The following is a 61,635-nucleotide window of genomic DNA, read 5'->3' on the forward strand; positions in this document are numbered from 1 at the left end:
TCACTCCATAGAGATTCAGCCTGAAATTGGCTTCCTGAATCATGTCGCTGTGATGGGCAGTCACAGGGACAGTATTGCATGTTTGTTACTTGCAAATGAGCAAAAACAGCAAAGCCTAGATTGGCAAAGGTGAGTTTATCTTGGCCCAACCATTTCCTTGTAAAATGCTTTAGATCAGGGTCGCCAATCGGTGGGCCGCAGCCCACTGGTGGGCCTCGAGAAAATTTTGGTGGGCCACAAAGAAATCTCACCCCCAGAGCACTCCCCCAAAACAATTAATCCAGGCTGCGCAAAAAACACAAGGCTGCGCCACCCATATGGCCCGTGGGGACCTCCCCCCACCCACTCCTTCCCCAGCAAACTTCCCTGCTAATTTACTATTTTTCCAACCATCAGCTGTTCTGCTGTGCTGGGAGATTTAGATTAGCTAGGAAGTAGGAAATGGTTTCTTGCTTTCTAGCTGGTCTTTAGATCTTTGGCTCTGCTTTGAAGCACAGCCGAACCTCCCTTAGGACTGAAGGTTCTATTATTCCGTGTTAGACTCACAGCAAGCAAATTTTATGTGACAGACTGAGCTAGCCAATGGCAGATAGATAGATCTCTGAATGAATCTGTGATTCTGTGAGCAACTCAATCTGACTGACTGCTTTGCCCGATTTTGGGTAAAAGTTGCTCTTTTTTTATAAAAAAATCAATATTTATATAAATATTTATAATATTTACATACAAGTCATACCCAGCCAGTCACATGACCACCAAGCCACACCCAGAAATTAGGCCATGCCCACAGAACCGGTTAGTGATTCCTGGGATCTAAAATTATGAGTTTGGTGGTCCCTGAGGTCCAAAAGGTTGGCGACCCCTGCTTTAGATGGCCTGGAACAGACCCTCTCTATAAGGGTAAAGAAGAACCCATTGGTGGGGTCTGCTTTGGAAGACTGGTGGATTTCTGAATGCTTGGATGGATTTACCAGCTGGTGTGCTTTCTGTCCTGTTCAGGCCTTTGACATAAATTGGATGAGAAGATGGAAAGGGTGTTTGTCCCTCAACGGACTCCTCAGTGCCTTGGAATCAGAATGGTCCTTGGTTCTTCTGGTGATGAAATGGGCAGTGGTTTCCAATAGTCTTCAACTTATGACCACAATGGAGCCCAAAATTGATGTTGCAAAGTGAGAAATGTATGCGGCTAAGTGAGTTTTGCCTCTTTTTGCCATTTTCCTTGGCACTTTTGTTAAGTGAATCCAGGGGTTCGCTGCTGGGGGTTCTCAGGGGTTTGGGAGAGACCCTAGCTAAGATTCTGTGCAATTCAGAGAATCCCCAAATCCCACAACTGGCTGGCCCTGCCCTGACCACCCAGCCCTGCCCCTCCCAGGAGTCCCCATGCCCGTTTTGGATGCAGGTAAGTGCAGGGTGCACACAGAGGCTGTGGGAGGGGGGAAAACGAGCCTCCCGGAAGGCCAGAAATGGGCCCGTTTCCAGCTTCCAGAGCCTCCGGAGCCCAGGGAGGCCATTTTTGCCCTCCCGGAGGCTCGATGAAAGCCTCTGGAGCCCAGGGAGGGCAAAAACGCCCCCTCACCATGGTGCAGGAGGCCAAGTAGGCCATGCCCACCATGGCCACACCCACCCAGCAACTGGGCAGAGAACCGGTTGCTAAAATTTTTGAAGCCCACCCCTGAGTGAATCACTGCAGCTGTTAAATTAGTAACACGGATGTTAAATGGACCTGGCTTCCCCATTGACTTTGCTTGCCAGAAGGTCGCAAAAGATCATCACAGGGACACTGCAACAGTCATAAATGTGAACCAGTTGTCAAGCATCCGAATATAAATCACATGACCATGGGCATGCTGCAACAGTCATGTGTGAAAAATGGTCGTGTTGGAAGAATTATCCTTCTGGGTTCAGTACCAAGTGGGGGAAAAGACACTGGAAACATGGAGGCTGTTTGGAAAGATGGTTTAATGGTGGACAGGACCATGGTGGCTTGGAGCTCCAAAGTGAAAGGGACGATCACATGCTTCAAGGTGAAGGAAAAGAGAAGGAAGGGCTGTGATGCTGAGAGTGCCCTCTGTTGGGATTTGAATTTGAGCTTGTATTCTGATTGGTTGTCAGACTCCCATGGGGCCATGCAGGGGCAACTCTGTAGGCTGTCCTGAGTTCCAGGCTTGGTTGAGCCTTGCTGGATGATGATGCACTGAAAAGGGCTTTGGGCAATTGCTATAGCTTTACCTGGAGATCTTTGCTATGTAAATTATTCTGGCCCAGGCCTTAATGGCCCACCCATTAACAAAGGTGGGGGTGAGCTTCTGCTTCTGAGGTGAGTTTCTGCTCTTGAGTTTCTAATCTTTTGAGGGGAAATATTCTGCCTTTTTAATATTTCCTAAGATATTTCAATTTTCTAGGAGAGGAGTGGGTGCTAACTTCCTACAATCGTAAGTCACTTTTTTAGTGCCGTTGTAAGTTCAAACAATCACTAAGTGAACTGTGGTAAGTCGAAGACTACCTGTATTCTTGTGAGCAGTTATAATAATATTACATATTTAACCTCTATGAAGTTACGTAGTACTCTTCTTTCTATATTCCATCCTATCTAATCATCAAAGTCATAAATTAGAACTTCATTTTTTTTCAATTTTACGCAAAAAGTCCCTAAGAGATTTCCTCTCCCCAATAAATGCAGATAGCATTTTTTCTCTAATTAAAAAAAAAGTTAGTTTACCCATTTCAGCGAGATCTGTCCATTTCACCAACCATTCCTCCAATGTTGGGTAGTGTTGAAACCTTCTATCTCTGTGCCTATAATCACCTCACCGCAGTAATCATATATTGAAATTATCTTCCGTGGCTGTTTTTCTAACTGCTTATCAATTAGTCCTAAAAAGAAAAGTTCTGGCTTCAACTGAATATTAATCTTTAAAATCCTCTGAATCCAAGTATGCATTTGAATCCAGTTTTTTTTTTTTTTAATAGCCTTTTTACATGTCTAAAGCTGAATATCACTGAGGGGGGATAATGAAGATTTATTTTCACCTCTTTTACTGCAGCTTTCTGGTATCATCCAGTAAAAATGGTTTGGGCCAATAAAAAGGCTTCTGGTCAGTCGTCTAATATCTGGAGGATATCATCAGACAAACGGTTCAAAATGTACTGATTTGTACATAAATTGTGTCGTTTATGTGATCATGCCCTGATGTCCTGGTACTGCTGGTCCCTTTGCCAGAGACATCTGGAAAACTTGGTTGCCTTTATCTGAACAACAAAAGCAGCACACTGGCATCAGACGGCAAGCTCTTCTGCTTTCGGCCATATGTGCAACACTGCATGCCCCATAGATTAGGGTTGGCACTCGTGTCATGATTATGTTTTCATCAGCCTGACCCTTTTGCGCCACTCCCCTCCCAAGGGAAACTCATGAGTGCAGCGTGAGGTTGGCGTAACTCCTGAACAGAAAAGCCCCTGGGATAGCTGGACAGTCAGTTAAAACCAGCGAATATTAACTTATCTCTATTTATTTTAATAAGTGAAGGAGAAAAGGATACTATATACAGGGGAACAGAAAGAGGCATATATTTATATTTATAAACGTGCGTTTGTACATATACAAATACATAGATATTCACACAGAGGCATTTCATTTTCAAAAACAGGAATAAAATAAAGGCTCTTGCTTATTCAAAGCAGTATTCTTTGGGGTTCTAGAACTCGCTTTAGATTTGATCTCAAGATCTTTTTCTTGTCCTAGCCTTTTCTTTATTTCAAAAACTGCTTAAGGGCTCCAAGCCTCACTTCTCCAAAAGAGATTTTTATTTCCAAAATTGCATGGCTCTGGGAAGCCCAGACACAAATCCAAGCAAAAAACACAACAACAACAAAAAACGTTTAGGTCCTCATTCAGTGTTGCATATCAGGAGAGAGAGAAAAAAAACCTGTAATTGAAAGTCTTGTACTTTGCTATCCTCCAGTGAGTTTTGTGACATAAGGAAGCATACGGATACCATCCAATGTAAGACAAAAATGGGAATTTAAAAGTTTAAAGTGCTCCCAAATACTGATGACCTCTGGACCAAATCACAGAACTCAGTGATAGATCTAACAGTGTATGAAGAACTTTTTTTTTCAGAGAGATGTTTTTAATTGCAGTACAATTTGCTATGAATAACAGTTTTGGCAAACTGGTAGTCCCATCTGTTCTGTACGGTCATTACCATTCTTGTAGAACCGCGCAGTGATTGGCCAAGACGCACGGCGAGCTGATTGGTCGAGCGAGCCGCACTGATTGGCCCGCCGCGAATCTCCCGCGATTGGTGGAAACTAATCACGGGAGATTCAAAGCGGTGCCATTGGCCGCGACCGCCGCGGCCAAAGAATAAAAGCCGCCGCTTTTCTTTCAGACCCGAGCCGATCTTGGGAATCAATAAATGAGCTGAACTAAAGTCACTGGCTCCGAGTCTCCTTTCTTGCGACGGACACAACACTGGCAACGAGGATGGGATCCCAAGACTGATCCCCATCGAGCACGTATCCTGAGGAAACGAGACCGACGAGATGGCCAGCATCGTACCGCCCGCACCCTTTAACCCGGCTACTGAGGATTGGGAATCGTACACCGACCGATTCCTGATGTTCCTCGAAAGTAGCAATCTAAAGGATGCAAACGGGCAAAAGAAAAGAGCTGTCTTCCTCACACACTGTGGGCCCGCAGTATTTAAGATGGCAAAAGCCCTCGCAAAACCCGAGGACGTAAAAACGATGGACTGGGCCGATCTCGAGCCGTTGTTCCGAAACCACTATGCCCCCGACGTGGCCACCCTCATCAGGCGGCACGACTTCTATCGGCAAGACCAGCGAGCGGGCGAGAGCATCGGCGACTTCGTGGCTGACCTGCGAAATCTCGGGGGCATGTGTGGGTTTACGGATATGGACGAGGCACTCCGAGACCGCATCGTCCTGGGGCTCAGAGATCCAGTCCTCCAGAGCCGGCTGATGGCAAAAGGCGACATCGCCCTCGCCGACGTCCTTGCAGACGCCACCGCAGCTGAGGTGACCCGGAAATCGGCGGCTCGAATGCGGAGGCCCGACGCTGGGGACCGCAACGCGACCACCGAGGCAGGCACGGTAACCGAGACGCGCTCTGAAGCAAGCCGCCGAGAGACCACCACACACCATGGCGACCTCGACTCCACCTCCGACACCACGGACGAGGAAGAGGATGTGCATCGGCTCCAGGCGGATCGAGACCGGCGCGATCGACGGAGTCGTAAGTCGGGGCAACCGTGCACTGGGTGTGGAGGCGACCACCCTCGATCAGAGTGCCGATTTTTCGATGCAATATGCCGGCACTGCAATAAAAGAGGCCACATCGCCCGAGTCTGCTGACTCAAGAAGAACTACAGCCCCCGGCGGCGAGACGGCAGCGACCGGAGACGAGACGGCACCCCCCCAGGCCCTGAGACCGCCAAGCCGAAAACCGATGGAGCCGAGACGGACGGGGCCGACGAGATGGCGGGAACCGGCGGAGAGAGGAAACCCACCAGACGGTCGTCATCGGCCACTCCTCCAGCTCAGACGCCCGGAAAATATATGTGGAAGTGGGCATCGCGGGCGAGCCATGTAAGATGGAGGTGGACTCCAGGTCCTACCTCTCCATGGTTGCATGGTGGGAAATCAAGCGCCTGGTGCCCACAATCCACAGGAGAGGACTGGAAAGCCAGAGCCTAATCCTCAAGGACTACCAGGGGAATCGCATACCGGTAGTCGGAACAGGCCAGTTCGAGGTAACTTTCAAAGGGCGCACAGCAAGGCTTCCCCTGACGATCGTGGACCAAGACCGCCCCAGCCTTTTGGGACTGCAGTGGTTCGCGCTGCTCGGAATCGAAGTAATGGGCATCGACCACATCGGGGAGGCCGACTGGGAGGACCAACTCGCAAGGGACTTCCAGGAAGTGTTCGACAGCACCCTAGGCAAGTACCGAGGGCCCCCTATTTCGTTCAGCCTAGACCCCAGCATTCCCCCTATACGCCTGAAACCACGGCGGGTACCATTCACACTCCGGCAAAAAATCGATGAGCAAATAGACAAGCTCATCAGACAAGGGGTCCTCGAGCCAATCGACCATGCCCGATGGGAGACACCCATAGTCACCCCAGGCAAGCCCGATGGGTCGGTGAGAATCTGCGGGGACTATAAGGCCACCCTCAATTGCGCATTGCAACAGAGCGCCTACCCCGTCCCAGTAGTGCAACACCTCCTACACTCACTGGGGGGAGGCAAGGTCTTTGCGAAGCTCGACCTGGCGCAAGCCTATCAGCAGCTGCCGGTCGACGCAGAAACCGCCAAGGCGCAAACCATAGTAACCCACCGGGGGGCTTTCCGCTGTAAGAGACTCCAGTTTGGAGTCAGCGTGGCCCCAGGAATATTCCAGACCCTCATGGAGAGACTCCTGCAAGGAATCAAGGGGGTGGTACTCTACTTCGACGACGTACTGGTGTTGGCAGCCAACCAAAAAGAACTGGAGGGTCGCCTGAGGGAGGTCCTAACAAAATTCAAAAATGCGGGGCTGAAGGTTAAAAAAGAAAAATGCCAATTACACACCGAGAGGGTCGAGTTCCTGGGGTACCTTTTAGATCGGCATGGAATTCACCCAACCGAGAAAGAAATCAGAGCAATCAAGGAAGCCCCCAGGCCGAAGAATAAAATGGAACTACAGGCATTTTAGGACTGCTTAATTTTTACAATGTCTTCCTGCCCCAGAAGGCGACCGTGGCGGAGCCTCTGCATAGGCTCCTGGACAAGGCGGCCCCGTGGACTTGGGGGAAATGCGAGGAAGCCGCCTTCAACAAAACCAAGGACCTGCTCACCTCGGATGCCGTCCTCATCCAATACAACGAGACCCTACCGCTAGCTGTCACATGCGACGCATCACCCTTTGGCGTCAGCGCTGTCCTCAGCCACACTCTCCCCGATGGAAAAGAAGCACCCATCGCCTTTTTCTCAAGGACCCCCACCAAACCGGAAAGAAACTACAGTCAGCTGGACAAAGAGGCCCTGGCTATCGTTGCCTCCGTCAAAAGGTTCCACGAGTACATCTACGGCCGGACCTTCACCATCGTCACCGACCACAAGCCGCTGCTGGGAATCCTGGCAGGGAACAGGGCCACCCCAAACATTCTATCCCCAAGAATGACAAGGTGGTCCGAATTCCTTGCCGCCTACAGCTACCGGCTCACACACCGACCCGGTAAGACAATCACCCACGCAGACGCCCTGAGCCGCACGCCGCTACCGGACTTGGACACCGACCCAGCACCCACGACGGTCACCCTTAGCATAGAGACTCTGCCCGATCTACCCATAACCGCGTCAGACATTGCCCGTGAAACCAATAAAGACAAACGTCTGGCACGGGTATTACATTGGGTAGAGAAGGGGTGGCCCGAAAAGGACGACGATGAAACCTTCAGGACATTCCGGAACCGGCAAACAGAACTGTCATTACAAAAAGGTTGTTTACTTTGGGGGGACCGGGTTGTTATTCCGGAAAAATTACAGGGAAAGGTATTGGAATTGTTGCATGAGGGGCACCCAGGCATTGTTAGGACAAAGGCCTTGGCCAGAAGTTACGCCTGGTGGCCAGGAATGGACAAACGAATCGAGGCCTGGGTGGCAGCATGCAACAGATGCCAGGAAACCAGGCCCAGCCCTCCTGCCGCCCCAATCCTGGAATGGAAACCCCTAGGGGACCATGGTCCAGGATTCACATAGATTTTGCCGGGCCCACGAAAGGCCACACTTTCCTCATCACGGTAGACGCTTACTCCAACTGGTTGGAGGTAAGCAACATGAGAACTACCACCACGGAGGCCGTCACCAAGGAACTCAGCAAACTATTCGCAACCCACGGCCTCCCAGACGTCATCGTATCCGACAACGGGCCCCAATTTACCTCGCTGGAATTCGAAAAATTCCTAGCGGAGCGGGGGATGTGACATGCGTTGACAGCGCCGGCACATCCGGCGGCGAACGGGAGGGCGGAACGGATGGTTCAATTTACAAAAAAAACTATCCAAAAGATAGAAAACGGGGAAATCCAAGAGAAAATAAACAAAATGCTTTTCATACAACACATAATCCCGAATACAACAACCAATAAAAGCCCGGCAGAACTACTGATGGGGAGAAAATTAAGGTCCCCACTCGACAGACTGCACCCCACATACAACCCAGAAAAAAACCCCAAACTCCTCAAGCAAAGACCGAATATTTAAAACAGGCGACGCAGTATACGCGAAAAACCTCACCGGAGACCCACTCTGGGTACCAGCAACCATAACCCAAGTGACAGGTCCACGCTCGTACCGCTTACAGACAACCGACGGACGAGCATGGAAACGACACATCGACCAATTAAGGTCAAGAACAGCCATGGGAAACACAACCGACACGCAAACAGAAGCAAACACAGAAGGGAACCCCCCCCAACACAAACCAAGAGGGGAGGGAAGGCCCCAAGGACCAAACTCCACGAGAAAGAAACCAGGAATACTCACCGGCAAGCAGCCAGCTCGACACCTCACCAGGGAGAAGCAGCCAGGCCAGCTCAACCAGCCCGGAAAGACCAGGCGGGAGCGGAAACCGCAGCTCAACCAGACTGGGTAGACCGGGAGGGAGCTGCGACGAAAGGCCCAGCTCAGCCTTCCAGACGGTTCCATCAACAGGGCAGAGAACAACACAGAACCCGACCGAACCGGCCGGGAACCAAGCACCAACTAACCTGCGCAGGTCAAGTAGACAAGTACGTAGCCCCGCCTACTTACGGGACTACATTACATAGGACCCTACCAAGAGGGGAGGGGTGTTCTGTACGGTCATTACCATTCTTGTAGAACCGTGCAGTGATTGGCCAAGACGCACGGCGAGCTGATTGGTCGAGCGAGCCGCACTGATTGGCTCGCTGCTGAATCTCCCGCGATTGGTGGAAACTAATCGCGGGAGATTCAAAAAGTGGTGCCATTGGCCGCGCCGCGCCAAAGAATAAAAGCCGCCGCTTTTCTTTCGGACCCGAGCCGATCTCGGGAATCAATAAATGAGCTGAACTAAAGTCACTGGCTCCGAGTCTCCTTCCTTGCGACGGACACAACACCATCTTTCCAGGCAGCAAAATAACTAAGAAAACTGTATATGGACAAAGAATCCAGTCACTTTACCCATTGCATACCAGAATAGAAAATGCAGCATCAGCCCAATGATCTCTTGTACATTATTTGGCCATGTGTGTTAATTTGCAGTTGGCACCCTCATTCATAATTAGGATATATTTCTTGATTTGGACTTAGGGGAAGATTACATCAATAGTCCATAAAAGTGTAGCTTTAACAATGTGGCTTTGTAGAAATTAGCCCTTTGGAGACCCGTGTGTGGTGCGGAGGAGAGGGGATTTATCAAAAGATTTACGTTGCAAAATGTACAGCACCTTATCAAAATTATACCCTTTTTCATGGTCCTGGGAAATCTGCTCTTGGGAATAGTGCCCACTGCAAAATAATTGACGCCTATCATGGCAGCTTCACAAGCCACATGAATTTTCTAAAGCAATAGTAAATTGGCCCCGTGATGAATGGAAAGCCCTTGGCAGCTTGCAATGGAATTGATTATGGAGTTATTTTATGTATCTATTTTGAAATCTATCTTGGATTGATCAGCTGGAAGGACAGAGAATGATACTGAGTCATGTTCTCTGCATGCAGGCGCTAAACCTGTAAACATAGACCAGCATGAGAGCTGAGGCAGTGAAGGTATCTGCTTTTATGAATGGAGGTGGAAATTCTAGTAGTGTGGAAGTGCCCGGAGAGGCCATCTGTTTTGACTGGAGTCTTAATCCCAGGTGTACAATTGTCATTGTTATCATTGTGAACAAGTCTCCTTGTCTAGTATGGGAGAAACATTAAGGGCTTTAATTTCAAAACTTTGCTGCAGAATAAGATGAAATTGGAAGGATCATTGGATAATTGTAAATAATATCAACTTGCTTAATAAAAATAAGTGCAAATGTTTTAGAAACAAGTTCCTTTAAATTTCTGTTTTGCTTTAGTTTTAGAGTACTGCCTTTATTGATTTTGGACAGAATTAGATGGCATCATTGCTGCCTTACCCTGAGGGTCTAAGTTTTACCTACTGTGTATTTTTACATTGAAGAGTTTTAGTAAAGCTGGGGCAGAAAAAACAAAAACAAAGACTCATTAATCTCCCCACTGTTTAGGGAGCAATGTGGTTGAACTTCAGCAAGGAAACAATATTTTCCCCTGTATGTTTTCTTGATTTAAATCATCCACTGTAGAGTACACATAGCTTCTATTTGTCGGACAGCTAAACAGTGATATAATACCTTAAGCAGTGCCCTGCTGGATCAGATCCCTGGTCCACCTGGTCCAGCAAACCGTCCTCATAGCAGCCAACCAACTGCATAACGAAGCCTAAATGAAGTCTCCCAGCAGATGGCCTTCAGAGGCAATCATACTGCCATCAAGACTAATGGCCATTAATCCCTGTGACTTCTGTGAATTGATTCAATCTTTTTTTGAAGCAGTTAAGCGGGTAGCCTGTACCACAAGTTCCATCGTTTAATCCAAAGTGGTGTAATTTTTCCCCCTCTATTGTCCTGATTCTTTCCAGATTCTATTTCAATAGGGTGATCCCTAGTTCTACTATTTTGAGAAGGGGGGAAATGGTTCATCTTTGTCCTCTTTATCAACCCCGTGCATGTGGTTCCTTCTTGCTGATCTCAGAAGCTCCCAGTGGTGAACTTTCATTCCTAGAACTCTTAGTCAAGACCTTGCTGGCTGGAGAATGCTGGGGATGACCTAGAGAAAGAAGTGATACCCATCGACTATTTGTCCTGTTTGTAAACTTTATACCGGTGCATAAGTATTTCATAGGTGAAAGTGACCACAACAAATTGAATACCCAGTAACCATACCTCTAAAGTCATATTCTAAGGACACAATAGCCACACTGGTTGACTGTGAAGTCACTTTAAAATAGAATGGCACTAATCTGGAAGAGCCATCCTGGCTAAAAATTCTTGAAAAATTACGAATAGTCAATAATGTTGACTCAATAGGCATAGGATTATCAGTGGGGAAAAAAGAAAATCTTCCATGTTTAAGCAGATATATAGATATCTTTCATACTGTTCTGCTTATTACTCTCTGGATGGGTATAAAGCAGACAGAGCAACTCCACAAAGCATCCATACAAAGTCTTTTTTATTGGTTCATCAGGCATCCTTATCAACTCACATTTATGATGAGGCTCTTCTTAATGTCCAATCCTTTGCATATCTGCATTATGGTGTAGAAAGATAATAAACTCTCATCCCCATGATGATTGAAGCGGCTGCATGGTAAAGGATTCAGGCAAGAGTGAGGAGTCAATTGACCCAACAAGGGTCAATTTAGTGACCAATCAGGATTACAGATGTGACCACACGACATGGACTACATTTCCCAGGATACCTTAACTACATTTACTATGATGCATTCCCTTAAGGGGACATCTCTCAATTCCTAACTAACTATCCCAAATCCCATTAACTCTAAACTGTCTGGACAGCACACATACCACTGGGTATCTCCCAATAACTCATCTGATTGATTCTTAATAGATGTACAATCAGCAGTACATATTATGAGAAATGTACCTGGAACATTAAACACAAAACTGAAAGCAGAACTAGACTGAATGGAAATAAGGACCATTTATTGTACCAGAGAACCAAATGAATGAGTTCCTTCCATGAATGGACTATAATTCCAAAAAAGTGGAACTCTGAGAATTTGCCTTGATGCTCCAGAACTAAACAAGACAGCTTTATCACATCCCAACCAAAGTGGAACCCTTAGCAGAAGTGGCAAATGCAAAGGGACCTTCAAAACTCATTACTTCGACTATGTTTTGACTTACATCACTGGATGTAGTCAACATAGGCCTGTATATTTTTAGTGTGTCATATAGGACAGTACAACTTGAAACACATGACTTTCAGGTTATGTTCTCTTTCTAAAATATTTCATTGCATCATGCAACAACTTTTGGGAGGCCTTCCAGGAACTGTGTGGTGCTCAAGAATGACATACTTGCGTGGGGTACCACAGAAGAAGAACATGATTAAATGTGTCACTAGAAAAAGCCAGGTCCTCAAATATTAAATGGAACAAAAGAAAATGTTTTAAAATTCAAGAAAAACAGCCTCTGGGACAAATACTAATGAAAGATGGCATTGAACAGGCCATGCTAAAGGAAAAGCAAATGTAAACATGCCAGAACCAAGGTTCTGAGTATCATGGGACTGGTAAATTATGTCTTGAAATGCATTCACAGTCTCACTGCTCACACCACAAATTTGAGGGCATTATTTCGCAAAGATGCCTCCTGGCATTAGGCTTCAGCACATGACCAGAACCTAAGTTGTCTCAACAATACTCTAAGCCCAGCGTCCCTTATGCAATTTTGTGATCCTTCTACAAGAAGTAAAAGGTTCACTGAGGCTACTAGACAGCTTACAGAGAGTGAACATGTGCTCAAACAGCCAAACACAATAATCGAACAGTACTTAATGGAGCATGGGTGCATTGGTTTAATTAGAAAGAAGGGGATGTAAAGAAGTCCGTATTTAGCAAAAAGATGAACCTTTTCATATTATAGGGAGAAAAAGAATGTTCTTTGCAATGTATTAAATTCCTGTTAGTTCCAGGTCAGAGATAATTCTGAGCTGATCTTAGTAAATACAGCCAGTTTAACTCCTGTGTTATTATCTCCTCATAACAAGCACCCATTGTCATTTAAACACAAGAATGTGGTCAATAGTGAGGAAATTGGTTTTGTATTCATGCCATCTAAAATTTATCCTTCCCCCCCTCCAAAAAAAACCATTTCATTCTTGCTGCTGTGGTAAACTAATTTCCTACCACCATGCATGTTCCTGAGGGGTTTCGCAGCTCTCATCATGGTTAACGTAAGTGGTGCAACTCATATGTGGTTTGTCTAATTTCCAACTAATGGAAATGGGAGATGTAATCCCACTCAATTTCCCAACAACCTGGAGAAAACTGAGCTAGAAGGATGCTCTGGAAACAAAAGCTACTTGGTACTGTAACTTTTCTTCTTTGCAATCAATGAGAGTGGGGCACAAACTTTAAAGAATAAGCCTATAACCCCCTACTATCTCTCATGGTAAGATTGGCCCCAACCCTATCGGTCTTCCTGAGGGCCCTCAAAATTTGGTTTTGCTATCAGGCAAGGCAGGGGATCTTATAGATTTGTGGAACCTATTCAATTGTTGCATAATACCTATATTTAGAAGGTGCTCTGCTTTGTCTTTTTGTTATTGTAATACTTTTGAACTGTTTTTATTATATATTTCAATAGCTTTGTTCTATTTGTGTTGATTGTTTAGTTTTATGTTTTAATTTTGTGTGCTGCTCGGAGTCACAAGCAAGAGAAGTGGGCTATATAAATTCAATAAATAAATAAATAGCCTCTGGTGTTATAAATGCACGTTGTTCCATAGTGATAATTGAGTTTCCAGAAGTTGAGAGGAAGGGACTAATATTAAAGTTCCTTTATATCTGTGTTCAGTAAACAGCCTGTTCAGCTTAAATGCTGGTGGTACACATGCAATTTTTTAAAAACTACATTTTGAACCAGAGAAAAGCTTCTGGAGAAATGGTCCACTACTATTATGGAGGTTGATTCTTCCATTATGGGAGAGATGAAGTCCATATTAGGAAATGCCTGTGGTTTGTAAGACCTCTTCCTCCTCTCCTTTTCCAAGTCTAGATCAGAGTAGCGATGATTGTGAATTTTTAGAAGCAGCTTCATGAGACAACCCAGGAGTGTTTACATCCTGAAACCCAACTAATCCATCAGACTGCCCAGGGAAGAGACCTCATCGCGTGACAGGAGCAGATGGTAAATAAGGCATTCCTACACTTTCCACATGGCACTAAGGCTGCCCTGCTGGACAAGCAGCCAGTGAGATTCGCAGAGCTTGGTGTTTTCAAGTGGTTCCTCTCTTATTGTTCCACTTTCCTCCCAAAGCTCCCTTTTGCTGTAATTTTAACCAAGTACTGAAACGTGACATCATAGCATTGCAGTGACCCACTTTTCAGCCAGTCAGCGAGAGCTGAGGTTGCAATGGGTAGTCCCTGGATCCAGGAGAACTTTTCACACATGCCCTAAACATCAGCTCTCCGTTCCCCTTGCACGCTATACATACAGCTTTGCTGGCACACAGTAGAGTAATAAAGATCAACAAACTTACATACGTTGCCTAGCAAAGACCTACCGAACAGAATGCGGTTGGTAAAGCAGGAGACAATTGCTGAGTCTTAGCAATTTCTCACATTACCAGAGAAATGTGCTGTTGCTCCTCGGTGTGCGCAAATAACCCATCTGAACCGGTCTATGTCCATCGTGGGGCTAACTGCTTTCCCTTCTAGCTGTTTATTTAATTGATTGATGGGCATTACAGTTTGCTCCATAGTGACACAACATCCAAGCAAACGTTACAGCCAAAACAATTTGACTTCAGCATTTTCTACTAAGCTGTCTCCCTCTTTGTCTGTTTTGGAAAATATCAAGTGATGACATATTTTTTCTGACTTTAAATTAATATTAAACATATTGTTGCTCTCAGAGTTTGGTTGTTTGTTTAGGTACATTTTATCTTATTCTTTCCCCTCAATTAAACTCACATACATGCAAAAAGATCTTTGTGCCTACAGCCAGTCTCTTTCTCCCCCTCCCCCTCCCAAAGAAGGAGGCAAGGGCAAGCCACTCCCAAAAATATTATCAAGAAAACTGCAGGCACTTATTCAGCAAGTTTCCAAGAGTCAAGACTGACTTGAAGGTCCCCCCAAAGGTGGGGAGAAAAGTAAAAGGGAGAAAATATATGAAAATTAAAACTATTATAGCACGTTAATTCTGTAGAATTAGATCAAGCATCGCCAAATTCTCTTCTTGCAGAAAGAAGCTTTGCACTGCTATAAAAGAGGATTGGAATTTTACTTCCAACACTTCCCTGGACAGAAAAAAGGAATAGATAATAAGTTTAACAGATATAAAATGGCAAAATTCCATAATATCATGGTTTTGCTGTGTGCTATTATCCTTTTGGACATATTGCTTGTACTTAATACATTCCACACTCAGTAAAAAAATTGTTCAGACTTTATAAGGCATTTGAGAAATCTAATAAATAACAACAATAATAAAAAGGTCAAGGAGGCAAGTTTCTCACTTGCATTTGAAATAAGGCACAATTTGTGCAATCCAAGTGAAACAGGATGAACTCTAGCTAGAGTTTTAATAAGCCTGATTGTTTCATTGTTGGCCTGGAGCTGATAAATCTAGGCTTGTTAAGAAACTGGGAAATCATAGTACACATTTGCTAGTTTCAGCACTATGAGTTGTTGGTCTCAGGCGTGTAGAAACAGGGTCTTCTATTTTGGGTTATAAAAGTGGGCTAGCTGTTTTCTCCAGTTCCACCATCCCACTAGCTCCATAATCATTACAGTACAGACCTTGTGACATAGAAACATGGACATTCACAGTGAATGCTGAAGAGCCCTGTTGGGGCTTCAAATACACTAGCGTTTCTCAATTACAGCAACCCTTAAGATATGTAGACTTTAGCCAGCATTCTGGGAGTTGGATATATCTCACACCTCAAAGTTGCTGAGATTGAGAGATACTGAACCATACAAAATGAAGCAGCAAATTGCATGAGCAAAGAGAATGGGACCCCACTAGGTCTCCCACCTTCTTGCCCCTGTCACAAAATGGGAAGTGATGCAATGGGATGTCGAATGCACTCTTTTAAATTCCCCATCCAATTTAGAAGCCTGGAAGATAAAGACGGACAGGTTCTCCTTCCTACCCTTGATTAAAGGTTCTCCATTCCTTCCAACTCTTAAAGCAAGACTTGCCCAGTAGACAACTCACTTGGTAGCCATCTCTTGAGGGAAATACAAACTGGGGGAACGGGCCTAAGTATTTCTAACAGGATTCCCAGAAACCTTACAAAAACGTTATTTCCTAGGATTTGGGAATTATAAAGCGAGTACAGTAAAATATACCTAGGGCCTCCTCTAGGTTTGTGTACGTAACTTTTTCCCCCCTGTCTGCACAAGTTCAAATGCGGAGCCATGGAAGCCAAAGGAATGCTCCCCCACTTTCTCTCTCTCTCTGTCTCTGGGAAGCTGGATGAGGTTAGCTAGTGTAACTCTAGCTGAGCATCAAGAGAGCCCTCTTTTGTGAGACTTCACTTTGATGCTTTCATTAGGTCTTGGCAGGGCCCTGTCAGGTTGGAAGTTTCTGACTGCTGTTGCCGGACTTTGACTGACAGTCTCCATTCTTTGCTGTTCATTGATGAAATGTGATAGCAGCTCAGTGTTCAGCACACAGACAATACGAGCCTGTGGAACTGGTAGAGGTAAAGGGGAGGGTGGAGGATAGGAAGGGCCAATAATCTCCATGAATTTTTAATCTCTCTCTTTCTCACACAAACACACCCCACCTTGAATCTGCTGAAACCAGGATGATGCCCTTTTTACATTCTGGGGTTCTCCACCACCATCTATCTTCATTCTCATTTTCTCAGGCAACCCCATCAGAAGTCATGCTTGAATGATAAGGAAGAAGATAGAAGGGAGCTTTCCACAGTACCATTTCTGTCTCAGGGACTCGTTTTTCAAAAATGCAAGGGGGAGGGGCTTAATTTTATTTTCAGCTACTCTCTATCCCCATCCTACTCTCCCACCTACAACCAATATTTTGTACTTGTGCAGAAGTAACTCCATTGTTCCCTCCCCACTTCATAGTACCAAAGCTATGTTTCTTTTGCCAAGCATTTAAAGAGTGGGAAGTTTAAGACTCATCATTGATTGTGATGAGATCACTCCAGGTTAATTAACCCAAATCAAAACCTTCATCTTAACCCAGGATTACACCTCAGAGTATTCCCATAAACCTAAGCTGAAAAATAGACAAAAGGGCTTTTGTTCACCTGGGTAGTTCAAAACATGCTAGGACATTATAAACTTATTCACACAACTCGGGATTATAAGAATACTCTTCAGCAGAGGAAACTTTTAACTCTTGTAGATGTTCTTCCATTTTCTAGTCTCTTTTTTCCCCTTGGTAGATTTGTGACCTCCTAATTCAGCTATATTTTTTCCTGACCCCAGAGGTATTTTCTCTTGCATCATCCTGCATAGACTTCATCCGGCAGCCTGCCTGACGTCTTCTCAGTGTCCTCACCCATGTAGCTGTCTCTCATCTCAGGCCTGGTGCCAGAGATGTCTGCCCAGAGAAGGCATGTAAGAATTAGAATGATGTTGGGTAGAATAAGGTAAGACGAAGGCAGGATCCTGGTGGATCTTAAGGTCATTTGCAAAAGCTTGCCAAGGATGATTGTACTTCAGCAAAAACACCTTAAATGAGTCTGCTGAAACAGTCTATGAACTGTTTTCACTCCTGAGATTCCATTGCTGGGCCTCAAATTCTTTAACCACAAGTATTTTATACCCAATTCCAGTTGAGGAATGTTTCTCCATTCTAGTACACACATGGCACATCCTCAGTGTCCAACTATTGACTTCAAAGGGAGGTTGCATCTAACTCAACATTGTCTTCATAAAAAGGAAATATCGGGAAACAAAGTTTGCCCTTGCCGTTTGGTTCGTTGTCCTACATCTTTTCAGCAGCTTGTCTGTTATTTTGCTTAATTCAATCTTTCCTTGTTCCGTTTTTCACAGTCAAATCAAATCAAATCAATCTTGATTGCATTCATAGTAAGTTTTTCGCAGTGCCCTTCAGCCCTTGGTGAGTGGCAAGAAGAGAAAGGAGACAGGGGACACTTGGAGGGGGCAGCCAACAATTGGTTTACAGTTCCTAGCAGGAGGACCAGGGAAGGTAGCAATGAACTTTTTTTTCTCCTGGCAAAAGAAAAACCCATTAATTAAAGTTAAGAGTAGAAGGTGCCTCCCCCCCCCACCCTTGGGGTTGTGGAGTGATGGAAACTGGGGAAATAATTGGCTGAAGTGTTGTTGTGAGGGGTTAGCAGCCGTAGCCCCTCCAAAGCAGCCAAGTTGAAAGGCAAAAAGAACAAGAACTGCTACACAAATCACAACATTCTGACATCCCTATCGACCTATCTGGACTCACCCGTTTGGCTCCAAGGGTAAAATGTCAGTAGCAGATCAGAATAAAACATGGTATCACTTTGATTTTATGGGCAACAAAACTGAACTAAATAAAGCGTCTTTCCATTTAATCCGGTCCCAAGGGAGACTTTGGAGGTGTTTGGGGCCTGTTGCTCCTACATTTGAAGCCACTATCTAGGAAAGAAAACCTAGCTCCTTGGGATAGGGTTGGGAGGCGCTTGAGGAGAGCTGGATAATTTTGCACCAATCATTTATTTATGGATACTGAGACAGAGACCATTTATTTTGGGCACCAGTTGCAGGCTGTAATTTGAACAACAACACATCCTGTTTGTACAAAAAACTTTATGCAACTATCAGTCCTGTGAGGTAAGCCAGATCAGGAAAATGACTACATAGGGAAGAGTAGAACTATATAGGTAGACTTACAACAGTTCGTTTAGTGACCTTTCTAAGTTGCAACGGCACTGAAAAAAGTGACCGATGGCCATTTTTCACACTTATGAGCATCACAGCATCCCCGTGGTTCACGTGATTTATATCTGGATGCCTTGACAACTGATTCACATTTATGACGGTTGCAGTGTCCTGGTGTCATGTGATCACCTTTTGCAAACTTCTGACCAGCAAAGTCAAAGGGGGAATCCAGATTCACTTAACAACCGTGTCACTGGCTTAACAACTGCAATGATTCCCTTAACAATGGTGGCAAGAAAGGTTGCAAAATGGGGAAAAAACTCACTTAATAAATGTCTCACTTACAAACAAATTTTGGGCTCAGTTTCGGTCGTAAACTGAGGACTACCCATATTGACATAGGCTATAATAACCAGGTCTTGTAAATCAGCCACTGTCTGCCATTTCCATGCTTCTTATATCCCAGGGGATATATCATGGGGGAGCCAGTCTCTTTCTAATACTTTTCTGCCCACTGGGCTTTTTTGCATGCTTTTGTTTTTTTTTGGCTTCTTGTTGTGCTAAACCTTCTGGATGCCTTCTCCAAGGCTCTCCCTATAGTCACTGCTCCAAAGGAACAGCCCTGTTACCAGAGGTGGTATTCAGCGGGTTCTGATCAGTTCTGGAGAACCAGTAGCAGAATTTTTGAGTAGTTCAGAGAACCGGCAAATACCACCTCTGACTGTCCCCGCTCCCATCTATTCTCTGCCTCCCGAGTCCCAGCTGATCGGCTGGGTCTTCTTTTGTTGCCCTGCACAGGAGAACGGAGCTGGAAAGCAGGTTAATGGGGTGGGGAGTGAATGGGGATTTTGCAGTATCCTTCCCCTGCCACGCCCACCAAGCCACATGCACGAAGCCATGCCCACCAAGCCACCAAGCCATACCCACAGAACCGATAGTAAAAAAAAAAATGAATCCCAACACTGCCTCCCTTTGCCCAGATTTAGGATTATCCTCAATGGAGTTTGCAAGCTTTCAGAAAAGTGCTGTCTGTCCCCCATATCATAAACATTAAGAACCTATCTGAATTTTCTGGAGCTGAAATTTCTTGGCTTGGCTTGTGCCAGCTCAGGACTCATGTTAGATATTGCCTTACACAGATAGGAAAAATCTCTCTGTGTCTTACACATTCCCTCTCTCCCTTTTCCCCCTGATCTGTATTCTGTCTTAATTAACACATTTCCCCTTTCTATTTGTGATCCCCTGAACATGAAACACATTCCCTGAAATTTGCAGTCATGAGTAAGTGGCAACCAGCTCCTTCCCTCCCACACCCAAATGCTCCAATCCGGAGGCTTAACCCTTCCCTGCCATTCAGTTTAGCACTCATTACAAGATTTGTACCTCCACTTCTAGGAAAGGGGCCTGGGCAATACCAGTTCCCTTGTTCCCACTGACCTTGGACAAGGACAAGGCCTTCTGAAGCCCACTTTAAAAACAGCCCTTGGGTGCAGGGCAGCTGTGAGAATAGACACAATAAAGTTGTATCGTTTTATACAAGGGACCAAGAGATTGTAAGTGCAGAGTGTGCTCTCATTTGCTTTGCTACTGTATTACAATCTCTTGTTAACCATGATAATTCTTTGCTTTAATAAGCAAGGTGACATCTGCACCAATACCCTAATCATAAATTATCTGTTATCACCCTTACACGCTATTACTCCTAGACAAATGTGCTACAATGGGAATGTTTCGCGTTAAAACGTTCAGTAGAGATAATAAAGCTGCTTTTCTTATTAACATTATTAGCTTTATGCATGCATGCGTACCAAACGCTTTTCAAGGAACGAACAGAAAGCCATAGCAAGAAACCCCATGATTTTCTCAAATGTAGCAGCAATACAAGTGACAAACGTAACTATTTGCAATTCTATTACCTGGAGTTTTACAGCTAAGGAAAGAGAGGTGCCAAGGGGACCAGTGACTTTCTTTGGTGTCATTCAGTAAAATAAAGTCAGGACACCCAGATTTCCAAAATGATCATTTTTGTATTCTGTCACTAGGCAACATCTTCTCTCAGATATGATTTGCTTCCTCCTAGGACACTATTGAGAATGTAACTGATATTTTGTCACTGTGTTTGAAGCTAAAGCGCTTGCCTGTTCATCACCAATTTACGCTTCTATTTCTTTTCTGTTTTTCCCCTGAAACTGTTCCTGTTTTGAAATTTTAATGGCTGAAACTCTTCCTTGCCTTTTGTTTTCAGACAGGTTGTTTGGAGTAAAATTTTCATATTGCACAATGACATATTTCCAGTAGGTGCAATGAATTCAAGTTTGTGTGTGTGGTGTTTTTTTTTACCTCAGAATGGAAGGGTTTTTTTTCCTTTGGATCTGGAAGCGAGGGCACTGGCGAAGGCGGGGCATCATTTTTAATTCCCACATTTCAATCTGTCCAGGCTGATATGATCTGTTTAAAATGGGTCCAGAAGTTTCCAGGAAGGCAATTATTGTCCCAGAGCAATAATAAAAAAAAAAAAAGCCTGTCCTCACTTTTGCAAAAAGAAGCAGAGATTGACTTCTTCTCTGCTGCCTTCAGGATGGGGAAAGCTGTCATTTACAGGTCAGTTTATTATTTATTTATTACTTTGATTTATATAGCCATCCATTTCAAATACAGGACTTTGGATAATTTAGGATTAAAAAAAGACAACTCCTCCCCCCATGAATAATACTGTATATAAAAACCATAATCAGTTACCGAGATATAAAAACACCCAGCAATGGCCAACCTAACCACTGTACAAGCTGTATTCTATCAGCCCTTAGAGGTAGTCTAGACCAGTGGTGGGTTTCAGAGAGGTTTACCATTGGTTCGGTGGGCATGGCTTGGTGGGCACGCTTTGAGTGCATGGACACACTTTGCGCATGCACAGAGGCTTTCCTATTCACCTCCTGCAATCCCTGTAGCTTCAACAGCTGATGCACGGCAATCGCAAAGCAGCTGCACTTCAAAAGCAGAGAATAAAGGTCAACAACAGCTCGTCAGGGAGAACTGGTTCGGTCTCAGCTGATCTTCGGCGCTACCAGTACGCCAGAACTGGGCCAAACCAGTAGAATAGCACCACTGGTCCAGACAAGAAGCACTAACCATGAACAGCATCTTTGGTTGTAAGGTTACCGTAACAGAATTTTGCCAGTCTGAAAGTACATCGGTCTTCCTTGTCTTTACAATCCAAAAAACTAGGGAAAGTCCCTTCTGAAATGTTTGTTTATCTGGACTAAGCTGCCTCTTATCTGACCATTGTCTATCTCCTCCTCCTCCTCCTTCTCTCTCTCTCTCTCTCTCCCACACACACACACACAACACACACACACATTCTCAAAGACCATTTCCAGAGTGACAAAACCATATCTTTAAAGCCTTACAAAGTCTACTAGAGTTAGGGCCAACCTGAACTCTGAGAGATAATATTCCAAAGAGTGGGCACCATGATACTTTATGCATATCTGGTCATTGATAAGCATCACTAAGTCAGTGGGTTTCATTTGCAGTAAGAATGTACACAATTAGATCCTTTTTCTAAGTCTGGCAATCTGAGCACCCAGAATCTATCTCCCAAAATAGCCAAAAATAAGCAGAACGGATCCCTACAAGTTTAGAAAAGGAAAAACACATAAAATGTAACTATATGGCTTAAAAGAGTTTCTTTTTTAAAGGAGTAGTTCCTAAATCTAATGAAAACGTTAGGTTTTCTTTTAAACTGCATGTACCCCTTTCATCTCCAGAAGGAATGCTTCAATAGGGGAAGGTGCAAAAATGGGGTCAACGATGTTGGTGACTTGTTAGTAAGTATTGTGTCACTTTGGGAATCAAGATGCAAATACATGCCAGGTCATCAAACTAATAAATGACCTCGAAAGAATTTTTCTGTCAGTATAATAGTTCTCTCCACAATAGAGAGAAAAATATAATACATAAATAAATAGCCTGCAAACACTCCAATCAAAAGATTCTCCTTCATGCATCTGAATGGTAGGTGGCTTCCCATAGTGCCACAATTCACGAGAATACAAGAACCCTGCTGGTCAAACCCATAATGCTCCTTGAACTGCGAGAGAACATTCAAACCCACCAGAATAATCACAACTGCCGGTAACAAATTCCATAGTTTAACTGCATGTTATGCAAAAAAAAAAAAGGGGGGGGGATTTTCTTCTGTCAGTTCAGAATTTCGTTGCATTTAACTTCAGTGGGTGACTTAAAATTCTACCAGAGAGGGCAGGAAACTCTCCATAGTATCTATGCCATGCAAGATTTTACATATTTCAATTATATCTCCCCTCTTGCCTTGTTTCAAGCTAAAACAAACCCAGTTGCCGCAGCCTATCTCATTAGCGGGCTGATCTTGTCTCCTAATCATTTTGAGAAACTTTCTTTGTAAAAAAAATTGCACTTTTTCGCTGCTTATAGCAACTTATCTTGCAATGGCTAGAATATGTACAATATTCTAAGCATGGCCTCACCTTAGATTTGTACAAGGACAATATTATATCAGCAGTTCTATTTTCATGTTCCTTCCTGATGTTTCTAAGTGTGCAGCTTTACCACTGACAGCAGCTGCTTCTTGGGTCCGACTCCAACCATTCCTTTGAGCTCTCCATTGGCTGACTCTGCTCTTTCATTAGTATATAGGTCAAGTTTGGGATTGTTGCACCCATATAGACCTCTTGGCCCTTGAGCTGCTTTGGTCATTTTAAAGCCTCGTCAGTTGACAAACTGATGTAAATATACTTCAGCGCTCTTGGCAATTCTTTGTTGAGGTTATCACATGGAACAGTTTGGAACCATCAGCAAGCACCTACACAATGGCTCTCCGTTTTTGTAAAAGAGTTGAAAAGCAACAGCCCCAACATTCACCCCTGAGGGTCCTCACAATGCACCTCTTGCCAGTGTGAACAATGCCACTCCAGCCCTATTCTTTTCTCCTGCTCTTGAACCAATTGCCAATCTAGGAGAGCTCCTGTCCTCTTATGCCATCAGCTGGGTTTGCTCTGAACTCCTAGGAGAGGGATTTTACCAAAGGTTTTTTGAAAGTCTAGCTATACAGTGCCGTTGCCTGTGTGTTTGTGGATGCCCTCTAAAAATTCTAGAAGGATAGGGCAGGCAGGTTTTCGTTTGCAGGAGCCTGAATGATTCATTTTAGCAAGGTTCATTCTTCTATATGTTTGCTTATTTTCTCTTTCATAATACTCTCAATCACGCTCTCCAGAGCAGATGTTAATCTAACTGCCATATTGTTTCCTTTATCGCCCCTCGATCTGTTTTTAAAAATTATGATCACATTGGCTTTTTTCCAGTCCACAGAAATAGACGCTGATGTCAGAGAGGCTGCATATTTTTGTGGAAAGATTAATATTTTCCTATGTACGTTCTTTCAGAGCCCTTGAGTAGAGATTGTTTGGGCCCAGGAGGATTTTTTTTAGTTTAAAGTTGGCTTTTTTAGTTTGGCTTGTGCAACTTCATCTCTTGCAACATGCATTTGTCTCCCAATTTTTCTCAGGAAAAATTCAGTTTAGAAACCAGCATTTGTCCTACAGGCTCAGCAGCCAAGAGAGAAGGGAAGAATTCATTCAGATCCTCTGTTTGCCTATTTTCTCTCACACCTTTACTGCCCTTGTCAACCAACAGTACCACGATCATAAATAAATTGGAAGAATCCCATTGCTGTTTATCTTGAAGTTCTTTGTCATCTGCTTCTCAAAAAAAAAAATTTTTTGGCATCTTTTCTCGATTGCTTGCTATCTTTTGCCAGTGTTTTATGTTCCTTTTTATTTTGTTCAACTGGGCAAATACTTCTCCTTTTTGAAAGAAGCCTCCTTGCCTTTAATAGCATCTCAACTCATTCATCGCTCTGGCATCCTCCTGGATTTTGTTATGATGACTTTCCTGAACTCAAGTATATCTTCTTTCTACCTGAGATCCAATTATTATTATGGACTCTCCAAGCACTATGGAGAGAATTGACCTTCCCGACTTTCCCTTTTAACTTCCTTTTCACCACTACCTTTTTATTTTTAAATTGCCTTTCTGAAGCTAAATGCAACTGTGCTAGACTTTCTCAATATGCCATCATTTACATGCACATCGATATGAGGTGACAACCTTATAAACACCATAGTCCATGGGTTCTCTGACTATAAGGTTTGGAACACTACTTTGCATTACATGTGATGCTGAATCTCTTCCTGTTGATTCTTGTCTAACTGTCCCAGGTTGAGGTCTTTTAGGTATGTAGAAATATAGAATTTTTTGTTATCTAGAATGGCACCTATTCATATCACTGTTTGTTTTTTCAGATGGCTCTCTCATTTCTCTTTCTCCTCTAAAGCTCTACCTTCTTAGTCAGGTAGATAATAGACATCCACAGTGATTCAATGGAAGTATCCATTTTCCTTCCTGGGATTCTATGGCCTCTTTACATACAAGGCAACTCCATACCTAGTGCACCCTTTCCTGTATTTTCTGTTGCAATTACATCTAGACAAAACCATATACCACTCATTATTTCCATTCCTCTAGACTTATGTAGTACTTGATTTATCTAACATTAAACACCGTAGCTCTCCCATTTAGCTTACAAGAGCCTGATATTTTTAGATAAGCACCCTGTAAACAGATTTAACCTTGAATTTCTGTGGCATATGACCTTATGGCTTTCTTGATTAACTAGCCTATTTTCCTTGTTCTATCCTGTCACCTGAGCACTTACAAAAATATTCACCCTCCTCTTCCAGAAGTAATTTTTCATGAACCAAATGCTTCTTGTATCCTAGCAGCTTTTCCCTAGAATCAATTTAAAATCCACTCTGCCATCGCCTGCCTTTGATACTATGCACCAGCAGTCTCGTGTCTTCCAGTTTCAATACAGCCATCTTTTTTCTATAGACATGGCTTCTCTCAAAAGATATTGCAGAACCTCACAAATCTGAATCTCTCCTCCCAGCACCAAACCCTCATCCATAGATTGGATGATACTGCCCTACTTGGCCCTTCTGCATGAGGACAAGGTAATTTTTCCAAGAAATCTCCTTTTGCAGACTTGAATTTCTACATCCTATCCCAGAATCTATATTTGACTTATGGGATCACTCAACTACTTTGCAACATTGGTACCAACATGCACCACAAATAGTGGCTTCTTTTGTACCACCTACCAACCTGTCTCGATGATGCCATTTGCACCAGGTAGGAAGTCCTCTACCTAGTCAGCATGGCCAGATATATCTATATCTCTCATTATCATGTCTAGGAGCTCCGCCTGCCTCGGCTTTATTCTTGGTATGTGGGAAAAAAGGGGGTATGATTTTTTTAAAGATTTCACAAGGGAACACTAGAGGGCTCTTGAAACTTGTGATTTTGTTAGCCAGATCAAAAAAAGAGAAACAAACTTAGTGGTACTTGTAGTGCAATCAGCATGAATATCTATGCTAGCCGAACTCATAGTGCAGCCAAGACTAGTCTCATATTCTCCAATTCCCAGTTAATATGGCCAAGCCAGCACCATTTGGAGAATTGAAGCTATTATATCTGGAGGATAACAGAGACTATAAATGTCTGCCTTCTACAAACTCAACAGCATAAAAATAAATAGGAATTATTTGGGAAATCAAGATCTACCAGTTCAAATATGAACCTGCTATTCATCTTTATTTAATTGTTATCACCAATGGACTCATTCTCAAGTTCTTCTAGCTGCAGCATGAACATGTCTCAGTAATTGCATTTTTCTACCATGACTGGTGACATTGCTTTTGTCTCATTCTCAGCCCAGAAGAGGCAATTTGAAGTCACCCATGGAGGATATTATTATGGTTCATCACATGATCGGACAGATGGTTAGACTGCATTTGGCATTTTCATCCACCAATGGAATCCTTCCCAAGTCCTTGGTATAGGCAAATGTTGTTTCATGGTGTTAAGCATATCATTGCAAGATGTAAGCTGTCCGAAGTCAAGTTTGCTTTTTGCAAGTGACTAATGGTGAATTGGTCAATGATGAAGGTGTTCAAGTGGTGCTCTTGATGTTTTGGGATTGCACCCAAAGCACCTACTATGGTTGGTACTATCTTAGCTTTCTTGCACCATAGTCTTTCCATTTCTATTTGTAGGTCTTTGTATTTTGTTATTTTCTCCAGTTCTTTCTCTTCTCTTCTGCTGTCTTCAGGTACTGCAACATCCACTATCCAGACTTTTTCATCCTTTTTTAATCAACAATTGTTACATTTGGGGTGTAATGTGGCAGGTGCATCTTTATTGTTAAGCTATATTTCATCATATTCAACAATTTTGTCTGTCTTTATGGTTATAATTGTGAACTTGTTGATGCCAAATCACATTCCAATATCTTTATTGAAGCCTTTTGCGCTTTTAAATAAAGAATCTATTTCAGCTTCTGTATTTCCAAATAATTTTAATTCAACCATAGAGTAAATGATAAATTTGTACTCCTTTTTTGGTCAATTCATATCCACAGTTGTTCAAAACTGTTGTTAGTTGGGCCATTTATAGTACAAAGAGTAAAGGTGTTAATGAGTCATTTTGGAAAATTCTACAATTAATTTTGACTACTACTAACTTTTCCCCATCGGCCCTCAGCTTCATTCACCAAAACTGAATTGAAGTATTCATACATTGTCAAATGTTTCTTGCTGATTCCAAAACTTTTGAGACAGTTCTCAATCTAGCTATGTGAAACAGAATTGAATGCTTTTTTTTATAACCTACCCCAGTTATAAATAAATTTGTTTCTTTTCTTGTTTTCTTTAAAACCAATTTGTCAATCATTAACTGATCTTTCATTCCTCTCACTTTTTGCAGCATCCTTTTTGTTCTGGAGGGAGTAGATCATTTCTTTTCAAATAGCTATAGATTTTATTTGCAGTTACGCTCATAAGTAGCTTGTATAAAGTTTGTAAAATGTTGGGGGTCTGTAGTTTTCAGTTTGATTTCCCTTCTCCTCATCCTTCTGAATTAAGAATTTCCTTCCAGTTGTTAGCCGTTTTGTTTTGTTTTCTGGTGCTTCTAAAACCTTAGTCATCTGGTTTACCAACTTCAAGTACAGATTTGTCAGTGACATACTCAGAATCCATAGAGCTCATCTGGTTCAGCAGCACTCCAGTTTTTTATTTCTCTGATTCCTTTTGTACCACTTCCCCAATTAACCTACTGTCTTTTATATTAAGTACTCTCACTTCATTTTTAACTTGCTTGGCCTATATTGCATTCCTATTGTGTCTCCTATTGCTTTCCCACAGGGTTTCCCAAAATTTTAGTGTCTCTTCTACAAGAAAATCATTATTTATATTGGTCCTTTTCCATTTTCAAAGGTTTGTAGAATTGGTATTGATTTACTCTAAACTGCAAATTCTGCTGGAATTGAATTATTTGATTGTCATATTGCTTGATCTTCTCTGCAATAACCATGACTTTGTTTTATTTTACAGCCTCTGCAATTCCTTTGGTCTCCAGGTTGTACTTTGGAGAGAGATTAGTTTTGGTTTTCTTATTTTTCAAATTTTCCTGCCTCAAATTCTTCAAATTTCTCAAATCCTTGCAAAGTTTCTTTATCTTCAATGCCAATTACCTTTTCCATTTCTTAATAACTTCATTCCTTCCTATTTCAAGCCCGAAGTCTTCCGTGATTATTATAGGCTATGTCATATAGCTGGTGGTTCATTTGAGCCAATGTTGCACTTGGAATAATTTTAATGGCTGCCCTAATATTATTCATTGTTTTAGCCATTTTCTTGTTAATTTCATTCAGTTTTGGCAAACATTTTAGTTTCTTTCATTCAGTCCGTGATTTTCCCAACTAGTTCTTAATTAACCAATTGTGCTTGCAGAACTTTATCAATTTCAGCTTCTTCTCCTTGTTCTTCATTAATATCAACAAACTCTTCATTGTCTGTTTTTTGCTCACTCTGCAAATTGCAAAATTACACACGTTTGATCAATAGCAATAGACTTATATACCACTTCCCAGTGCTTTACAGTCCTCTCTAAGCCTCCAACAATCTAGGTTCTTATTTTACCGACTTTGGAAGGATGGATGGCTGAGTCAACCTTGAGCCATTCAGAATCAAATTCCTGGAGTGAGCCTGCAATACTGCATTCTAACCATTGCGTCACCATGGCAAGTTTCTACTCATTAATCTCTAAATTAAAATGTCTTTTTTTCCAAAGTGGGTACATTCACCCTTGAAATCGATGTTTTGATGGCTCCATTTGGTAGAAACATTCAATAATTGAGAACTTTTCTTCCTCTCACCAAATTTTTCACTTTTGATTATCTTCCACTAGCCCTCCAGTTCCATGTTCTGGTTGCCTAGCAGAGAGAGCTCAGCCCAGTAGCACGTTTTTGTTGGATGTTCAGGAGCCATAAAATCAAACAGGACTCTAATTTGAATGATGTATTCTCACAATATTGAACGGCTTTTTTGGAACAGATGTGGTCTAACTCTTCAGCTAAGACCTGTCTGAAATGTTGTTCAGCACAGCCCTTAGAGCATGTAGACACCTCCATCACAACAATGTATTGTTTCTTTGGCTGAAGGAATATTATTATTATTCCTTTCAGGTTTAATAGCAATAGCACTTGGACTTATATACCACTTTACAGTTGTTTTACAGCCCTCTCTAAGTGGTTTACAAAAGTCAGCATATTGCCCCCAACAATCTGGGGTCCTCGTTTTACTAACCTCGGAAGGATGGAAGGCTGAGTCAACCTTGAGCCTGGTGGGATTTGAACTGCCAAATTGCAGGCAGCCAGCAGTCAGCAGAAGTAGCCTGCAGTACTGCACTCTAACCGTTGCTGCGCCACCGTGGCTCATATATAACTCAGGCTGATGAACTATGATTCAGCCCACCACCAGTGATTGGCTGCTAATGCAGTTTGGCTTTGAGATCTGCTGAGTTCCTATTGGCTATTGAGGCAATGGCAAGCCAGCCCCCTTCTCTCTGGTCCCTGAAAACTGCCATCTGTTGCCATTTAGGATTGGGAGGTAGGGGAGACAGTAGACCCCTGGCTTCTGCAGAAGCTTCTGTCCACTTTTTAATGTCAACTGCTGCTATCCAAACTTCTTCTCGAATCTTATAGCAGTTTCTTCTAAGCAAGGAACTTACACTCTTTGGAAAGAGAGATAGATCTGTGCTGCACAGAAGGTCAGATTAAACCAGGAAATAGAACAGGTTCTGCCAGGGATGTGCTGCTGGTATTATCCTATCACCCTTCAAAGTATTACAAGTTTTCTACATTTTCTGACAATAAGGAATTTTGCAGTTTCTATGCTTGTTTTTATTACCTTTGTGGTGACTGAGAGGTAGTCATTGGCATACTCCATTCCAGCCTTGGTGTTAGTTATTATCCATGGACTAATCACAATGGCTTTCCTTAACTACCTTGGCTACTTCCATGTACTGCTGGTACATCACTGGCCATCACTGGACTCCTAGTTCACCTGCTGCCAATGTGGCCTTTCCCTTCCCTCACTGAGGATGGAATTTCTTTTATCATCAATCACTCAATCCTATTTCATCTTTCCTCCATAATATCTTTTACCTATCAGTTAAGCTATTTCGGAACCAGGATTAGAAAGCCTTTCAGGAAAAAAATCACATTTGAATGGAGATTGCATAGAACGTATCTCCATGCAGTTTTGTTTAAAAAAAAAAGGAAGTTGTCTGACACTGCCTTTCTCCTGGTGGTGCAAACTTCTTAATCCAGCCTATAGCCCTTGGCTCTCCTCATGGCCTCCCTCCCAAATGCTAAGGAAGGGAGTCAAAGCTTTGGAAGGGCTCTCGCCTCCCCTCCTATCTTTTTCCATGCTTGGGGCCCATCAGCTGAAACTGCTAAAATTGTGGATCCCAAAATCCCAATCCCTGTGGTTATGAAGAGAGAGATTGATGGCTATTCTCCCATCAACAGGTGACACTTAGCGGGAGGGGAAAACAGAATTGGGTGAATCCACCCATCAAACTATTGCACGTTAAAATTACTGGTGGAGGTGCCAGTTACTGGCCTCCATCCTGAGGCTGAATAGGATTGGCAATGAGGACAGCCCTAATTTATGAGGATCAAGGACTGGAGGAGAGCATTTTAATCCAGCTGTTGAGTTTGCCTGGTTAATCTGCCACAACAAGAAAGAAGAGGGGCTTGCTTGTCCAGAACCCACGTCCATTTATCTAGATTCTACAACGATAGATCAAACCCAAGAGACTTTAAAGGTGATGGTTTAATAATGGCGTTCAAAACAAACGTGAAGGTGCCCGGGCGAGGTTTCTGCCACGACGTCCTTGGAATTGGGCTGGATCTGCTATATACACTCAGTACGCAGGATATCCAGCTCACAAAGCGGCGCGGGTCGGCAAGCGGGGGAGGGGGGGGATTTGATGATCCCACAAAAACTTCTAGAAAGCCGAACAGTCTAATCCGCCACTCCGGGGGTTCATTTGCCGCCCCCGCCGCTTCTTCGCCTCGCCAACCCCCTCTATGAATGAAAGAAGGGAGGGGAGGGGGCAGTGGGTGTGCCCTGTGGAAGAGGTTTTTGCCTTGCCGCCGGGAGCTGAGGGGTTTAATCCTGCCTCTGCTGCCGCCGCCCCCTCCCTAATCTCGGCCCCCGCAGGAGATGCAGCCCTTTCTCGCCATCTGTTCTCTGTTAAGCAGCAAAAAACACGTTGTTTTCCCGCTCTCGGCCCCTCCATTTGCTCATCGCTGCCGCCTTCCCCCGCGCCCCATTATTATCTCTTAAAGCATATTTGGAACGGGTGGCGGCGGGGAGGAGAGGGGGGGAGAAGAAGACACAGAGTAAGGAGGAGGTTGATTGTGGCGTCCCTCCCTGCTTCTGGTTCTTCTCTGAAAGGAACGCCTCGCTCCTTTCTACATTGTCCTTTCTGCCTTTATTTTATTTTATTTTATTTTGCCCGAGAAAAGGTTTTTCTCCCCTCACCTCTATGGCACCCCGGCAGGCAGAAATTCAAGGCGTCTAACTAACTCAGGCAAGTTTGTCGTTTGGAAGTATCCAGTAATACAGAGCGGGTGGAACTTCCCCCTCGCTGCCTCCTGAGAGGCGAAAACCTCCAAGTCGATTTTAAGCCAAGAAGCGGTTCTAGGACAAACAACTGAGTCCCTTAGAAGTGGCGCCTAACTCTGTCCCCGCGCCTCGCCACAACTTTTGCCCTGTTACTTTTGAAGATCGGGAGGATGGTTGCCGGTCCAGGAAAGTTGCCGCCTTTCCGGACATACCTTCCTACTTAACTCTCTGAGAAAAGTAATAAATTAGGTCGGACGTGGAACCCAGAGCAAAACTTCGTAGTAACAATAAACACCAAACACGCGTCACTGAATTGCACACAAGAAGTCGGGCAGGCTTCTTCGACCGACTGCTTTCCAGATGTGTGAGACTACAGCTGCAGCAGGTGGCAGCATTGGGTTGACCTCGGCTGATCTCAAAAAAAAAAAAAAAAAAAAAACCTGGAGGAAGCAATGGCAAACCATTTGGGGCTTTTGCCAATAAAACTACAAGACTACAGATCCGTTTTATCACCAGTTTCACTCAAGGGAAGATTTTCTTCTTTTATATAGTCTGCTGTGATGGAATCTACAGTTTGATATTCAAAAGGCACCAGATTGAGCAAGGCTTATAAAATATACAGATAGCTGGAGCAGCTTTCCAAGATCTTGTTTTTGTGAGGGGAAATTGTGAATTATCCTACATGTATTTAAACTAAAGTAAAATACAATAGCTCAAAAATAATTCTTTATAAAAGCAATTTAGGTTTTCCAGTAAGTGTGATGTATCTTCCAAATAATGGAAGAACTACTCATAAGAGAGAGAATCAAAGTGACCTTGATTGATAGCTACAACTATTGTGCCTCTCTCTCCCCCCCCCCTCTCTCTTTAATTTTGGAAGATCTTGTAAGGCTAAATATTGAGGGGGTTACCTTTTTATTTTTGCACTACATGTAACATTTAAATGTTAAATTACTAATGCTTTATTTCTGTACACATTGTCACTGCTAACTAGATTATGCATTCCCTCTCCTAAAACCTTACATGCTTTAATCAATGAATAACTGAATATGAGTGATCGTGGCTGCAAGATGTTTTTTTAATAGAGAGTGGGGTCACTTTTCTTGCTTTCTCCAAAGCACACCCCACCCCTTGAGATATCATTATACTTCCTTGTTTTCTGGTGTCCCAGAACAAGCTGACATAGTTCTGCAGTGCCATCTACTGGAGCCATCCCTCTACCAGATACCATTTGACAAATTTCCTGACAAACAAGCCATGCCAAGCCGGCCATTAAGGATGTTGATCTGCTGCACAGAAGCTGAACAAGTTGACCTCTTACTGCCTTTGTTTGGAACAGCAACCTGGAACATCTCAACCTGATAGTTCCTTTCTGTCACATTGCCAAATATTGTGACTTTAGCAGGGTGTTTTCTGCACTACCACTACTACGAATTCTTCAATAAGAAAAGTAAACGTAAAGCATTTCAACTGAACTCCAACTCTGGTGACCATGGATAAATCTGTAGAATTTTCTAGGCAACAATGCAGTAATGCATTGTTGCTAGTATCTTCTTCTAGGAAAGCAACTATATTATCTTGTTTTCCCTGGGCTGTTTTCTTTCACCAGCTCAGTCCTCCATTAATCCATTTTCTAACCCCTTTCTGGATTCCTTGCCTGTTGTTTTCAGTTTCTTCCATGTTTTGTTCTGCCAGCTCTTTCACCTTCATATCCTCAAGCACCATTGCAATGCTTTTTGCCTTGCCCCTTATTCTCCAGCATATTTCCTAAAGATACTTGGTGCCAGTTGTGCTTCTTAGAAATACTGCCAGTCAACTCAATATTTAAATAAAGGCATGTCAGCAATTATCCTGCTAACTTTAGTAAGGGAAACATGACTTGGGGCAGTGAACAATTCACAATGAACACGTTGGAAACAAAAGAAAGCAAAGGAAGTTGAGACTGAAGTTGGAGGAAAGATGAGGCTGTAAAAAATTATGTACAGTCCCAGGGATATCTTCACAGTAGCAGGATACAAGCAGAGATGAGCTGTGCAATCTTCTTTTGAGCGCTAATCTGATAACCTTCTGTTTTCTAGACTAGCCAAGATGCTCACGAAGAGGAGATGGGGACCTCCTTGGCAATTGTCCATACTTCCCAACAGAACTCATCTTTCAACATGAAACCTTCACACATGCATTTCCATCACTTGATGATGGCGTATACAAAGATGTTACAGGCACACTATGACCACATAGACGGAATTTGTATACTCTGCTGCCAGGCACCAGCTGCAGAGAAACCAAGAAATAGGCACGTACATGTGAACTTGGACTAAGAGGTAAGAAAAAGGCCAGCCAAACAAGATATAATTTTGTGGTTCATACCATCTCAATCCATTCCCTTCTTATCCATGCGCCAAGTTGTCACCAGTGCTATGGTATCTTTGTCTCTAAAAATCCTGTTTAAAATTTCCAATCTGTTCTTGTTTTAAATTAAGTATATTATATGACAGCTTGCTCCCTAACCTTGCTTATTTATCTTTCTGTTTTGGAGACTATCTAAAAAACAATTTTTCTGTCTCAGTGTGGCAATTCGTAGCTTCTCTTTGCTCCACTGAACTCACTAAACTCCCTTCAATCCTAGGCTCTTGGCCAGAGGCTTTTCAGCTCTGGTTACATATTCAATAAAGCCCTCCCTTGGTTCTACATAATTCACCCTAGTAAAATATCTGCTCATTCAACATTACTGCAAAGGGATTTGAATCAGCCCAGCTTAGCGCCCGTTTCAATATGCACTTCAAAGTGACTCATACTTCTTAATGGCTGGCCCCATCTTCTTGAACAGTTTTAAATCATGATTGCTCACTCTGGCAGTCAGGGCATTGATTAGCCTAAGGAACAATGATATGTACGTATCACTAAAATGTTTGAGAGCATCTGCAGGGCTCCCTTAATTCTCTGTTGACATGGGGGCTTAGAGGAGACAGCTGGCAGGAAAAGAGGAGGAAGAGCCACAAACAGAAGTCTGGGGGTCCAGAGAGAGGACAGGAAAATTACGTAAAGAAGTAAAAGAAGAAAGCAAAACGAGCAGCTCGTATTTTTAATACATTTGTTTTAATTGCACTTTGATCCAAGATGTCCAGGTCATTCTATTTCTCTTTTTCAAGGCACTAACTTCTCACCAAAGAGCAGAAGACAATGCCTAATGGCTTTTACACACCATGAAGCAGGTTTTGGATACTGCAGAAGAAGACAGGGCGAACTGATATAGCTCAGCATAACTTAAGTTTCTTTTACAATTTTAAATAAGTTGATCAGGGCTTTAAACAGGGATGGACAATCCATGCTTTTTTTGTTTTTTGGAGGATGGTAGTTCTTCAGAACGATCATGTCAAAATTTGACTGCAAACAGCTGAACCATAAAAATAGAATTCACATATTAATCCCTAGAAAGAGGGAAAAAATGGCTTCACAATCATAAATCTAAAAAAAAAGAGAATCCCAAAATATTCCCAAGCCCTCAACTCAGCACACTTGTTCAACATCAGAATATTATTGTTAGCATTTTCTTCCCTAGCTGCCTAATATAACACTGTTTGCCCCTCTGGATGTCCAAACCCCAAAAACTTTAACCTTAGACTTTCTACTATTGACCTTACCCCTTTCCTAAGAGGTCTGTAGGGGGCGTGCATAAGCGCACCAACGTGCCTACCGTCCCTGTCCTATTGTTTCTTTTATATATATTTTTATTTTTCTTATATGTATCCATTTCATGTATTCATAACTATGTTTATCCTTATACCTATTATCTTGTAAGAGATTGACAAATCAAATACATTAAATTAAATAAGTTGGTTCTCAGTTGATCTAAAAGGTCCCAATGTATTAGAGGAAAATGTGAGGCAGGATTTTTGGCTCATACCTTTAAGGCCTATCTTCAACCAGAAAACAAATGGATTTTAAAGTCCCTTTTGCATACATTTTAACCTACTTCTGAAGCACACACTGAAATAGACTTTATTTTCACTTAACTTGTCAAAACAAGTAAAACCACAAAGTAGAGCTGAAGCGATTGCTCGGAGCTGTCTGTAGAGCAATCGTGAGTGCTCAAGGTGTTGGGAGCTGATCTCAAAACCACAAAGGTTACCGCAGAAACAGGTGTTGAAAAATAAGGCAGCATAAATGAAAAACAAAATCACCCCACGGTAAATCTCTTATACTGTAATTTTCTCAATTATATACCTTCTGAAGTTGTTGGAATAGCACCATTATATTCCAGAATTCCTAGCGAGTAAGATCTTTGGGCATCTTTGCTAGGAATTCTGGGTATTATTCCATCCTAATATATCTGGTGGAACATAAACCATGTCATCTTGCATTAACCAAAGTGTATGCAATGTTTTTTTGCAACAGAATGCACCTTTTTCCATTTTGTTTGTGAGCCAAATGATGTAGGTTTAAAAAGTGTTTCTTCCCTTTTGCTTGTATCATTTAGCTCGGTTAAGGTTTGAAATGGACCTTTTGGGATTGTTTTTAAAGCACATGCAATTGTGATGCCCTACTGTACACTATCAGTGAATTCTTGTGACTCATACCAAAAATGAGTTAGTAGCCTTCAGAAATAAAAATCCCCAAATCATTTTACGGGTATACTTGTATTAGGAAACCTCACAGATTACAAAGTAGCACATAGTGTTTCAAGAGAGTCAGAATTCTTTGTTTGGAAATAAAGCAAGTGTTGGGGAGAAGGAAAGAAGCTGCTGGAGTTAAAATCATGATGTTAACATTTAAGCTGGGCAAAAAAGCTTGGTTTCCATAGGCATGCCCTCAGCAGCAACAGGAATCAGTAAGAGCTGGGCAAAGCCCAGCCCTTGCTGGATTCATTGCAGAAGTGTCACCTATCAGCCATTTAGCGAGGCTTATGCTAGAAGAAGATAGAGAACGTTACTTCTACATGAGATCAGAAAATAAAGAAATACGTTTCAGCAATGGGTTGGGCTAAAAGAATGGTTGTGCCATGCAGACATGTCCTTCCAAGAATTTACAAGGCATCGTTGAGCCAAAATTAAGGAGCTGTGTAGATGTCCCCTTGATGATCTTCTGAAGATAAAGGTGGAGTTAGGCTTTAATAAATGCTTCAATGTTTCGTGATTCACCTATGACTGCTCTTAAAACTGCTTGGATGAACAAATAAAGAATAATTGATCTGCTGTTTCTGAAAATATAAAGTGGGAATGTTATCCAGACTGATCTCCATCGTATGTCAAGTAGACAGGTGTAGAGCACAGCCAGGCCAGAACAACTGAGCTCATTCCCTGTTAACCCCACTTGATAGAGTGATAGCAATCTGTGGAATGAAGGCTGCAGTATATAACAATGGCCAAAACATAGCAGCAGTGGCCCAGTTAGAACATTTTCATCTGTGAGCTTTATGTGTGCACATGCAGATCCACAGCGTGTTCTGCCAACAGATGCCCTTCATATGGCTTGAACTTCCATGTCGTATCTGTACCTAATATAGGCTTAGGTCACACTGTCAGTAGAATATGGGGGTTGAAATCCAAGACATCAGGCTAGAGAAAGCTAATGCACATAGTGATGTGTATAATGTGCTTTACTTCAACATGTGGTAAGCTCAGCCTGCTGCATTCAGGAATTCAGCCAAAGCTGAAGAGTAGCAGTTGCAAGGCTGAGCCGGAAACTGTCTAGATAAGAGATGGGTAATGGGTCTTCTCTGCTGTCACTGCTGCCAAGGTCTATTATGAGTGATGATATTGACAGGCTGGTATACCCAAGGAGCTCCTACAGGAAAATCTTTTTCAGTGGCTCTTAGCATGGTGGGCTGTTGTTTTTTTCACATCAAGAGTAGACAACCTGATACTTGTACACATTACTGTCGTCCAAGGGCTTAGCAGTTTCCTTGTTCACCTTGCTTTAAAAAAAGGCTTTCAATTAAATTAAATAATAATTAAAATTGCAAAATGGTGGAAAGCTGAAGCGTGTATAAGTGTGTAAAATCACCAGAAACAAAGACCAAAGTCTCCTGGGCATGACTTGGAGAAAATTCCTAGGAGACAGATGAGTGAACACACTTGCCAGCTGGCCCTTTTGAAAGTAAGTGTCTTGTGATCAGCAATCTCTCCACAAATACCACTTTGTTTACAAGTAGACCTTCAAATGTGCTGTCCTGCACTAAATATTTGCTTATCAATGTTTGCTTACACACTTGCTTAACCATTTGTGCAGAAGCCTCAAGGCCGGGAAGACCCCCAAATTGCACACAGGTTCTGTCTGGGGTGGTACAATCTTATCCAGAAAAAGAGATTAAAACTCCCCAGTCCCCCCATCCCACCCCAAATCATTTGATCTTCCCCACCTAGATACCCAGACCTTCCAGGCAGCAAAACAGGACCTTCATGACATTACACAGTACAGCTTTTGACATTATTCAGGTGGCCTGGGGTGGAAATGTAAAGCTGGATATCATAATAATTCACACCATCGGATGACCTCACACAGCAGTTTTTTCTACTGGGCGCCACACAGTACGGCTTCTGACAGGCTGAATCATCTTTTTCTTTTGTGAAAAACAGTTGCAAAATAGGAACGATGAAGTTGAAACTTTTTGTTGTGCATTATCATCTTGCCATCTTTTCCAATCAGCAAACTGATTGTTGCCTTGACTTTCCTTGTTCCACATATACCCCCAAAATGCTTTATTGTGGTTGTTGCAATATTTCTTATTTGGGGAATGTATTGCAAGCCTCACTTCATTCTTAGGAGTGCTTAATCTTGCTTATTTTTCCTTCAGGATTTCCATCAATGGTATCTTTCCTATTTTTCCCCTGAGCTTATTGAGGTCTGCTCTCTGGAAATTTAGTAGACTACTAAACTGCTTGCCTTCAGTTCTCCCTGCCTGCAATATGGTGAATTTTAGAACCACATGGTCAGCCTCTACCAAGGCTCCTACAACTTCCATTTCTTCAACTATTTCTTCCCTCTTAGCAAGTCTTGAGTCCAATGTAGTTGATGCTCTAATTCCCTCAAGTACACTTTGGACAACAATATGGTCCGTAAGACACATCAAAAACCTGTTGGCTTCCTTACTTGGCTGCATCAAAGGGTTTGCTTTCGAGGTGATGCTGAGATACTTGAACTCTCTCACTATGCCAGCAATGATTTCTGGATCCCTTGCCCGTCTGACTGGGAAATATTTCATTTCCTCTCTTTGGCTTGATATATGGCCTGTATGTCAAGTGCCAGGAAAATCAGGAGATTCATACAGTTCAAATGGGCATAAACATTTATTGTAAGCTTAAGCTCTCTACAAGAATCTGAACCATTAGGGCCCAAGAGAAATTAGCAGGAGATAAGAGTAAAAGGAATTCAAGGTGAGCTGGACTTGGATCTCTTGTGGGTACAAAGGGACTCAAGACTGATGATGCATTTATTCCCTCCCCCACCCCAACACTCAGGTTCACCCTGGTCAACTCCTACACTCTAGTATCCTCTCACAAAAGTGTCATTTATACTTAGGTTCTTTCCCTCTTTGTTTCCACCCAGGTCCCTTCAGCAGAATTTTGATGACATGAATTTTCACACAGGTATAGTCATTCTTTACATATAATGCAAACCCTATAGTTGGGTCTGTTTCTTTTGAATAAATTATATCCTGATGAATACTATTCAGGTGAAAAGTCTGGAATTAACTTGGTAATATATCTCATCTTTTCCCTTTAATTTCTTTAAAGGGTGTTGACAGCCCCAGGCCACCATATAAACCACATGACTGAATAAGGATTTGCTCTCGTGCTTCTAAATTTAATTTCTCTACTCTTCCACCTTAGCTGGAACAGTGGCTATGTGCAAAGAATGTACAGTTCTTCTACCAAATTGTAAATCAAGAAATCAAGCACATTTCTTCGTGCTGTTGTTAGCCCTGAAGAGAGCAAAGATTAGTGTTATGTAGAACACCAGAACCATAGTTTATACATTTTTATAATCTTCTAAACTCTCATCTATTTGTAATCCTTTTTTTTTTTTTGCAAGCTTAAGGACTAGAAACATTGCTAGTGAAAAAATAGACAAATTGAATTTTCCAGCCTGAGCAAATGCTTCTCCATTGCTAAGCTATTAATGCAACAGAAACTATTTATAGCCAAACCAGCAGGTGTAGCAAACCAGCCACCTTTCTTTTTCTAAGCGGCAAAACACCCCACTCCCACAAGAAGGCAAACGCTCCCCCCCCCCGCAATTTCTGCCCACACTCGGCTTGATTTTCGCCTTTCTGAGCTCAGGAACAAAGGCCTGAAGAGGGGTCTGAGGGTTCTCTCTTGCCAGGGCCAGGCCAGGCAGTTCTTGCAGCCACATTGCCAGCACGTGACAGGAAACCCAGCAGCTTTTGATCTCTTCCCAGCTGCTGCAGTTGCATCCCCAGGCTGAGATGGCTGTAGCACCAACCCACTCCTGCTCTGGGCTCCCTGGACTCTGCTTCTCCCGTGTCCTCCTTGCCTTCTGGTGCAGTAAGTGCCCAGAAAGGGACCTGTACTTCTTTCCTTCAACAAAATCCCATTTTCCTCCACTATCCTCCCTTGACCTAATTCCTCCATAATTTCCTGATTTTGCCTTTTTCTTTCTCCTTCTTCAGCCTTTGTGGGCAGCGGCTCCGCTGTGACAGTGACCCAGACTCCAAGCTTTGTCAGTGACTCGACAGGGCAAAATATTTCCTTCAGGTGCTCAGTTGATAACAAAGACTATCATTTCTATTGGTATCGACAACTGCCTGGGAAGACACAGCTTGAAGTCCTTGGATCGTTCTACACTTATAGTGCAGAACTTGAAGATATTCCATCTGAACTGGAGGATCGGCTGAAAGGAAAGGGTTCCAAGTCTGACAACTCGTGGAAAATGAGTTTGGATTTGTTAAAACTTCAGGCGAGTGACACAGGCTTGTATCTGTGTGCTGCAGTGTACACAGTGAAAGAGAAAGGAACACTGGCAGGTGCAAAACTGAGTATCAGGAACAAGTCTGCCCTCTACTCTTTTTTACTCATATCCATCTTTTGCTGACATCCATGGGTAACCCTGTTCTACACCCTAGGGGGTCTCCTATTATAAACAGCCTTTGGCCAATTTATGCCTTTTAGATACCCAGAAGTGCCCATTTATATATGGTCTGTGGGGTGAGACTTTGGATCTAATAAATGGCAAGACCACAAGGACAGCCCCACACGATAAGGGCCAGGTTGTTGTAGGCCAGCATCTCGCATCTCACAGTGGCCAGCAGATCTCTCCAGGCTGCTGTTAAAGAGAAGATGGATACAGTTCTTTTCCTATAACTGGAACTTGCAGGCTTGGTGCCCCCAACCTAGAGATAACATTGCTTTACAAAGGACAATAGAGCCTGTCAGGTAAAATGGTTGAGAGGTTGGATCAGAACCAGAGAGGGCCATCTTTTTTTTATATTCTCACCAAAAAAAGGTGTATGAACATGGCTAAAAATATATATATATAAATTGGGATGAATGATAATGGGACCCTGCTCCTTTCCTCAAGTTCATTTATATATAAGTTGGAAACATTCCTATTCACTGTGGCAGAACATTAATTTTTGCAAGGGGTTGTGGGTGATGTAGCCCCATCAAAGCCACAAAGTAATGTGCTCACTAACACTGTAAGCATTGAAAAACTTTTTAGATTTCTCAGGTGGAAAGTGATGTACTTCTGACAAAACACTTCTATACTTTGAAATTTGAACCAATTGCTGAAAATTAAGACAGATACACAAGGATGTCCGAGATGGGAGTCATCAGTGTCAAAATGGAGGATGCGATTGAAGTCCCCTTTTAATGTGCACATTTTGCAGGTATCAAAAAGAGCAGCAGCTTCAATCTCTCAATCATATCTACCTTTTTGATGCTGCTCCCCTTCACACACCTGAATACTGGTTTTTGGGAGTCCTGCACAGGAACAAACATTACAACCATCCTATATAAGCTGAAATCTCTCTGACCCTCCAAACTCTTCTGAGATTTCACAGCCATCTACGAGGGCTATCCACAAAATAGATTACGTTTTGCGATAGAAAACAAACAAAGTGTAGGAAAAAAAAATTATTATATACACTTGAAAGTGACACTTAAACACTACTTTTCAACACATTCACCAAACAAATTGAGGCACTTATCATAGCGGTGAAGAAGCTTTGTAATTCCATTGTCATAAAATTCAGCCGCCTGAGATTTGAGCCAGTCAGTCACGCCCGCCCGCAGTTCCGCGTCGTCGTCAAAGCGCTGTGTTCCAAGCCAGGTCTTCATCCTCGGAAACAAGTGGTAGTCGCTTGGTGCAAGATCGGGGCTGTAGGGCGGATGAGGAAAAATCTCCCACTTGAAAGCATTCAGGACTTCTCGAGTGCGATTTGCTGTGTGTGGTCGGGCATTGTCATGCAAAAACCAAATTTTTGAGCTTAACTTTCCTCTAAGCTTGTTCTGAATTACTTTTCTTAGTTTTTGCAACATTTCAGAATACCTCACAGAGTTTATTGTTGCACCATGTTCCAGAAATTCGATAAGAAGCACACCTTGCCTATCCCAAAAAACAGTCGCCATAATCTTCCTTGCAGAGAACGTTTGCAAACATTTTCTTGTTTTTTGGGGGGAATTTGTGTGCCCCCACTCCATAGACTGCAATTTGGTCTCACTGTTCACATGTTTGACCCAAGTCTCATCTCCAGTTACGATTCGATCAAGAAATGAATCTCCATCTTTGTCGTAAGAGTACAGAAATGTCAATGATGCGGCCATACGCTGACTCTTGTGGTTTTCTGTCAGGATTTTTGGCACCCATCTTGCACAAAATTTGTGGTAGCCTAGCTGTTGTGTAACAATTTCATGCAACAAACTGCGTGAAATTTGTGGAAAACTAAGCGAAAGTTCCGTTACTGTGAAACGGCAGTTTTCACGAATCTTGTCATCGACTTTTGCGATGTTAATCAGTCACAATGCTCGGACGTCTACTCCGCTGTTCATCATGAACGTTAGTTTGTCCATTTTTAAACTTAATGCACCATTGGCGCACTCCACCTTCAGTGATGATGTTGTCCCCGTACACTTCACACAGTTGCCAAAAAATTTCAATCGGTTTATGGTTTTTTGCCAACAAAAACCTTACCACTGATCGCACCTCACAACTCGTGGGATTTTCAATTGCAGCACACATTTCAAACGTTTGCTGTGAAATAATGGGCAACGATACGAACCTCCCACTAGCACGACTAGATGCAGACTGAGCGGCGGACGCACAGACCAAAGATGGCCGCGCTAGCTCCGCCCCTTCTTGCTACAGATGAAAACGTAATCTATTTTGTGGATAGCCCTCGTAGAAACATGGTTACTGATAGGCGGAGATGCTTCAGAATAAGGGCATTTCGAGCTGCATCCAAAGCCAAATGAAATCATAGAATGACTTTTTGGCTGGGTATACATATAGAGCCATCACTTTTGAAGGAAGAACTGAAAGCATGAATGACTTTGCCTTAAAAGTATTTATAGCCAAGCCAGCAGGTGCGGCAAACCAACCTTTCTCCAGCAGCTTCTTTTTTCAAAGCAAGAGAACACACACACACCCCAAAGAAGGCAAATTGGGGGGCATTTCTGCCCAGCCCCTGCACTTCTTTTCTGCCTGAACTCAGGAGCAAAGGCCTGAAGGGGGTCTGGGCATCTGGTTCCCAACCCCAGACAATTCTTGCAGCCACATTGCCAGCACGTGACAGGAAACCCAGCAGCTTTTGATCTCTTCCCAGCTGCTGCAGTTGCATCCCCAGGCTGAGATGGCTGTAGCACCAACCCACTCCTGCTCTGGGCTCCCTGGACTCTGCTTCTCCCATGTCCTCCTTGCCTTCTGGTGCAGTAAGTGCCCAGAAAGGGACCTGTACTTCTTTCCTTCATCCAAATCCCATTTTCCTCCACTGTCCTCCCTTGACCCAATTCCTCCATCATTTCCTGATGTTGCCTTTTTCTTTCTCCTTCTTCAGCCTTTGTGGGCAGCGGCTCCGCCGTGACAGTGACCCAGACTCCAAGCTTTGTCAGTGACTCGACAGGGCAAAATATTTCCATCAGGTGCTCTGTGGATGATACAAGCTACAGTTTTTTTTTGTATCGCCAATTGCCTGGGAAAACAGAACTGAAAGTCCTCGCGTACCTCCCCTTTGGTAGTACAAACATTGGAGAAATTCCACCTGAACTGAAGGATCGGCTGAAAGGAAAGGGTTCCAAGTCTGACAACTCACGGAAAATGAGTTTGGATTTGTTAAAACTTCAGGCGAGTGACACAGGCTTGTATCTGTGTGCTGCGGTGTACACAGTGAAAGAGAAAGGAACAGTGGCAGGTGCAAAACTGAGTATCAGGAACAAGTCTTCCCTCTACTCTTTCCTACTCATATCCATCTTTTGCTGACATCCATGGGTAACCCTGTTCTACACCCTAGGGGGTCTCCTATTATAAACAGCCTTTGGCCAATTTATGCCTTTTAGATACCCAGAAGTGCCCATTTATATATGGTCTGTGGGGTGAGACTTTGGATCTTATAAATGGCAAGACCACAAGGACAGCCCCACACGATAAGGGCCAGGTTCTTGTAGGCCAGCATCTCGCATCTCACAGTGGCCAGCCAGATCTCTCCAGGCTGCTGTCAAAGAGAAGATGGATACAGTTCTTTTCCTATAACTGGAACTTGCAGGCTTGGTGCCCCCAACCTAGAGATAACATTGCTTTCCAAAGTCTCACCCCACAGACCATATATAAATGGGCACTTCTGGGTATCTAAAAGGCATAAAATGGTTGAGAGGTTGGATCAGAACCAGAGAGGGCCATCTTTTTTTTATATTCTCACCAAAAAAAGGTGTATGAACATGGGTAAAAAAAATAATATAAATTGGGATGAATGATAATGGGACCCTGCCCCTTTCTTCAAGTTCATTTATATATAAGTTGGAAACATTCCTATTCACTGTGGCAGAACATTAATTTTTGCAAGGGGTTGTGGTGATGTAGCCCCATCAAAGCCACAAAGTAATGTGCTCACTAACACTGTAAGCATTGAAAAACTTTTTAGATTTCTCAGGTGGAAAGTGATGTACTTCTGACAAAACACTTCTATACTTTGAAATTTGAACCAATTGCTGAAAATTAAGACAGATACACAAGGATGTCCGAGATGGGAGTCAGCAGTGTCAAAATGGAGGATGCGATTGAAGTCCTCTTTTAATGTGCACATTTTGCAGCTATCAAAAAGAGCAGCAGCTTCAATCTCTCAATCATATCTACCTTTTTGATGCTGCTCCCCTTCACTCACCTGAAGACTGGTTTTTGGGAGTCCTGGACAGGAACAAACATTACAACCATCCTATATAGGCTGAAATCTCTCTGATCCTCCAAACTCTTCTGAGATTTCACAGCCATCTACGAGGGCTATCCACAAAATAGATTACGTTTTGCGATAGAAAAAAAACAAAGTGTAGGAAAAATTTTTTTATTATATACACTTGAAAGTGACACTTAAATACTACTTTTCAACACATTCACCGAACAAATTGAGGCACTTATCATAGTGGTGAACAAGCTTTGTAATTCCATTGTCATAAAATTCAGCCGCCTGAGATTTGAGCCAGTCAGTCACGCCCGCCCGCAGTTCCGCGTCGTCGTCAAAGCTGTTAGGTATAACATTGATACCAAATATGGTTTGGGTGAATAAATATATAAAACTTAGATATCATGGTTTAAGTGCTTATCACTTTAAGCACAATGCAGCAGGCAATTAGCCGATTAAGGGTGCGGTTAGAAGTTACAATATAAGGAAGCATTAGAAGCTGGAAAGCTTACTGGCTGTTACTTGCTGGCTGTAACTGTGTGCTGCTGCGACTAACTGTGATTACTGACTGTGAGTGCCTGTGACTGAACTGTTATTGAATGCTACTGTTTGCTGATTTACTGCGTAAGTCTACTGAATATCCAGCGTTTGTTTCTCTGGAGAGTGAAACCGGAGGAGGAGAAGATATCTTTATCGGCTGATAAAGATATTGCAAGGACTCTTAACTTGGACTATACTAGTGAGTCTTACTGGATGGAAATACTGTGAATGACTTAATGGACTGAATGACAATGCTTAAACTCTAACTGGATTAAAAACTATTTAAACTACAAACAGTGTTTGTGTTCAGTGTGTGTATACTCTGGGGCCCTTCCGCTCTCCTTTGGTTGCCTGGCTTGACTACTGCTGCAATACTCTTCTAGGGGTTAATCCCCAAACCCTAACATTGGTTATGGGCCCAGCAGCATAGTCTAACTAACCAGGATATAGCAGAGAGAGTTGGTGTGAGTTGCACATTACCGTAAAAACAAACTGTTTTAATTAGTTTAAAATAGTCAAAATATCTGAAGAGTAATGGCACAAGTAAATTTGTCACAACTGTCCATGATATCCAGGCTGGATGGAACAAACTATGTTTCATGGTCAATGAAATGTAGTTTACTTCTACACAGAGAAGGTTTGTGGGACATTATAGCAAACCCACCAGATGTGAGTAGCTGGGATCCTGCTAATGATGATGATAACGAAAAGTTACAAGACTTTAAACTGAAGAATGAGCAGGCTTTATGCATCATAGGACTGACTCTCTGTGATCAGCAGCTTGTCCATATTCGTGGAGAAGAAAATGCTGCAAACTGCTGGGAGAACCTCAGGAAGATTTATGTTCGGGACAGTGTAGGAGCACATATAAATCTTACACGGAAGCTTTTTCGAACGCATCTTCAGAGGAATGGAGATATGTTAGTTCATTTAAACTGTATGAAGAGCATTTTTCAAGATTTGCAAGAAAAAGAGCTTATATTTAATGAACTGCAACAAGTCTACATAATATTATCTTCATTAGATCAAAGCTATGATGACTATGTGACTTTGTTAGAGGTATTGCCAAAAGAAAGCCTCTCATTAACCGACATAACAGGCAGGCTACTAGAAGAAGCCAGAAGAAGGCGTGAGCGTGACGAGCTGAGAGAAGATAAGAAAGAAGAGAAATTATCTTCAAAGCTTGAAAGAAACCAGCAAAGCAAAGTAAAGCACCTGGAAGAAGAGAATTTATCTTCGACGGCATACACAATTAAAAAGTGTTTTAATTGTGGAGGCAGAGGACATTTGGCAAAATTCTGCAAAAAGAGAAAAAGCCAGAATGTAAAAAAGCCAAAGAAAGCATTTGAACTAGCCACGTTTAACAACTCTGATGTGAAGAATAATTTATGGGTGGTTGACAGTGGCGCATCCCACTGCATCACAAGAGATAAGACAAAATTTATAAAAATGTCTACAAGTTCTCAACATATATCACTTGCCAATGGCTGGAACCTGAAAGCGAAAGGTCAAGGTTTTGCACGTTGTCCGTACATAAACCAGGATATAAAAATGTTGTATGTACCGCAACTAAAGTTTAATTTGCTTTCAGTAAGGGTATTAGATAAATTAGGTTATGTAATTACTTTTAAAGATAATAATTGCATAATTGAAAAAAGATAACAAAAGGGTAACTGCAGCTTTAAATGGAACATTATATGTATTAGATAATAGTAAGAAAGGGGAGGCTCAAACTGTATTTAATAATATAAAGCCTCATGATGAATGTATCCATTTATTGCATAGGCGTTTGGGGCATGTAAATTTTAAAATGCTAAAACGTACAGTTGAGTTATCTGAAGGAATAAGGTTAAAATCTTGTGATAAATATTTGCGTTGTAATGTTTGCTGTGAAGATAAGAGCAAAGTATTGCCTGCAAATAGGCTAAATGGTTTCAAAACAAAAGAACCTTTAGAAGTGGTATTTGCAGACATAATAGGTCCAAAGAAACCCAGTATGGGGGGTGCTAGATATATACTGAGCATTATGGACCATTATTCTAGATATGGGTTTTGCTATTTAATGAAAAGCAAAACTGAAACATATCAACATTTTTTCAATTGGCTTAGGTTTGCTGAAAGAAAGTCTAAACGACAACTGATAACCCTGGTGACAGATAATGGCACGGAATTTATTAATAACAAATTCCAGAACAGACTTAAGGTAGCTGGAATAGAGCATAAGAAGTCTGCTCCATACAGGCCAGAACATAACGCTTTTATTGAAAGAAGAGGCCAAACACTACAGGCAATGGTTAGAACAATGTTAAATGATTCTGGGTTACCTGATTCTTTGTGGGGGGAGGCTACAATGTGTGCTAATAACATATTGAACAACGTTGTTAATACAACGACAGGTGAAATTCCATTTACCAGATGGCATGGCAGGAAACCTGACCTAAGTTACCTGCACACATTTGGTGCACCAGCATGGGTGCATATTCCTGCACAACTCAGAAAAAAAGGGCAACATAGAGCTAAAAGATTTTTCTTCGTTGGTTATCAGGCAGACCATAGGGCATATAGATTTTGGGAGAAAGGCACATCTAAAGTGTTATGTAGTGCTAGTGCCCAATTTCTAGAACATGAAGGATGGGAGAAATTAGAACAGGATGCCAATAAAGATGTAATTATTGAATCCTATAGAAATCCCATTAGTTATCCCTGTAACTTTAAAAATAAAGTAAAGAGACAAATACAGGATGAAATAGTGCCCATAAAGGAAGAAACAGATTCAATAGCTGAACAGGATGAGGAAGATGAACAGGTAGTAGTTCAACAAAGTCCTCCTGTAAGCCCTGTAATTCCCAGAAGAACTACACGTGTATCTAGACCGCCTGATAGGTACCAGGCTAACACAGTGTGCCAGATTAATCAAGTTCCTAATTCTGTTGAAGAAATTAAAAAGTATCCTACTAAGGAAAAAGAAAAATGGTATGCAGCAATGAATAAGGAACTGAATTCATTAAGTGATATGAAGGTGTATGAAAATGCCAAATTACCTGTAGGAAAGAAATCCATTGGCTGCAAATGGATATTTAAGGTAAAAAATAGATAAAGATGGTAATTTAATCCATAAGGCAAGGTTAGTAGCCCAAGGTTTTAGGCAGAATGCTAATGACTATGATGAGGTGTTTGCATCTAGTCTTAAGGCAGCAACCTTGAGGGCAGCTTTAGTGTGGGCAGCTAGTAAAAACTATATAGTTAACCATTTAGATGTGGAAACTGCTTACTTGCACGCCCCATTAAAACATATTATTTATATGAAAAAACCTGTTGGTATTAAAAGTGAAAATAAGGATAATAATGATTGTTGGTTGTTAAAGAAAAGCCTCTATGGTCTTAAACAATCAGGCTATGAATGGAACCAGTATATTGTAAAGGAACTAGACAATATAGGATTTAAAGCTGGTTTAGCCGATCCATGTCTGTTTAAGAGGGAGACAAATGGGAAAGTATCATTATTATTACTATTCACAGATGACATTGCATTGATAACTGAAACTAATGATGAAGCAAATAAAATAATAGCATCATTAGGAAAGAGAATAAAGATCAAGCAATTAGGGGAGATAAAGAAGTATCTCGGTTTGAATATAAAGAAAACACGGAAAGGTTTTAAGATATCTCAGGAAGATAAGATAAGCAAATTGCTAAAAGATTACAAGATGGAGCTTTGTAAGCCAGCTAAGACTCCAATGAGTCAGGAGTTTAGCAACACTGATGTACAAAGCCCGGAGTTTGATAAGGTGATTTATCAATCTTTAATTGGTAGTTTGAGTTATATTAATAATTGGTCTAGACCAGATATATCGTACTGCGTGAATCAGTTGGCTAGATTCAATTCTGCACCATGTGAAAGACACTGGAATGCAGCTAAGAGGATATTAAGATATCTTAAAAAGACAATGAATTATTCATTGTATTTAGAACCAAAGGGTGATTTAATTCTGTGTGCTTATGCAGATGCTAGCTTTGCATCAGAAAGAGACACTAGAAAGTCGACTTCAGGAACAGCCATAATGCTGGGTAATACATTAATAGGCTGGAAGTCAATAAGACAACAGCATATAAGTTTGTCTACTATGGAGGCAGAATTCTCCTGTTTATCTTTGTTATGTACAGAATTAATAATGTATAAACAAATGTTAATTGATATAGGTATAACTGTAGATTATCCTATAATTATACATGAAGATAATCAGACAGCAATTCAAATGGCCACAAATATTGGAGTAAAAACAAGGAGCAAGCATACAGATCTAAGATACCTAAACGTGAGACAATCTGTAAGAAGTAAGATGATTCAGCTAGAGTACTGTATGTCGGAGGACAATTTAGCTGATAATTTTACTAAAGCTCAAGGTGCCAGTAAGCACCAGGAGAGTTGTGAAAAATATGGGATTAGATTGTAAAGGTATTATATATTTATTTCACCCAAAAGGGGAGTATGTTAGGTATAACATTGATACCAAATATGGTTTGGGTGAATAAATATATAAAACTTAGATATCATGGTTTAAGTGCTTATCACTTTAAGCACAATGCAGCAGGCAATTAGCCGATTAAGGGTGCGGTTAGAAGTTACAATATAAGGAAGCATTAGAAGCTGGAAAGCTTACTGGCTGTTACTTGCTGGCTGTAACTGTGTGCTGCTGCGACTAACTGTGATTACTGACTGTGAGTGCCTGTGACTGAACTGTTATTGAATGCTACTGTTTGCTGATTTACTGCGTAAGTCTACTGAATATCCAGCGTTTGTTTCTCTGGAGAGTGAAACCGGAGGAGGAGAAGATATCTTTATCGGCTGATAAAGATATTGCAAGGACTCTTAACTTGGACTATACTAGTGAGTCTTACTGGATGGAAATACTGTGAATGACTTAATGGACTGAATGACAATGCTTAAACTCTAACTGGATTAAAAACTATTTAAACTACAAACAGTGTTTGTGTTCAGTGTGTGTATACTCTGGGGCCCTTCCGCTCTCCTTTGGTTGCCTGGCTTGACTACTGCTGCAATACTCTTCTAGGGGTTAATCCCCAAACCCTAACAAAAGCGCTGTGTTCCAAGCCACGTCTTCATCCTCGGAAACAAGTGGTAGTCGCTTGGTGCAAGATCGGGGCTGTAGGGCGGATGAGGAAAAATCTCCCACCTGAAAGCATTCAGGACTTCTCGGGTGTGATTTGCTGTGTGTGGTCGGGCATTGTCATGCAAAAACAAAATTTTTGAGCTTAACTTTCCTCTACGCTTGTTCTGAATTGCTTTTCTTAGTTTTTGCAACGTTTCACAATACCTCGCAGAGTTTATTGTTGCACCATGTTCCAGAAATTCGATAAGAAGCACACCTTGCCTATCCCAAAAAACAGTCGCCATAATCTTCCTTGCAGAGAACGTTTGCAAACATTTTCTTGTTTTTTGGGGGGAATTTGTGTGCCCCCACTCCATAGACTGCAATTTGGTCTCGCTGTTCACATGTTTGACCCAAGTCTCGTCTCCAGTTACGATTCGATCAAGAAATGAATCTCCATCTTTGTTGTAAGAGTACAGAAATGTCAATGATGCGGCCATACGCTGACTCTTGTGGTTTTCTGTCAGGATTTTTGGCACCCATCTTGCACAAAATTTGTGGTAGCCTAGCTGTTGTGTAACAATTTCATGCAACAAACTGCATGAAATTTGTGGAAAACTAAGCGAAAGTTCCGTTACTGTGAAAAGGCGGTTTTCACAAATCTTGTGATCGACTTTTGCGATGTTCATCAGTCATAATGCTCGGACGTCCACTCCGCTGTTCATCATGAATGTTAGTTTGTCCATTTTTAAACTTAATGCACCATTGGCGCACTCCACCTTCAGTGATGATGTTGTCCCCGTACACTTCACACAGTTGCCGAAAAATTTCAATCGGTTTATGGTTTTTTGCCAACAAAAACCTTATCACTGATCGCACCTCACAACTCGCGGGATTTTCAATTGCAGCACACATTTCAAACGTTTGCTGTGAAATAATGGGCAACGATACGAACCCCCCACTAGCACGACAAGATGCAGACTGAGCGGCGGACGCACAGACCAAAGATGGCCGCGCTAGCTCCGCCCCTTCTTGCTACAGATGAAAACGTAATCTATTTTGTGGATAGCCCTCGTAGAAACATGGTTACTGATAGGCGGAGATGCTTCAGAATAAGGCCATTTCGAGGTGCGTCCAAAGCCAAATGAAATCATAGAATGACTTTTTGGCTGGATATACATATAGAGCCATCACTTTTGAAGGAAGAACTGAAAGCATGAATGACTTTGCCTTAAAAGTATTTATAGCCAAGCCAGCAGGTGCGGCAAACCAACCCGTTCTCCAGCAGCTTCTTTTTTCAAAGCAAGAGAACACACACACATCCCAAAGAAGGCAAATTGGGGGGGGGGCATTTCTGCCCAGCCCCTGCACTTCTTTTCTGCCTGAACTCAGGAGCAAAGGCCTGAAGGGGGTCTGGGCATCTGGTTCCCAACCCCAGGCAGTTCTTGCAGCCACATTGCCAGCACGTGACAGGAAACCCAGCAGCTTTTGATCTCTTCCCAGCTGCTGCAGTTGCATCCCCAGGCTGAGATGGCTGTAGCACCAACCCACTCCTGCTCTGGGCTCCCTGGACTCTGCTTCTCCTGTGTCCTCCTTGCCTTCTGGTGCAGTAAGTGCCCAGAAAGGGACCTGTACTTCTTTCCTTCAACAAAATCCCATTTTCCTCCACTATCCTCCCTTGACCCAATTCCTCCATCATTTCCTGATGTTGCCTTTTTCTTTCTCCTTCTTCAGCCTTTGTGGGCCGCGGCTCCGCCGTGACAGTGACCCAGACTCCAAGCTTTGTCAGTGACTCGACAGGGCAAAATATTTCCTTCAGGTGCTCTGTGGATGATATAAACTACAGGTTTTTTTTGTATCGCCAATTGCCTGGGAAAACAGAACTGAAAGTCCTCGCGTACCTCTCCACTGTTAGAACAAAAATTGAAGATATTCCACCTGAACTGGAGGATCGGCTGAAAGGAAAGGGTTCCAACTCTGACAACTCAGCTAAGCGGCATATGCATTTGGATTTGTTTAAACTTCAGGCGAGTGACACAGGCTTGTATCTGTGTGCTGCGGTGTACACAGTGAAAGAGAAAGGAACAATGGCAGGTGCAAAACTGAGTATCAGGAACAAGTCTTCCCTCTACTCTTTTCTACTCATATCCATCTTTTACTGACATCCATGGGTAACCCTGTTCTACACCCTAGGGGGTCTCCTATTTCAAACAGCCTTTGGCCAATTTATGCCTTTTAGATACCCAGAAGTGCCCATTTATATATGGTCTGTGGGGTGAGACTTTGGATCTAATAAATGGCAAGACCACAAGGACAGCCCCACACGATAAGGGCCAGGTTGTTGTAGGCCAGCATCTCGCATCTCACAGTGGCCAGCCAGATCTCTCCAGGCTGCTGTCAAAGAGAAGATGGATACAGTTCTTTTCCTATAACTGGAACTTGCAGGCTTGGTGCCCCCAACCTAGAGATAACATTGCTTTACAAAGGACAATAGAGCCTGTCAGGTAAAATGGTTGAGAGGTTGGATCAGAAGCAGAGAGGGCCATCTTTTTTTTTATATTCTCACCAAAAAAAGGTGTATGGACATGGGTAAAAAAAAATAATATAAATTGGGATGAATGATAATGGGACCCTGCCCCTTTCCTCAAGTTCATTTATATATAAGTTGGAAACATTCCTATTCACTGTGGCAGAACATTAATTTTTGCAAGGGGTTGTGGGTGATGTAGCCCCATCAAAGCCACAAAGTAATGTGCTCACTAACACTGTAAGCATTGAAAAACTTTTTAGATTTCTCAGGTGGAAAGTGATGTACTTCTGACAAAACACTTCTATACTTTGAAATTTGAACCAATTGCTGAAAATTAAGACAGATACACAAGGATGTCCGAGATGGGAGTCAGCAGTGTCAAAATGGAGGATGCGATTGAAGTCCCCTTTTAATGTGCACATTTTGCAGGTATCAAAAAGAGCAGCAGCTTCAATCTCTCAATCATATCTACCTTTTTGATGCTGCTCCCCTTCACTCACCTGAAGACTGGTTTTTGGGAGTCCTGGACAGGAACAAACATTACAACCATCCTATATAGGCTGAAATCTCTCTGACCCTCCAAACTCTTCTGAGATTTCACAGCCATCTACGAGGGCTATCCACAAAATAGATTACGTTTTGCGATAGAAAAAAAACAAAGTGTAGGGGAAAAAATTTATTATATACACTTGAAAGTGACACTTAAACACTACTTTTCAACACATTCACCAAACAAATTGAGGCACTTATCATAGCGGTGAAGAAGCTTTGTAATTCCATTGTCATAAAATTCAGCCGCCTGAGATTTGAGCCAGTCAGTCACGCCCGCCCGCAGTTCCGCGTCGTCGTCAAAGCGCTGTGTTCCAAGCCAGGTCTTCATCCTCGGAAACAAGTGGTAGTCGCTTGGTGCAAGATCGGGCTGTAGGGCGGATGAGGAAAAATCTCCCACTTGAAAGCATTCAGGACTTCCCGAGTGCGATTTGCTGTGTGTGGTCGGGCATTGTCATGCAAAAACAAAATTTTTGAGCTTAACTTTCCTCTACGCTTGTTCTGAATTGCTTTTCTTAGTTTTTGCAACGTTTCACAATACCTCGCAGAGTTTATTGTTGCACCATGTTCCAGAAATTCGATAAGAAGCACACCTTGCCTATCCCAAAAAACAGTCGCCATAATCTTCCTTGCAGAGAACGTTTGCAAACATTTTCTTGTTTTTTGGGGGGAATTTGTGTGCCCCCACTCCATAGACTGCAATTTGGTCTCGCTGTTCACATGTTTGACCCAAGTCTCGTCTCCAGTTACGATTCGATCAAGAAATGAATCTCCATCTTTGTCGTAAGAGTACAGAAATGTCAATGATGCGGCCATACGCTGACTCTTGTGGTTTTCTGTCAGGATTTTTGGCACCCATCTTGCACAAAATTTGTGGTAGCCTAGCTTTTGTGTAACAATTTAATGCAACAAACTGCGTGAAATTTGTGGAAAACTAAGCGAAAGTTCCGTTACTGTGAAACGGCGGTTTTCACGAATCTTGTGATCGACTTTTGCGATGTTCATCAGTCACAATGCTCGGACGTCCACTCCGCTGTTCATCATGAACGTTAGTTTGTCCATTTTTAAACTTAATGCACCATTGGCGCACTCCACCTTCAGTGATGATGTTGTCCCCGTACACTTCACACAGTTGCCGAAAAATTTCAATCGGTTTATGGTTTTTTGCCAACAAAAACCTTATCACTGATCGCACCTCACAACTCGTGGGATTTTCAATTGCAGCACACATTTCAAACGTTTGCTGTGAAATAACGGGCAACGATACGAACCTCCCACTAGCACGACTAGATGCAGACTGAGCGGCGGACGCACAGACCAAAGATGGCCGCGCTAGCTCCGCCCCTTCTTGCTACAGATGAAAACGTAATCTATTTTGTGGATAGCCCTCGTAGAAACATGGTTACTGATAGGCGGAGATGCTTCAGAATAAGGCCATTTCGAGGTGCGTCCAAAGCCAAATGAAATCATAGAATGACTTTTTGGCTGGGTATACATATAGAGCCATCACTTTTGAAGGAAGAACTGAAAGCATGAATGACTTTGCCTTAAAAGTATTTATAGCCAAGCCAGCAGGTGCGGCAAACCAACCCGTTCTCCAGCAGCTTCTTTTTTCAAAGCAAGAGAACACACACACACCCCAAAGAAGGCAAATTGGGGGGGGGCATTTCTGCCCAGCCCCTGCACTTCTTTTCTGCCTGAACTCAGGAGCAAAGGCCTGAAGGGGGTCTGGGCATCTGGTTCCCAACCCCAGGCAGTTCTTGCAGCCACATTGCCAGCACGTGACAGGAAACCCAGCAGCTTTTGATCTCTTCCCAGCTGCTGCAGTTGCATCCCCAGGCTGAGATGGCTGTAGCACCAACCCACTCCTGCTCTGGGCTCCCTGGACTCTGCTTCTCCCGTGTCCTCCTTGCCTTCTGGTGCAGTAAGTGCCCAGAAAGGGACCTGTACTTCTTTCCTTCAACAAAATCCCATTTTCCTCCACTATCCTCCCTTGACCTAATTCCTCCATAATTTCCTGATTTTGCCTTTTTCTTTCTCCTTCTTCAGCCTTTGTGGGCAGCGGCTCCGCCGTGACAGTGACCCAGACTCCAAGCTTTGTCAGTGACTCGACAGGGCAAAATATTTCCTTCAGGTGCTCTGTGGATGATACAAGACTACAGGTTTTTTGTATCGCCAATTGCCTGGGAAAACAGAACTGAAAGTCCTGATCGTTCTCCCTTGGTAGTACAAACTTGAAGATATTCCACCTGAACTGGAGGATCGGCTGAAAGGAAAGGGTTCCAAGTCTGACAACTCAGCTAAAATATGCATTTGGATTTGTTAAAACTTCAGGCGAGTGACACAGGCTTGTATCTGTGTGCTGCAGTGTACACAGTGAAAGAGAAAGGAACAATGGCAGGTGCAAAACTGAGTATCAGGAACAAATCTGCCCTCTACTCTTTTCTACTCATATCCATCTTTTACTGACATCCATGGGTAACCCTGTTCTACACCCTAGGGGTCTCCTATTTCAAACAGCCTTTGGCCAATTTATGCCTTTTAGATACCCAGAAGTGCCCATTTATATATGGTCTGTGGGGTGAGACTTTGGATCTAATAAATTGCAAGACCACAAGGACAGCCCCACATGATAAGGGCCAGGTTGTTGTAGGCCAGCATCTCGCATCTCACAGTGGCCAGCAGATCTCTCCAGGCTGCTGTCAAAGAGAAGATGGATACATTTCTTTTCCTATAACTGGAACTTGCAGGCTTGGTGCCCCCAACCTAGAGATAACATTGCTTTACAAAGGACAATAGAGCCTGTCAGGTAAAATGGTTGAGAGGTTGGATCAGAACCAGAGAGGGCCATCTTTTTTTTATATTCTCACCAAAAAAAGGTGTATGAACATGGCTAAAAATATATATATATAAATTGGGATGAATGATAATGGGACCCTGCCCCTTTCCTCAAGTTCATTTATATATAAGTTGGAAACATTCCTATTCACTGTGGCAGAACATTAATTTTTGCAAGGGGTTGTGGGTGATGTAGCCCCATCAAAGCCACAAAGTAATGTGCTCACTAACACTGTAAGCATTGAAAAACTTTTTAATTTCTCAGGTGGAAAGTGATGTACTTCTGACAAAACACTTCTATACTTTGAAATTTGAACCAATTGCTGAAAATTAAGACAGATACACAAGGATGTCCGAGATGGGAGTCAGCAGTGTCAAAATGGAGGATGCGATTGAAGTCCCCTTTTAATGTGCACATTTTGCAGGTATCAAAAAGAGCAGCAGCTTCAATCTCTCAATCATATCTACCTTTTTGATGCTGCTCCCCTTCACACACCTGAATACTGGTTTTTGGGAGTCCTGGACAGGAACAAACATTACAACCATCCTATATAAGCTGAAATCTCTCTGACCCTCCAAACTCTTCTGAGATTTCACAGCCATCTACGAGGGCTATCCACAAAATAGATTACGTTTTGCGATAGAAAACAAACAAAGTGTAGGAAAAAAAATTTATTATATACACTTGAAAGTGACACTTAAATGCTACTTTTCAACACATTCACCAAACAAATTGAGGCACTTATCATAGCGGTGAACAAGCTTTGTAATTCCATTGTCATAAAATTCAGCCGCCTGAGATTTGAGCCAGTCAGTCACGCCCGCCCGCAGTTCCGCGTCGTCGTCAAAGCGCTGTGTTCCAAGCCAGGTCTTCATCCTCGGAAACAAGTGGTAGTCGCTTGGTGCAAGATCGGGGCTGTAGGGCGGATGAGGAAAAATCTCCCACTTGAAAGCATTCAGGACTTCTCGAGTGCGATTTGCTGTGTGTGGTCGGGCATTGTCATGCAAAAACAAAATTTTTGAGCTTAACTTTCCTCTACGCTTGTTCTGAATTGCTTTTCTTAGTTTTTGCAACGTTTCACAATACCTCGCAGAGTTTATTGTTGCACCATGTTCCAGAAATTCGATAAGAAGCACACCTTGCCTATCCCAAAAAACAGTCGCCATAATCTTCCTTGCAGAGAACGTTTGCAAACATTTTCTTGTTTTTTGGGGGAATTTGTGTGCCCCCACTCCATAGACTGCAATTTGGTCTAGCTGTTCACATGTTTGACCCAAGTCTCGTCTCCAGTTACGATTCGATCAAGAAATGAATCTCCATCTTTGTCGTAAGAGTACAGAAATGTCAATGATGCGGCCACACGCTGACTCTTGTGGTTTTCTGTCAGGATTTTTGGCACCCATCTTGCACAAAATTTGTGGTAGCCTAGCTTTTGTGTAACAATTTAATGCAACAAACTGCGTGAAATTTGTGGAAAACTAAGCGAAAGTTCCGTTACTGTGAAACGGCAGTTTTCACGAATCTTGTGATCGACTTTTGCGATGTTCATCAGTCACAATGCTCGGACGTCTACTCCGCTGTTCATCATGAACGTTAGTTTGTCCATTTTTAAACTTAATGCACCATTGGCGCACTCCACCTTCAGTGATGATGTTGTCCCCGTACACTTCACACAGTTGCCGAAAAATTTCAATCGGTTTATGGTTTTTGCCAACAAAAACCTTATCACTGATCGCACCTCACAACTCGTGGGATTTTCAATTGCAGCACACATTTCAAACGTTTGCTGTGAAATAACGGGCAACGATACGAACCTCCCACTAGCACGACTAGATGCAGACTGAGCGGCGGACGCACAGACCAAAGATGGCCGGCTAGCTCCGCCCCTTCTTGCTACAGATGAAAACGTAATCTATTTTGTGGATAGCCCTCGTAGAAACATGGTTACTGATAGGCGGAGATGCTTCAGAATAAGGCCATTTCGAGGTGCGTCCAAAGCCAAATGAAATCATAGAATGACTTTTTGGCTGGGTATACATATAGAGCCATCACTTTTGAAGGAAGAACTGAAAGCATGAATGACTTTGCCTTAAAAGTATTTATAGCCAAGCCAGCAGGTGCGGCAAACCAACCCGTTCTCCAGCAGCTTCTTTTTTCAAAGCAAGAGAACACACACACACCTCAAAGAAGGCAAATTGGGGGCATTTCTGCCCAGCCCCTGCACTTCTTTTCTGCCTGAACTCAGGAGCAAAGGCCTGAAGGGGGTCTGGGCATCTGGTTCCCAACCCCAGGCAGTTCTTGCAGCCACATTGCCAGCACGTGACAGGAAACCCAGCAGCTTTTGATCTCTTCCCAGCTGCTGCAGTTGCATCCCCAGGCTGAGATGGCTGTAGCACCAACCCACTCCTGCTCTGGGCTCCCTGGACTCTGCTTCTCCCGTGTCCTCCTTGCCTTCTGGTGCAGTAAGTGCCCAGAAAGGGACCTGTACTTCTTTCCTTCATCAAAATCCCATTTTCCTCCAGATTTCACTGTCCTCCCTTGACCCAATTCCTCCATAATTTCCTGATTTTGCCTTTTTCTTTCTCCTTCTTCAGCCTTTGTGGGCAGCGGCTCCACCGTGACAGTGACCCAGACTCCAAGCTTTGTCAGTGACTCGACAGGGCAAAATATTTCCTTCAGGTGCTCTGTGGATGATACAAGCTACAGGTTTTTTTTGTATCACCAATTGCCTGGGAAAACAGAACTGAAAGTCCTCGCGTACCTCCCCCTTGGTAGTACAAACATTGAAGAAATTCCACCTGAACTGAAGGATCGGCTGAAAGGAAAGGGTTCCAAGTCTGACAACTCAGCTAAGCGGCATATGCATTTGGATTTGTTAAAACTTCAGGCGAGTGACACAGGCTTGTATCTGTGTGCTGCGGTGTACACAGTGAAAGAGAAAGGAACAATGGCAGGTGCAAAACTGAGTATCAGGAACAAATCTGCCCTCTACTCTTTTCTACTCATATCCATCTTTTACTGACATCCATGGGTAACCCTGTTCTACACCCTAGGGGTCTCCTATTTCAAACAGCCTTTGGCCAATTTATGCCTTTTAGATACCCAGAAGTGCCCATTTATATATGGTCTGTGGGGTGAGACTTTGGATCTAATAAATGGCAAGACCACAAGGACAGCCCCACACGATAAGGGCCAGGTTGTGGTAGGCCAGCATCTCGCATCTCACAGTGGCCAGCCAGATCTCTCCAGGCTGCTGTCAAAGAGAAGATGGATACATTTCTTTTCCTATAACTGGAACTTGCAGGCTTGGTGCCCCCAACCTAGAGACAACATTGCTTTACAAAGGACAATAGAGCCTGTCAGGTAAAATGGTTGAGAGGTTGGATCAGAACCAGAAAGGGCCATCTTTTTTTATATTCTCACCAAAAAAAGGTGTATGAACATGGGTAAAAAAAATAATATAAATTGGGATGAATGATAATGGGGCCCTGCCCCTTTCCTCAAGTTCATTGATATATAAGTTGGAAACATTCCTATTCGCTGTGGCAGAACATTAATATTTGCAAGGGGTTGTGGGTGATGTAGCCTCATCAAAGCCACAAAGTAATGTGCTCACTAACACTGTAAGCATTGAAAAACTTTTTAGATTTCTCAGGTGGAAAGTGATGTACTTCTGACAAAACACTTCTATACTTTGAAATTTGAACCAATTGCTGAAAATTAAGACAGATACACAAGGATGTCCGAGATGGGAGTCAGCAGTGTCAAAATGGAGGATGCGATTGAAGTCCCCTTTTAATGTGCACATTTTGCAGGTATCAAAAAGAGCAGCAGCTTCAATCACTCAATCATATCTACCTTTTTGATGCTGCTCCCCTTCACACACCTGAAGACTGGTTTTTGGGAGTCCTGGACAGGAACAAACATTACAACCATCCTATATAGGCTGAAATCTCTCTGACCCTTCAAACTCTTCTGAGATTTCACAGCGATCTACGAGGGCTATCCACAAAATAGATTACGTTTTGCGATAGAAAAAAAACAAAGTATAGGAAAAAAAATTTATTATATACACTTGAAAGTGACACTTAAATGCTACTTTTCAACACATTCACTGAACAAATTGAGGCACTTATCATAGCGGTGAACAAGCTTTGTAATTCCATTGTCATAAAATTCAGCCGCCTGAGATTTGAGCCAGTCAGTCACGCCCGCCCGCAGTTCCGCGTCGTCGTCAAAGCGCTGTGTTCCAAGCCAGGTCTTCATCCTCGGAAACAAGTGGTAGTCGCTTGGTGCAAGATCGGGGCTGTAGGGCGGATGAGGAAAAATCTCCCACTTGAAAGCATTCAGGACTTCTCGAGTGCGATTTGCTGTGTGTGGTCGGGCATTGTCATGCAAAAACAAAATTTTTGAGCTTAACTTTCCTCTACGCTTGTTCTGAATTGCTTTTCTTAGTTTTTGCAACGTTTCACAATACCTCGCAGAGTTTATTGTTGCACCATGTTCCAGAAATTCGATAAGAAGCACACCTTGCCTATCCCAAAAAACAGTCGCCATAATCTTCCTTGCAGAGAACGTTTGCAAACATTTTCTTGTTTTTTGGGGGAATTTGTGTGCCCCCACTCCATAGACTGCAATTTGGTCTCGCTGTTCACATGTTTGACCCAAGTCTCGTCTCCAGTTACGATTCGATCAAGAAATGAATCTCCATCTTTGTCGTAAGAGTACAGAAATGTCAATGATGCGGCCATACGCTGACTCTTGTGGTTTTCTGTCAGGATTTTTGGCACCCATCTTGCACACAATTTGTGGTAGCCTAGCTTTTGTGTAACAATTTAATGCAACAAACTGCGTGAAATTTGTGGAAAACTAAGCGAAAGTTCCGTTACTGTGAAACGGCGGTTTTAACGAATCTTGTCATCGACTTTTGTGATGTTCATCAGTCACAATGCTCGGACGTCTACTCCGCTGTTCATCATGAACGTTAGTTTGTCCATTTTTAAACTTAA

The 61,635-nt window shown here is 42.7% G+C and overlaps 1 protein-coding gene and 4 pseudogenes across 3 annotated transcripts; all 5 read left to right on the forward strand.

Moving 5' to 3' along the window:
* The first annotated feature begins 40,096 nt into the window (after window positions 1–40,096).
* Window positions 40,097–41,105, forward strand: LOC148133233 (uncharacterized; annotated as a pseudogene). Its single transcript, XR_015747918.1, has 2 exons — window positions 40,097–40,213; window positions 40,339–41,105. The product of XR_015747918.1 is annotated as an uncharacterized LOC148133233 (transcript).
* Window positions 41,106–43,383: 2,278 nt separating this feature from the next.
* On the forward strand, window positions 43,384–44,514 carry LOC148133234 (uncharacterized; annotated as a pseudogene). Its single transcript, XR_015747933.1, has 2 exons — window positions 43,384–43,597; window positions 43,723–44,514. The product of XR_015747933.1 is annotated as an uncharacterized LOC148133234 (transcript).
* A 7,594-nt stretch (window positions 44,515–52,108) lies between these two features.
* Window positions 52,109–53,216, forward strand: LOC148133235 (uncharacterized; annotated as a pseudogene).
* Window positions 53,217–55,497: 2,281 nt separating this feature from the next.
* LOC148133236 (uncharacterized) lies at window positions 55,498–57,180 on the forward strand (annotated as a pseudogene).
* A 1,694-nt stretch (window positions 57,181–58,874) lies between these two features.
* Window positions 58,875–60,571, forward strand: LOC148133237 (uncharacterized). Its single transcript, XM_087957502.1, is given in 5 exon segments — window positions 58,875–59,088; window positions 59,221–59,643; window positions 59,646–59,755; window positions 59,757–59,989; window positions 60,442–60,571. Coding segments are annotated over 5 exon segments (975 nt in total). The 5' UTR covers window positions 58,875–59,009.
* The last annotated feature ends 1,064 nt before the right edge of the window (window positions 60,572–61,635 follow it).

This window comes from Notechis scutatus, chromosome 1, assembly GCF_049901735.1.
Source record: "Notechis scutatus isolate UNSWTSFEM ecotype Mainland chromosome 1, rNotScu1.2, whole genome shotgun sequence".
Classification (NCBI taxonomy): Eukaryota; Metazoa; Chordata; class Lepidosauria; order Squamata; family Elapidae; genus Notechis; species Notechis scutatus.